At 41.8% G+C, this 72,089-nt stretch overlaps 1 long non-coding RNA gene across 1 annotated transcript; it reads left to right on the top strand.

Annotated features, from left to right (window-relative positions):
- Positions 1 to 34,442: 34,442 nt before the first annotated feature.
- LOC126918940 (uncharacterized) lies at positions 34,443 to 53,160 on the top strand. The gene is made up of 3 exons (XR_007711484.1): positions 34,443 to 34,772; positions 43,751 to 43,998; positions 52,970 to 53,160. It is a non-coding gene; the product is annotated as an uncharacterized LOC126918940 (long non-coding RNA).
- Positions 53,161 to 72,089: the final 18,929 nt, after the last annotated feature.

The following is a 72,089-nucleotide window of genomic DNA, read 5'->3' as shown; positions in this document are numbered from 1 at the left end:
AGTGGGCAACGATCACTGCTGTGATCGTTGGTCAGTCCATGTGCACTTCAATCAGCTTCCGCGGTTTATATTTTTATTTTACCTTTATAAGTTTTTTTTTGTTTGCGATTTAGAAGTCTCGAGCTTAGATTTAAGTTACAGCGGGCATTGCGCCCGAAGAAGGAAGAGGCTATAAGCCGAAGAGGCCCGACAAACTGTCACTCAAGAGGGCAACTACTAATGGCTCCCCATCCTCTGGGTCATCCGGAGCATGGGAAGTCATTATCGTTACTACTTTGTCACTATGCTCGCTTTTAGTATTTGTAGTAGTAGTAGTAGTAGTAGTAGTAATAGTAGTCTTTGTTTTTTTGGCCGATGTATATATCGGTCCATCGTCCCATTGGGCAAATCGCGATTTTTCTTATTAGTGTTGCGACAAATTAATTACGGGTTGTATTAGAGTTGCGAAATAATATCACGGCTTTTCATTAGTGTGGCGAGAAAATGATTACGGTTTGAATTAGAGTTGCGATAAAATGATAATCGCGTTTGCTTTAGAGTTGCGAATTACGATATCGCGATTGTCTTTTGCAATTTTTAGAATTTTTTCTGTTTTTCTGTTTAAGTAGCAATACTAGGATATTTAAAGTAGCTTTTTCAAATAGTAAATAGTAATTTTCATTAAATTCACTTTAAGAATTAGCGTTGCGACATTGTTCCATCGCGAGTTCTACTTATTTTTCCTGTTAGCGTTGCGATAATGAATGATCGCGTTTTGTTAAGTAGAGTTGCGTTCACAAACTGCCCAAACCCTCCGACTGCATTTGTCGGACACTGCTCCTGGATCACACGTACAGCCTAAAGAGCTGTACAAGTGTGATCGTTCATCGGCAACCTCCTAAATGGTTGCACTGCAATCTCTCGCTATTAGTGTTGCGTATTGCTTAAATACGAGTGCGTAGATTTATACTTATTAGCGTTGCGCATTAGATATCGGGAATTTTCAGATTTTTCTTTTTTTTTTTTTAATGGTAGATTAATTGATATTGCAAATATAACGAAGCACTCGTCGCGTTTGATTTTGAGAATTTTCTGCTTCATAAATATTAGTAGTAAATTAGCGTTGCGGAACAAGAATATTCAGTTCCACTCTCGGCGTGTTGATCGGGTTTATATAGAGTGGAAGACGATCGAATTTTAGTAGCCAGAAGGGCTACTGCTTTGTTTCTTTTTCAGCGCCCCTTATTAATGCGCCCCTTATTACTACGTTTATTACTGAAAATACTGCTATAAGACATATTCCTTTGTCAGCGTTAACGTTACCATGACTGCTAAAATACAGAACTTTATTACGAATGTATAATATATATATATATTTGCATGTATGAAATTGTGAGCGATTTCATGCGCAACAAAGTATTATAACGAAATATCTTAATGTTGCTAGGAAGGCTGGAAATATTTTTTAAAATTTAATCCAATTGCAATTGGAATTAGTGCTGGTGATTGTTCGTTCTTAGAACCATAACATTTAGAATTTTTTCGACCGCGATATTTTCACTTCAATCTTTTAACAGTAATGTAAAATTTTATAAATATTCGAATTTCATTTGCATGAAACAAAAGTTTCGTCACGAAACAAAGACATCGTCACGTTTGTAGGAAAAATTCTGCAAAAAATGACTTATGCACATACCTTTCGGTTTATTATGTTGCAAATCACTACGTTGTTGTAGAAAATAACAGATACTGTTAAAAGTTAAAAGATAAAGCAAGTGATTGTATAATAACCGGGGTTTCTCTCATCTTAGTTATTCCAAACGAACTTTTCAATTTTTAATTTAGTTTAAATTCAATTACTTAAAATTCTTGTTTCCAACGTAACCCTAGTTTCGATTAAAAGATACACACGATTCTCTATATTTGCTAAAATTTAATCAATAGTAATTTGATCTATAATTGACCATTATTAATAGTTTATTTTTCATAAAATGTTTCATAAAATGTTCTCGTTTTAAAGATGTCTGTTTCTTCCATATACCATAATCCAGTAAATGAGTTTGTTTCAGATTTATCAATTTACAGAAAATACGTTTCAGTTACATATATGAACATTTCACAGCATATTAAATACGTATGCTAGATGCCCAAATGATTTTTCTTCCATCGTCTGATTGTTCAGGCTTCTGCCCGTTTTCCCATTTTTAAAAGAAGAATATTGCGGTCACGTTGGAGTTTATAACTTTTCGATATCTTCATAAGCTTAGTACAACGAGTCGTATGCCTCTTTTGCAAAACTCTAAATTGTATATACAGTGTCAGTACTTTCATTTCCTTTCTGTGGTTCCAAGTTAGACATATGTATCATTGATACCGAATGTTGCCAGTACGGTTGCGAATTATTGTACAATGTTTGTACTGATCGATGTAATTGTTTTCGCAGATTAATCAGTTGATTAATTTTCAGAAAACAACTACATTGATAAGTACAAACATTGCACAATAATTCGATACCAAGCTCAGAATCACGCTAATACAGTCCATTTTGGATTACGAAAAGCCACGAAGAGAATTTTGGATAATCTAAACTGGACTGCAACGTGGGACGACATTGGACACCGTGGGACGACATTGGACACCGTGGGACGCCGCTGCACACCGTGGGACTCCGCTGGAAACCGTAGAACACCGTTGGTCCAGTGTAGATCACCAAAAAACGCGAAAAGAATTTTGGATGATATAGACTGGACTGCAACGTGGGACACCGTGGGATACCATTGGTTCAGTGTGGATCTCCAAATGCCGCGAAAAGAATTTTGGATGATCTACACTGGACTGCAACGTGGGACACCTTTGGTTCAGTGTGGATCTCCAAAAGCCGCGAAAAGAATTTTGGATGATCTACACTGGACTGCAACGTGGGACTTCATTGGTTCGGTGTGGATCTCCAAATGCCGCGAAAAGAATTTTGGATGATCTAGACTGGACTGCAACGTGGGACACCGTGGGATACCATTGGTTCAGTGTGGATCTCCAAATGCCACGAAAAGAATTTTGGATGATCTACACTGGACTGCAACGTGGGACACCACTGGTTCAGTGTGGTTCTCCAAATGCCGCGAAAAGAATTTTGGATGATCTACACTGGACTGCAACGTGGGACACCGTTGGTCTAGTCTGGATCTCCAAAAGCCGCGAACAGAATTTTGGCGGATCTGGACTGGGCTGCACCGTAGGACACCGTTGGACATCGTTGGACACCGTTGGACGACGTTGGACATCGTTGGACACCGTTGGACGACGTTGGACATCGTTGGACACCGTTGGACGACGTTGGACATCGTTGGACACCGTTGGACGACGTTGGACATCGTTGGACATCGTTGGACATCGTTGGACACCGTTGGACATCGTTGGACACCGTTGGACACCGTTGGACATCGTTGGACATCGCTGGACACCGATGGACACCGTTGGACATCGTTCGACTCCGTTGGACGACGTTGGACATCGTTGGACACCGTTGGACGACGTTGGACATCGTTGGACACCGTTGGACGACGTTGGACATCGTTGGACACCGTTGGACATCGTTGGACACCGTTGGACATCGTTGGACACCGTTGGACGACGTTGGACACCGTTGGACACCGTTGGACATCGTTGGACATCGTTGGACATCGTTGGACACCGTTGGACGACGTTGGACATCGTAGGACATCGTTGGACACCGTTGGACGACGTTGGACATCGTTGGACACCGTTGGACACCGTTGGACATCGTTGGACACCGTTGGACATCGTTGGACACCGTTGGACACCGTTGGACATCGTTGGACATCGTTGGATATCGTTGGACGCCGGCGGACACCGTAGAATGCGTGCGTTTTAGGCTTAATTAATGGTAAGATAGACACCTATGTTCAGTGCATTGTGAGCTCATTCTGTACAACGACACTTATCCATCTTGGAACGAAAAATTGTATCCGCGATTTGTCGGCACGCGATCGCTCAGTTGTTTCAAACTGTCGCGTGACGTACTCGCTCGTGCGTATTCCGGGTACGTGCGGGTCAACGTGCACTGGACAACTCTTTGGATTCGTAAGGCGGCCCAAGCACACCTCAGTCTTGGTGACTGCTCGACGACTGCTCGACGTTCGCATCGAATCGCGGGAGTTGTCGTCGCGCCGCTGATGCTTGCGAATCTGTTGGGGATTCAGTCGTGGATCTGCACTCCTGTCCGATTGGTACTTCGGTACTCGGGCAGGGACCTGTAATTTCACGTCCTCCGTAATCCTGTTCGGGCCCGTGGGGGTGGGCCCCACTGTTCAGTCGAAGATCATGCCTTCGTAATCCTGTTCAGCGGCCCCTCCACAGGGGTGGGCCCCACTGTTCAGTTGAGGCCTCTGCCTTCGTAATCCTGTTCAGCGGCCCCTCCCCGGGTTCCACATGTTCAGTTGGAGTGTGCTAAGTTGCCGGCCTATGTGCTGGATCCACGGCTGGATCACCAGCGGATCACTGGCATCATCGGTCGGCGCCATCGACCGCGACTCGTATAAGTTTCGAACGGCGAAACAGGAATCGAGTTATGGTCAATACTTGGGCTTTCCGCTAATCCTTCGGGTTATCCGGTGCACGGGAGTACGTCGTGTAGGTTTGACAGTACGTTCGTTAGCTTCATTTTCTTTCACTCGTTCCAAGTTAGATAAATGTGTCTTTGATACCGAATGCTGCCGGTAGGGCTACGAATTATGTACTGATATATGTACGATATATGTACTGATCGATGTAATCTTTGTGTGGGAGATAGATGTTGTTTTATGTATGTTGTTCTACGTTTGTGAAGATTCATGTAAATGCTGCGTTGGAGATATGTGTTTCGCAGTTAGGGTACGAAACAACTATTTCTTTACGCAGGCCCATGGTCAAGTAGAGACGGTACTCGACATTCTGCCAATGGGTTGAATGTCGAGATGAATGTATAAAGATAAATAACCCATGGGCGGGTCTCTTGCGTAGTCACCTCCTCGTGGTGAGACCTGGTAATTGGCATCGTTTTCCAAAAAATTAATCCGTTGATTAATCTTTGGAAAACGATGCCAAGCTAAGAACTACGCACCAGTCCGGTTTGGATCTCCAAATGCCGCGAACAGAATTTTGGATGATCCAGACTGGGCTGCACCGTGGGACACCGTTGGACACCGTTGGACACAGTTGGACACCGTTGTACGACGTTGGACACCGTTGGACATCGTTGGACATCGTTGGACACCGTTGGACACCGTTGGACACCGTTGGACATCGTTGGACACCGTTGGACACCGTTGGACACCGTTGGACACCGTTGGACACCGTTGGACACCGTTGGACACCGTTGGACGTCGTTGGACATCGTTGGACATCGGTGGACATCGTTGGACATCGTTGGATATCGTTGGACGCCGGGGGACACCGTAGAATGCGTGCGTTTTAGGCTTAATTAATGGTGAGATAGACACCTATGTTCAGTGCATTGTGAGCTCATTCTGTACAACGACACTTATCCATCTTGGAACGAAAAATTGTATCCGCGATTTGTCGGCACGCGATCTCTCAGTTGTTTCAAACTGTCGCGTGACGTACTCGCTCGTGCGTATTCCGGGTACGTGCGGGTCAACGTGCACTGGACAACTCTACGGATTCGTAAGGCGGCCCAAGCACACCTCAGTCTTGGTGACTGCTCGACGACTGCTCGACGTTCGCATCGAATCGCGGGAGTTGTCGTCGCGCCGCTGATGCTTGCGAATCTGTTGGGGATTCAGTCGTGGATCTGCACTCCTGTCCGATTGGTACTTCGGTACTCGGGCAGGGACCTGTAATTTCACGTCCTCCGTAATCCTGTTCGGGCCCGTGGGGGTGGGCCCCACTGTTCAGTCGAAGATCATGCCTTCGTAATCCTGTTCAGCGGCCCCTCCACAGGGGTGGGCCCCACTGTTCAGTTGAGGCCTCTGCCTTCGTAATCCTGTTCAGCGGCCCCTCCCCGGGTTCCACATGTTCAGTTGGAGTGTGCTAAGTTGCCGGCCTATGTGCTGGATCCACGGCTGGATCACCAGCGGATCACTGGCATCATCGGTCGGCGCCATCGACCGCGACTCGTATAAGTTTCGAACGGCGAAACAGGAATCGAGTTATGGTCAATACTTGGGCTTTCCGCTAATCCTTCGGGTTATCCGGTGCACGGGAGTACGTCGTGTAGGTTTGACAGTACGTTCGTTAGCTTCATTTTCTTTCACTCGTTCCAAGTTAGATAAATGTGTCTTTGATACCGAATGCTGCCGGTAGGGCTACGAATTATGTACTGATATATGTACGATATATGTACTGATCGATGTAATCTTTGTGTGGGAGATAGATGTTGTTTTATGTATGTTGTTCTACGTTTGTGAAGATTCATGTAAATGCTGCGTTGGAGATATGTGTTTCGCAGTTAGGGTACGAAACAACTATTTCTTTACGCAGGCCCATGGTCAAGTAGAGACGGTACTCGACATTCTGCCAATGGGTTGAATGTCGAGATGAATGTATAAAGATAAATAACCCATGGGCGGGTCTCTTGCGTAGTCACCTCCTCGTGGTGAGACCTGGTAATTGGCATCGTTTTCCAAAAAATTAATCCGTTGATTAATCTTTGGAAAACGATGCCAAGCTAAGAACTACGCACCAGTCCGGTTTGGATCTCCAAATGCCGCGAACAGAATTGTGGATGATCCAGACTGGGCTGCACCGTGGGACACCGTGGGACACCGTTGGACAACGTGGGACAGCGTAGGACATCGTGGGATACCGTTGGACAACGTGGGACAGCGTAGGACAACGTGGGACAACGTGGGACATCGTGGGACACCGTTGGACACCGTGGGATATGTCTTGTCTCTCAAATCCATTCTGAGCCCATTCTGTATAATGGTACTTATCTGACTTGGAATCTAGTATAAAAATCGATTCTTTTTTTGCATTGAATCTTGTAGTTATTTTGTGCACGGGAGTGTGTTGCGTAAGTCCATTGATTCTCTGGAAAGATAGCGAACGAACGAGTTCGCGCCGCGATTTTTCTTTCATTGTCTGTTTGTTTGGGCTTCTTCTTAGTTTCCCATTTTTAAGAGAAAATTATTGCGGTCATGTTAGAGTTTATAACTTTTCGATATATTCAAAAGTTTTGAGCCGCGAAAATAGAACGTTAAACAGTTTAGAACAATGACTCGAATGTCCCTTTTTCAGAACACGAAATTGTGCATGCAGTGTCAATAGGTTCGGTTAAATAAATTATTGTTTTATTTCCGATATATGAGATCATTCTCTTATTTCAAACGAATTTTTAATAAGTTATTTTATTGTTTCAAATTGAGTTATATCTCAATAATTCACTTATGGAATTCAATTTTTTTTTGTTGTATTATGTGAATTTGCTTCAGTTAACGTCATAAACTTGCAACATAGTAACAGTTAGATTCAAATACCTCGAAACAAGTATTCTTTAAACATATTTAGTGGCGAACTTTTGAATTCTTGCAAATATTTTCCAATATTTATAACAGGCGACTATAGTGTATTAGTGCAATATATATTTCGTATTCTAATAACGAAAATTCACAGTATATATTCTAATTGCGAACAGTATAATTCTTGAAATCGATTGCATTGCATTCACGGTATTCGTAAGCATTTGTTTGCTATGGAGATATATCTCACAATTTTCAACTTATAGTTTCATACTTGTTCCAGTTTCTTAATAATAATTTTTAAGTGTAAAGAAATAGCAGTATTTTCTAAATAAACGTTCAATAGGAAAAAGGAGAAAATTGTCGAAACAACGTTTCGCTTCTTTTTCACCCCCCCCCCCACCCCCGCCCCTAAATTGCTTTATTTTCAGGAAATATTTGTGACCGCGCGCAATGCGGTTGTAGAGTCAGTGTTTGCCACGCAATAGTTTTTTTTCAATATTTTAAAATCACGATAGTTTTGATCAAATTCGATCGAATAATCACACGCGAAAATAATAAAATTTTATCAATCAAATTTGTACGCGATATTAGAGTTATTGTTCGCCGATCATAATTTAAGCGGTCGCGGTAACGTAGTCTTTTATTTTTCTTTTTTTATATATTTATTTTTTTGAATATTCGTTTCCGGTATTAGAGTCAGTGCCTCGCTCAAGAGGATAAAGCCTCTCCAGGAGCTCAAGAATGTAAGTAATTTTATATATTGTATTTCAATTTGTTCTATTTAGTGTATTTTGTTTGAAATGTCGTTAATTTCAAAATAAAACTGATGGATGATTTAGAAAGCTGTAAATGTCCTTTTTAATTGAAATAAAGTCTTGAAGTCTTAACATTAAAGTACAATAAAACTGTCTGATACTCATAAAAAATCACTGAATATTTGTTCTCAAATTTTTATATTAGATTTCCAATTTACATATTTATTAGAATTTAGTCTTTATTATTGCTAAAGTTTCAAGTTTGTTATTATATATTAACGATATTAATGATATCTTATGTTTTGTTATAGAAATATCACTGCTTCAACTCCTTCGTCTTCTTTGGGAATGTTTTAACAGTGGCTAAAAAGCCAAAAATGTAATTATCTTTACACATTGTACTTCAATTATGTATATTCTGTATATTTTTCTTTGATCACCATCAATTAAGAAATACAATTTGATTGAAAATTTAGGAGATTAGCATTTTCTGAGGTTATTCTTTCATTGAAATAAAATAATTATTAAAATCTTAATACCGAATTATGAAACAAATGACTAACATATTTCAGAAATCTTTAGATTCTTAATTCTTAGATTTTAAACTTTCATATTAGAGTTTCAGTTTTACACTTATCAAAGTTTATTAGAATTTCAATCTTTATTATTACCAAAGTTACTAAAGTTAATAAACTTTCATTTTTCATTATCTCCAACTTTTTAAATAATCAGCAATCACTCATCGTGTTTTGTTCTGTAACAGATTTTTCGCAATCTCCATTTCCACCACTGGACTCTACACAGTTCCTGATGATATTCGCTGGGGTGGCGCAGCATCCACGATACGTCCTTTGTTTCTCCGCTTCGAACGGTGAGTCGCATGCATTTCTGTTCCTCCGGTCACTCAATCATGCCGTAGGATGAAAGGTCCGAATCGGCACGGGTGATCGGTTGTATTACGTAGAATTTTTTTGCGAGCATAGTGACCACGGGTATTTCTTATACCCGTGAGTAGTAACACTCATTTTTTGAAATTTATTAGTTTAGGATAGGTCTTCTCGCATATCGCGATTATAATAATTAGTTTTTTAATAATTAGGTTAAACATATACACTTGAGAATATATTCGTGTTAGTTATAAATATGCATGTTAATATTCCGTATGAATATTTGCAAATGGCAAATATCTACACGAATATATCTGTATGACACGAATATACTTGATCTTAAGCAATGAATTGATCGTGACAATCTTAAGTCACGTTCGTTTATTTCACTTTGGCTAGAACTTAAAATATGAGTTAAAATACATTTTTTCCGTACGAAAATGTGTGAAATTTTACGTGCAAGAAGACACTTCGCGACAGGCAGAATTTTTAATCAAAGCAATAATTTTGAACATTGCTTTTACATTTTCGAGTATTTGCTTTGATAAAGAGTTCGCCTGAGATTATTTCTTTCTTACTAATATATTTAGAGTCAATTATTCCATTTGATCGAGTCTCAGTCTTTTTCAATTAACGCTACCTTTTCTGCAATATTAAAATTTTCTTCCGATTTATTAAATTAATGAAGTAGAATTACTTAGTTAGTATTAAATTAATAAAATAGAGTTAATCAGAAAGAAGCAGCAAAGAACGTTAGTCCGTTAAATAAAAATTACACAAACTAATCATCTTTTTAGATCAGGATTTTCAGGTTTAACCCTTTCCGTGCCCATTGTCAGGATCTCATTCACGTGCCCAGGTGCTACTTGAATGGGAGAAAGACAGTGGGCACGATGACCTAGAATTAAGTAATGTAATAATTTCTCAGCGACTGACCATGTGTTAGTGTATCGTGCACGACGTATTTTCCACATTACGTGTGTGTGTTGTTAGGTCGTGGAATTGCGTCGCTTTTTCTCATTCCTTAAAACTTGAAATATTAAAAATATCGAGACATATATCGATTCAATTTACGTCTCGATACAATTAGAATTTCTGATAATATCATCCACGCGACTAAGTGTACTCATACTCTTAATATCGCTATCAATCGCAATTATAATTCCAAGTTTACTTATATCTATTTTAAAAATATAATTTTCTCAGACGTGTTTTATCACGTATTACGCAATGGTCACTAGCCTTCGTCAGTCGATTTCAGGAAAAAGGTACGTACCTTAGAGCATGCATGATATGTTAAGCTCGGGTGTCGGAGGCGTCCCGGGACGTCCTCTCTAGTGTAGGACCTTTGCGCCCGGGCGTTTGTGTGAGAACCGTGGAGCGAGTGTGTTGGTGTGCCTGTTTTGCCATTTTTAAATATAGCGCTAGGTAGGACAGGTAGCATACTTTCTGGTATGTCTGTTAATTATAAGTAGGTAGGACCGGGCAGGTTGGCACAGTCTCTGGTCGGGTAGGCGCGTTTTCGCGTGACCAACCTGTTTCTGGAAATTTATTTGAAAAATCGACGGTGAAACTGGCACGAGTAGAGCATGCTCTCGTCTCTGGTTTTGCCTTTCGATTTTTCGAATTTCGCGGTCGCGGTCGCGAATGGGCTCGAAACGAACGTTTATTGCTCGAGCACGCACGTGCGAGTGGGCAACGATCACTGCTGTGATCGTTGGTCAGTCCATGTGCACTTCAATCAGCTTCCGCGGTTTATATTTTTATTTTACCTTTATAAGTTTTTTTTTGTTTGCGATTTAGAAGTCTCGAGCTTAGATTTAAGTTACAGCGGGCATTGCGCCCGAAGAAGGAAGAGGCTATAAGCCGAAGAGGCCCGACAAACTGTCACTCAAGAGGGCAACTACTAATGGCTCCCCATCCTCTGGGTCATCCGGAGCATGGGAAGTCATTATCGTTACTACTTTGTCACTATGCTCGCTTTTAGTATTTGTAGTAGTAGTAGTAGTAGTAGTAGTAATAGTAGTCTTTGTTTTTTTGGCCGATGTATATATCGGTCCATCGTCCCATTGGGCAAATCGCGATTTTTCTTATTAGTGTTGCGACAAATTAATTACGGGTTGTATTAGAGTTGCGAAATAATATCACGGCTTTTCATTAGTGTGGCGAGAAAATGATTACGGTTTGAATTAGAGTTGCGATAAAATGATAATCGCGTTTGCTTTAGAGTTGCGAATTACGATATCGCGATTGTCTTTTGCAATTTTTAGAATTTTTTCTGTTTTTCTGTTTAAGTAGCAATACTAGGATATTTAAAGTAGCTTTTTCAAATAGTAAATAGTAATTTTCATTAAATTCACTTTAAGAATTAGCGTTGCGACATTGTTCCATCGCGAGTTCTACTTATTTTTCCTGTTAGCGTTGCGATAATGAATGATCGCGTTTTGTTAAGTAGAGTTGCGTTCACAAACTGCCCAAACCCTCCGACTGCATTTGTCGGACACTGCTCCTGGATCACACGTACAGCCTAAAGAGCTGTACAAGTGTGATCGTTCATCGGCAACCTCCTAAATGGTTGCACTGCAATCTCTCGCTATTAGTGTTGCGTATTGCTTAAATACGAGTGCGTAGATTTATACTTATTAGCGTTGCGCATTAGATATCGGGAATTTTCAGATTTTTCTTTTTTTTTTTTTTAATGGTAGATTAATTGATATTGCAAATATAACGAAGCACTCGTCGCGTTTGATTTTGAGAATTTTCTGCTTCATAAATATTAGTAGTAAATTAGCGTTGCGGAACAAGAATATTCAGTTCCACTCTCGGCGTGTTGATCGGGTTTATATAGAGTGGAAGACGATCGAATTTTAGTAGCCAGAAGGGCTACTACTTTGTTTCTTTTTCAGCGCCCCTTATTAATGCGCCCCTTATTACTACGTTTATTACTGAAAATACTGCTATAAGACATATTCCTTTGTCAGCGTTAACGTTACCATGACTGCTAAAATACAGAACTTTATTACGAATGTATAATATATATATATATTTGCATGTATGAAATTGTGAGCGATTTCATGCGCAACAAAGTATTATAACGAAATATCTTAATGTTGCTAGGAAGGCTGGAAATATTTTTTAAAATTTAATCCAATTGCAATTGGAATTAGTGCTGGTGATTGTTCGTTCTTAGAACCATAACATTTAGAATTTTTTCGACCGCGATATTTTCACTTCAATCTTTTAACAGTAATGTAAAATTTTATAAATATTCGAATTTCATTTGCATGAAACAAAAGTTTCGTCACGAAACAAAGACATCGTCACGTTTGTAGGAAAAATTCTGCAAAAAATGACTTATGCACATACCTTTCGGTTTATTATGTTGCAAATCACTACGTTGTTGTAGAAAATAACAGATACTGTTAAAAGTTAAAAGATAAAGCAAGTGATTGTATAATAACCGGGGTTTCTCTCATCTTAGTTATTCCAAACGAACTTTTCAATTTTTAATTTAGTTTAAATTCAATTACTTAAAATTCTTGTTTCCAACGTAACCCTAGTTTCGATTAAAAGATACACACGATTCTCTATATTTGCTAAAATTTAATCAATAGTAATTTGATCTATAATTGACCATTATTAATAGTTTATTTTTCATAAAATGTTTCATAAAATGTTCTCGTTTTAAAGATGTCTGTTTCTTCCATATACCATAATCCAGTAAATGAGTTTGTTTCAGATTTATCAATTTACAGAAAATACGTTTCAGTTACATATATGAACATTTCACAGCATATTAAATACGTATGCTAGATGCCCAAATGATTTTTCTTCCATCGTCTGATTGTTCAGGCTTCTGCCCGTTTTCCCATTTTTAAAAGAAGAATATTGCGGTCACGTTGGAGTTTATAACTTTTCGATATCTTCATAAGCTTAGTACAACGAGTCGTATGCCTCTTTTGCAAAACTCTAAATTGTATATACAGTGTCAGTACTTTCATTTCCTTTCTGTGGTTCCAAGTTAGACATATGTATCATTGATACCGAATGTTGCCAGTACGGTTGCGAATTATTGTACAATGTTTGTACTGATCGATGTAATTGTTTTCGCAGATTAATCAGTTGATTAATTTTCAGAAAACAACTACATTGATAAGTACAAACATTGCACAATAATTCGATACCAAGCTCAGAATCACGCTAATACAGTCCATTTTGGATTACGAAAAGCCACGAAGAGAATTTTGGATAATCTAAACTGGACTGCAACGTGGGACGACATTGGACACCGTGGGACGACATTGGACACCGTAGGACGCCGCTGCACACCGTGGGACTCCGCTGGAAACCGTAGAACACCGTTGGTCCAGTGTAGATCACCAAAAAACGCGAAAAGAATTTTGGATGATATAGACTGGACTGCAACGTGGGACACCGTGGGATACCATTGGTTCAGTGTGGATCTCCAAATGCCGCGAAAAGAATTTTGGATGATCTACACTGGACTGCAACGTGGGACACCTTTGGTTCAGTGTGGATCTCCAAAAGCCGCGAAAAGAATTTTGGATGATCTACACTGGACTGCAACGTGGGACTTCATTGGTTCGGTGTGGATCTCCAAATGCCGCGAAAAGAATTTTGGATGATCTAGACTGGACTGCAACGTGGGACACCGTGGGATACCATTGGTTCAGTGTGGATCTCCAAATGCCACGAAAAGAATTTTGGATGATCTACACTGGACTGCAACGTGGGACACCACTGGTTCAGTGTGGTTCTCCAAATGCCGCGAAAAGAATTTTGGATGATCTACACTGGACTGCAACGTGGGACACCGTTGGTCTAGTCTGGATCTCCAAAAGCCGCGAACAGAATTTTGGAGGATCTGGACTGGGCTGCACCGTAGGACACCGTTGGACATCGTTGGACACCGTTGGACGACGTTGGACATCGTTGGACACCGTTGGACGACGTTGGACATCGTTGGACACCGTTGGACATCGTTGGACACCGTTGGACATCGTTGGACACCGTTGGACGACGTTGGACATCGTTGGACATCGTTGGACACCGTTGGACATCGTTGGACACCGTTGGACACCGTTGGACATCGTTGGACATCGCTGGACACCGATGGACACCGTTGGACATCGTTCGACTCCGTTGGACATCGGTGGACATCGTTGGACATCGTTGGATATCGTTGGACGCCGGGGGACACCGTAGAATGCGTGCGTTTTAGGCTTAATTAATGGTGAGATAGACACCTATGTTCAGTGCATTGTGAGCTCATTCTGTACAACGACACTTATCCATCTTGGAACGAAAAATTGTATCCGCGATTTGTCGGCACGCGATCTCTCAGTTGTTTCAAACTGTCGCGTGACGTACTCGCTCGTGCGTATTCCGGGTACGTGCGGGTCAACGTGCACTGGACAACTCTACGGATTCGTAAGGCGGCCCAAGCACACCTCAGTCTTGGTGACTGCTCGACGACTGCTCGACGTTCGCATCGAATCGCGGGAGTTGTCGACGCGCCGCTGATGCTTGCGAATCTGTTGGGGATTCAGTCGTGGATCTGCACTCCTGTCCGATTGGTACTTCGGTACTCGGGCAGGGACCTGTAATTTCACGTCCTCCGTAATCCTGTTCGGGCCCGTGGGGGTGGGCCCCACTGTTCAGTCGAAGATCATGCCTTCGTAATCCTGTTCAGCGGCCCCTCCACAGGGGTGGGCCCCACTGTTCAGTTGAGGCCTCTGCCTTCGTAATCCTGTTCAGCGGCCCCTCCCCGGGTTCCACACGTTCAGTTGGAGTGTGTTAAGTTGCCGGCCTATGTGCTGGATCCACGGCTGGATCACCAGCGGATCACTGGCATCATCGGTCGGCGCCATCGACCGCGACTCGTATAAGTTTCGAACGGCGAAACAGGAATCGAGTTATGGTCAATACTTGGGCTTTCCGCTAATCCTTCGGGTTATCCGGTGCACGGGAGTACGTCGTGTAGGTTTGATAGTACGTTCGTTAGCTTCATTTTCTTTCACTCGTTCCAAGTTAGATAAATGTGTCTTTGATACCGAATGCTGCCGGTAGGGCTACGAATTATGTACTGATATATGTTCGATATATGTACTGATCGATGTAACCTTTGTGTGGGATATAGATGTTGTTTTATGTATGTTGTTCTACGTTTGTGAAGATTCATGTAACTGCTGCGTTGGAGATATGTGTTTCGCAGTTAGGGTACGAAACAACTATTTCTTTACGCAGGCCCATGGTCAAGTAGAGACGGTACTCGACATTCTGCCAATGGGTTGAATGTCGAGATGAATGTATAAAGATAAATAACCCATGGGCGGGTCTCTTGCGTAGTCACCTCCTCGTGGTGAGACCTGGTAATTGGCATCGTTTTCCAAAAAATTAATCCGTTGATTAATCTTTGGAAAACGATGCCAAGCTAAGAACTACGCACCAGTCCGGTTTGGATCTCCAAATGCCGCGAACAGAATTTTGGATGATCCAGACTGGGCTGCACCGTGGGAAAACGTTGGACACCGTTGGACACCGTTGGACACCGTTGTACGACGTTGGACACCGTTGGACATCGTTGGACATCGTTGGACACCGTTGGACACCGTTGGACACCGTTGGACATCGTTGGACATCGTTGGACACCGTTGGACACCGTTGGACACCGTTGGACATCGTTGGACACCGTTGGACACCGTTGGACACCGTTGGACACCGTTGGACACCGTTGGACACCGTTGGACGTCGTTGGACATCGTTGGACATCGGTGGACATCGTTGGACATCGTTGGATATCGTTGGACGCCGGGGGACACCGTAGAATGCGTGCGTTTTAGGATAATTAATGGTAAGATAGACACCTATGTTCAGTGCATTGTGAGCTCATTCTGTACAACGACACTTATCCATCTTGGAACGAAAAATTGTATCCGCGATTTGTCGGCACGCGATCGCTCAGTTGTTTCAAACTGTCGCGTGACGTACTCGCTCGTGCGTATTCCGGGTACGTGCGGGTCAACGTGCACTGGACAACTCTTTGGATTCGTAAGGCGGCCCAAGCACACCTCAGTCTTGGTGACTGCTCGACGACTGCTCGACGTTCGCATCGAATCGCGGGAGTTGTCGTCGCGCCGCTGATGCTTGCGAATCTGTTGGGGATTCAGTCGTGGATCTGCACTCCTGTCCGATTGGTACTTCGGTACTCGGGCAGGGACCTGTAATTTCACGTCCTCCGTAATCCTGTTCGGGCCCGTGGGGGTGGGCCCCACTGTTCAGTCGAAGATCATGCCTTCGTAATCCTGTTCAGCGGCCCCTCCACAGGGGTGGGCCCCACTGTTCAGTTGAGGCCTCTGCCTTCGTAATCCTGTTCAGCGGCCCCTCCCCGGGTTCCACATGTTCAGTTGGAGTGTGTTAAGTTGCCGGCCTATGTGCTGGATCCACGGCTCGATCACCAGCGGATCACTGGCATCATCGGTCGGCGCCATCGTCCGCGACTCGTATAAGTTTCGAACGGCGAAACAGGAATCGAGTTATGGTCAATACTTGGGCTTTCCGCTAATCCTTCGGGTTATCCGGTGCACGGGAGTACGTCGTGTAGGTTTTATAGTACGTTCGTTAGCTTCATTTTCTTTCACTCGTTCCAAGTTAGATAAATGTGTCTTTGATACCGAATGCTGCCGGTAGGGCTACGAATTATGTACTGATATATGTACGATATATGTACTGATCGATGTAATCTTTGTGTGGGAGATAGATGTTGTTTTATGTATGTTGTTCTACGTTTGTGAAGATTCATGTAAATGCTGCGTTGGAGATATGTGTTTCGCAGTTAGGGTACGAAACAACTATTTCTTTACGCAGGCCCATGGTCAAGTAGAGACGGTACTCGACATTCTGCCAATGGGTTGAATGTCGAGATGAATGTATAAAGATAAATAACCCATGGGCGGGTCTCTTGCGTAGTCACCTCCTCGTGGTGAGACCTGGTAATTGGCATCGTTTTCCAAAAAATTAATCCGTTGATTAATCTTTGGAAAACGATGCCAAGCTAAGAACTACGCACCAGTCCGGTTTGGATCTCCAAATGCCGCGAACAGAATTGTGGATGATCCAGACTGGGCTGCACCGTGGGACACCGTTGGACACCGTTGGACACCGTTGGACGTCGTTGGACATCGTTGGACATCGTTGGACACCGGGGGACACCGTAGAATGCGTGCGTTTTAGCCTTAATTAATCGTAAGATAGATATCTATGTTAAGTGCATTGTGAGCTCATTCTGTACAATGATACTTATCCATCTTGGAACGAAAAATTGTACCCGCGATTTGTCGGTTCGCGATCGCTCAGTTGTTTCAAACTGTCGCGTGACGTACTCGCTCGTGCGTATTCCGGGTACGTGCGGGTCAACGTGCACTGGACAACTCTTTGGATTCGTAAGGCGGCCCAAGCACACCTCAGTCTTGGGGACTGCTCGACGACTGCTCGACGTTCGCAACGGATCGCGGGAGTTGTCGTCGCGCCGCTGATGCTTGCGAATCTGTTGGGGATTCAGTCGTGGATCTGCACTCCTGTCCGATTGGTACTTCGGTACTCGGGCAGGGACCTGTAATTTCACGTCCTCCGTCATCCTGTTCGGGCCCGCGGGGGTGGGCCCCACTGTTCAGTTGGGGCCATGCCTTCGTAATCCTGTTCAGCGGCCCCTCCCCGGGTTCCACATGTTCAGTTGGAGCGTGTTAAGTTGCCGGCCTATGTGCTGGATCCATGGCTGGATCACCAGCGGATCACTGGCATCATCGGTCGGCGCCATCGACCGCGACTCGTATAAGTTTCGAACGGCGAAACAGGAATCGAGTTATGGTCAATATTTGGGCTTTCCGCTAATCCTTCGGGTTATCCGGTGCACGGGGGTACGTCGCGTAAGTTTGTCAGTTCGTTCGTTAGCTTCATTTTCTTTGATTCGTTCCAAGATAGATAAATGTGTCTTTGATACCGAATGCTGCCAGTAGGGATACCAATTATTGTACAATATTTGTACTGATCTATGTAATCGGTGTGTGGGAGATAGCTGTGGCGTTATGTATGCTTTGCTCCACATTTGTAAAGATTCATGTAAGCGCTGCGTTGGAGATATTTATTTCGCAGTTAGGGTACGAAACAACTATTTCTTTGCGCAGGCCCATGGTCAAGTAGAGACGGTACTCGACATTCCGCCAATGGGTTGAATGTCGAGATCGATGTATAAAGTTAAATAACCCATGGGCGGGTCTCTTGCGTAGTCACCTCCTCGTGGTGAGACCTGGTAATTGGCATCGTTTTCCAAAAAATTAATCCGTTGATTAATCTTTGGAAAACGATACCAAGCTAAGAACTACGCACCAGTCCGGTTTGGATCTCCAAATGCCGCGAACAGAATTTTGGATGATCCAGACTGGGCTGCACCGTGGGACACCGTTGGACACCGTTGGACGACGTTGGACACCGTGGGACACCGTTGGACAACGTGGGACAGCGTAGGACAACGTGGGACACCGTTGGACAACGTGGGAGAGCGTAGGACAACGTGGGACAACGTGGGACAACGAGGGACACCGTTGGACACCGTGGGATATGTCTTGTCTCTCAAATCCATTCTGAGCCTATTCTGTATAATGGTACTTATCTGACTTGGAATCTAGTATAAAAATCGATTCTTTTTTTGCATTGAATCTTGTAGTTATTTTGTGCACGGGAGTGCGTTGCGTAAGTCCATTGATTCTTTGGAAAGATCGCGAACGAACGAGTTCGCGCCGCGATTTTTATTTCATTGTCTGTTTGTTCGGGCTTCTTCTTAGTTTCCCATTTTTAAGAGAAAATTATTGCGGTCATGTTAGAGTTTATAACTTTTCGATATATTCAAAAGTTTTGAGCCGCGAAAATAGAACGTTAAACAGTTTAGAACAATGACTCGAATGTCCCTTTTTCAGAACACGAAATTGTGTATGCATTGTCAATAGGTTCGGTTAAATAAATTATTGTTTTATTTCCGATATATGAGATCATTCTCTTATTTCAAACGAATTTTTAATAAGTTATTTTATTGTTTCAAATTGAGTTATATCTCAATAATTCACTTATGGAATTTAATTTTTTTTTGTTGTATTATGTGTATTTGCTTCAGTTAACGTCATAAACTTGCAACATAGTAACAGTTAGATTCAAATACCTCGAAACAAGTATTCTTTAAACATATTTAGTGGCGAACTTTTGAATTCTTGCAAATATTTTCCAATATTTATAACAGGCGACTATAATGTATTAGTGCAATGTATATTTCGTATTCTAATAACGAAAATTCACAGTATATATTCTAATTGCGAACAGTATAATTCTTGAAATCGATTGCATTGCATTCACGGTATTCGTAAGCATTTGTTTGCTATCGAGATATATCTCACAATTTTCAACTTATAGTTTCATACTTGTTCCAGTTTCTTAATAATAATTTTTAAGTGTAAAGAAATAGCAGTATTTTCTAAATAAACGTTCCATAGGAAAAAGGAGAAAATTGTCGAAACAACGTTTCGCTTCTTTTCCACCCCCCCAACCCCCGCCCCTAAACTGCTTTATTTTCAGGAAATATTTGTGACCGCGCGCAATGCGGTTGTAGAGTCAGTGTTTGCCACGCAATAGTTTCTTTTCAATATTTTAAAATCACGATAGTTTTGATCAAATTCGATCGAATAATCACACGCGAAAATAATAAAATTTTATCAATCAAATTTGTACGCGATATTAGAGTTATTGTTCGCCGATCACAATTTAAGCGGTCGCGGTAACGTAGTCTTTTATTTTTCTTTTTTTATGTATTTATTTTTTTGAATATTCGTTTCCGGTATTAGAGTCAGTGCCTCGCTCAAGAGGATAAAGCCTCTCCAGGAGCTCAAGAATGTAAGTAGTTTTATATATTGTATTTCAATTTGTTCTATTTAGTATATTTTGTTTGAAATGTCGTTAATTACGAAATAAAAATGATGGATGATTTAGAAAGCTGTAAATGTCCTTTTTAATTGAAATAAAGTCTTGAAGTCTTAACATTAAAGTACAATAAAACTGTCTGATACTCATAAAAAATCACTGAATATTTGTTCTCAAATTTTTATATTAGATTTCCAATTTACATATTTATTAGAATTTAGTCTTTATTATTGCTAAAGTTTCAAGTTTGTTATTATATATTAACGATATTAATGATATCTTATGTTTTGTTATAGATATATCACTGCTTCAACTCCTTCGTCTTCTTTGGGAATGTTTTAACAGTGGCTAAAAAGCCAAAAATGTAATTATCTTTACACATTGTACTTCAATTATGTATATTCTGTATATTTTTCTTTGATCACTATCAATTAAGAAATACAAATTGATTGAAAATTTAGGAGATTAGTATTTTCTGAGGTTATTCTTTCATTAAAATAAAATAATTATTAAAATCTTAATACCGAATTATGAAACAAATGACTAACATATTTCAGAAATCTTTAGATTCTTAATTTTTAGATTTTAAACTTTCATATTAGAGTTTCAGTTTTTACACTTATCAAAGTTTATTAGAATTTCAATCTTTATTATTACCAAAGTTACTAAAGTTAATAAACTTTCATTTTTCATTATCTCCAACTTTTTAAATAATCAGCAATCACTCATCGTGTTTTGTTCTGTAACAGATTTTTCGCAATCTCCATTTCCACCACTGGACTCTACACAGTTCCTGATGATATTCGCTGGGGTGGCGCAGCATCCACGATACGTCCTTTGTTTCTCCGCTTCGAACGGTGAGTCGCATGCATTTCTGTTCCTCCGGTCACTCAATCATGTCGTAGGATGAAAGGTCCGAATCGGCACGGGTGATCGGTTGTATTACGTAGAATTTTTTTGCGAGCATAGTGACCGCGGGTATTTCTTATACCCGTGAGTAGTAACACTCATTTTTTGAAATTTATTAGTTTAGGATAGGTCTTCTCGCACATCGCGATTATAATAATTAGTTTTTCAATAATTAGGTTAAACATATACACTTGAGAATATATTCGTGTTAGTTATAAATATGCATGTTAATATTCCGTATGAATATTTGCAAATGGCAAATATCTACACGAATATATCTGTATGACACGAATATACTTGATCTTAAGCAATGAATTGATCGTGACAATCTTAAGTCACGTTCGTTTATTTCACTTTGGCTAGAACTTAAAATATGAGTTAAAATTCATTTTTTCCGTACGAAAATGTGTGAAATTTTACGTGCAAGAAGACACTTCGCGACAGGCAGAATTTTTAATCAAAGCAATAATTTTGAACATTGCTTTTACATTTTCGAGTATTTGCTTTGATAAAGAGTTCGCCTGAGATTATTTCTTTCTTACTAATATATTTAGAGTCAATTATTCCATTTGATCGAGTCTCAGTCTTTTTCAATTAACGCTACCTTTTCTGCAATATTAAAATTTTCTTCCGATTTATTAAATTAATGAAGTAGAATTACTTAGTTAGTATTAAATTAATAAAATAGAGTTAATCAGAAAGAAGCAGCAAAGAACGTTAGTCCGTTAAATAAAAATTACACAAACTAATCATCTTTTTAGATCAGGATTTTCAGGTTTAACCCTTTCCGTGCCCATTGTCAGGATCTCATTCACGTGCCCAGGTGCTACTTGAATGGGAGAAAGACATTGGGCACGATGACCTAGAATTAAGTAATGTAATAATTTCTCAGCGACTGATCATGTGTTAGTGTATCGTGCACGACGTATTTTCCACATTACGTGTGTGTGTTGTTAGGTCGTGGAATTGCGTCGCTTTTTCTCATTCCTTAAAACTTGAAATATTAAAAATATCGAGACATATATCGATTCAATTTACGTCTCGATACAATTAGAATTTCTGATAATATCATCCACGCGACTAAGTGTATTCATACTCTTAATATCGCTATCAATCGCAATTATAATTCCAAGTTTACTTATATCTATTTTAAAAATATAATTTTCTCAGACGTGTTTTATCACGTATTACGCAATGGTCACTAGCCTTCGTCAGTCGATTTCAGGAAAAAGGTACGTACCTTAGAGCATGCATGATATGTTAAGCTCGGGTGTCGGAGGCGTCCCGGGACGTCCTCTCTAGTGTAGGACCTTTGCGCCCGGGCGTTTGTGTGAGAACCGTGGAGCGAGTGTGTTGGTGTGCCTGTTTTGCCATTTTTAAATATAGCGCTAGGTAGGATAGGTAGCATACTTTCTGGTATGTCTGTTAATTATAAGTAGGTAGGACCGGGCAGGTTGGCACAGTCTCTGGTCGGGTAGGCGCGTTTTCGCGTGACCAACCTGTTTCTGGAAATTTATTTGAAAAATCGACGGTGAAACTGGCACGAGTAGAGCATGCTCTCGTCTCTGGTTTTGCCTTTCGATTTTTCGAATTTCGCGGTCGCGGTCGCGAATGGGCTTGAAACGAACGTTTATTGCTCGAGCACGCACGTGCGAGTGGGCAACGATCACTGCTGTGATCGTTGGTCAGTCCATGTGCACTTCAATCAGCTTCCGCGGTTTATATTTTTATTTTACCTTTATAAGTTTTTTTTTTGTTTGCGATTTAGAAGTCTCGAGCTTAGATTTAAGTTACAGCGGGCATTGCGCCCGAAGAAGGAAGAGGCTATAAGCCGAAGAGGCCCGACAAACTGTCACTCAAGAGGGCAACTACTAATGGCTCCCCATCCTCTGGGTCATCCGGAGCATGGGAAGTCATTATCGTTACTACTTTGTCACTATGCTCGCTTTTAGTATTTGTAGTAGTAGTAGTAGTAGTAGTAGTAGTAGTAGTAGTAGTAGTCTTTGTTTTTTTGGCCGATGTATATATCGGTCCATCGTCCCATTGGGCAAATCGCGATTTTTCTTATTAGTGTTGCGACAAATTAATTACGGGTTGTATTAGAGTTGCGAAATAATATCACGGCTTTTCATTAGTGTGGCGAGAAAATGATTACGGTTTGAATTAGAGTTGCGATAAAATGATAATCGCGTTTGCTTTAGAGTTGCGAATTACGATATCGCGATTGTCTTTTGCAATTTTTAGAATTTTTTCTGTTTTTCTGTTTAAGTAGCAATACTAGGATATTTAAAGTAGCTTTTTCAAATAGTAAATAGTAATTTTCATTAAATTCACTTTAAGAATTAGCGTTGCGACATTGTTTCATCGCGAGTTCTACTTATTTTTCCTGTTAGCGTTGCGATAATGAATGATCGCGTTTTGTTAAGTAGAGTTGCGTTCACAAACTGCCCAAACCCTCCGACTGCATTTGTCGGACACTGCTCCTGGATCACACGTACAGCCTAAAGAGCTGTACAAGTGTGATCGTTCATCGGCAACCTCCTAAATGGTTGCACTGCAATCTCTCGCTATTAGTGTTGCGTATTGCTTAAATACGAGTGCGTAGATTTATACTTATTAGCGTTGCGCATTAGATATCGGGAATTTTCAGATTTTTCTTTTTTTTTTTTTTAATGGTAGATTAATTGATATTGCAAATATAACGAAGCACTCGTCGCGTTTGATTTTGAGAATTTTCTGCTTCATAAATATTAGTAGTAAATTAGCGTTGCGGAACAAGAATATTCAGTTCCACTCTCGGCGTGTTGATCGGGTTTATATAGAGTGGAAGACGATCGAATTTTAGTAGCCCTTCTGGCTACTGCTTTGTTTCTTTTTCAGCGCCCCTTATTAATGCGCCCCTTATTACTACGTTTATTACTGAAAATACTGCTATAAGACATATTCCTTTGTCAGCGTTAACGTTACCATGACTGCTAAAATACAGAACTTTATTACGAATGTATAATATATATATATATATTTACATGTATGAAATTGTGAGCGATTTCATGCGCAACAAAGTATTATAACGAAATATCTTAATGTTGCTAGGAAGGCTGGAAATATTTTTTAAAATTTAATTCATTGCAATTGGAATTAGTGCTGGTGATTGTTCGTTCTTAGAACCATAACTTTTAGAATTTATTCGACCGCGATATTTTCACTTCAATCTTTTAACAGTAATGTAGAATTTTATAAATATTCGAATTTCATTTGCATGAAACAAAAGTTTCGTCACGAAACAAAGACATCGTCACGTTTGTAGCAAAAATTCTGCAAAAAATGACTTATGCACATACCTTTCGGTTTATTATGTTGCAAATCACTACGTTGTTGTAGAAAATAACAGATACTGCTAAAAGTTAAAAGATAAAGCAAGTGATTGTATAATAACCGGGGTTTCTCTCATCTTAGTTATTCCAAACGAACTTTTCAATTTTTAATTCAGTTTAAATTCAATTACTTAAAATTCTTGTTTCCAACGTAACCCTAGTTTCGATTAAAAGATACACACGATTCTCTATATTTGCTAAAATTTAATCAATAGTAATTTGATCTATAATTGACCATTATTAATAGTTTATTTTTCATAAAATGTTTCATAAAATGTTCTCGTTTTAAAGATGTCTCTTTCTTCCATATACCAAATCCAGTAAATGAGTTTGTTTCAGATTTATCAATTTACAGAAAATACGTTTCAGTTACATATATGAACATTTCACAGCATATTAAATATGTATGCTAGATGCCCAAATGATTTTTCTTCCATCGTCTGATTGTTCAGGCTTCTTCCCGTTTTCCCATTTTTAAAAGAAGAATATTGCGTTCACGTTGGAGTATATAACTTTTCGATATCTTCATAAGCTTAGTACAACGAGTCGTATGTCTCTTTTGCAAAACTCTAAATTGTATATACAGTGTCAGTACTTTCATTTCCTTTCTGTGGTTCCAAGTTAGACAGATGTATCATTGATACCGAATGTTGCCAGTACGGTTGCGAATTATTGTACAATGTTTGTACTGATCGATGTAATTGTTTTCGCAGATTAATCAGCTGATTAATTTTCAGAAAACGACTACATTGATAAGTACAAACATTGCACAATAATTCGATACCAAGCTCAGAATCACGCTAATACAGTCCATTTTGGATTACGAAAAGCCACGAAGAGAATTTTGGATAATCTAAACTGGACTGCAACGTGGGACGACATTGGACACCGTGGGACGCCGTTGGACACCGTGGGACGCCGTTGGACACCGTGGGACTCCGCTGGAAACCGTAGAACACCGTTGGTCCAGTGTAGATCACCAAAAAACGCGAAAAGAATTTTGGATGATCTAGACTGGACTGCAACGTGGGACACCGTGGGATACCATTGGTTCAGTGTGGATCTCCAAAAGCCGCGAAAAGAATTTTGGATGATCTACACTGGACTGCAACGTGGGACACCTTTGGTTCAGTGTGGATCTCCAAAAGCCGCGAAAAGAATTTTGGACGATCTACACTGGACTGCAACGTGGGACACCATTGGTTCAGTGTGGATCTCCAAATGCCGCGAAAAGAATTTTGGATGATCTACACTGGATTGCAACGTGGGACACCATTGGTTCAGTGTGGATCTCCAAATGCCGCGAAAAGAATTTTGGATGATCTACACTGGACTGCAACGTGGGACACCATTGGTTCAGTGTGGATGTCCAAAAGCCGCGAAAAGAATTTTGGATGATCTACACTGGACTGCAACGTGGGACACCATTGGTTCAGTGTGGATGTCCAAAAGCCGCGAAAAGAATTTTGGATGATCTACACTGGACTGCAACGTGGGACACCATTGGTTCAGTGTGGATCTCCAAATGCCACGAAAAGAATTTTGGATGATTTACACTGGACTGCAACGTGGGACATCGTTGGACATCGTTGGACATCGTTGGACATCGTTGGACACCGTTGGACATCGGTGGACACCGTTGGACATCGTTGGACACCGTTGGACATCGTTGGACACCGTTGGACGACGTTGGACATCGTTGGACACCGTTGGACGACGTTGGACATCGTTGGACACCGTTGGACGACGTTGGACATCGTTGGACATCGTTGGACGACGTTGGACACCGTTGGACATCGTTGGACACCGTTGGACATCGTTGGACACCGTTGGACACCGTTGGACATCGTTGGACATCGTTGGACACCGTTGGACACCGTTGGACATCGTTGGACATCGTTGGACATCGTTGGACATCGTTGGACACCGTTGGACGACGTTGGACATCGTTGGACACCGTTGGACGACGTTGGACATCGTTGGACATCGTTGGACGACGTTGGACACCGTTGGACATCGTTGGACACCGTTGGACACCGTTGGACATCGTTGGACACCGTTGGACACCGTTGGACGACGTTGGACATCGTTGGACACCGTTGGACGACGTTGGACATCGTTGGACACCGTTGGACGACGTTGGACATCGTTGGACATCGTTGGACGACGTTGGACACCGTTGGACATCGTTGGACACCGTTGGACACCGTTGGACACCGTTGGACACCGTTGGACACCGTTGGACATCGTTGGACATCGTTGGACATCGTTGGATATCGTTGGACACCGTAGAATGCGTGCGTTTTAGGCTTAATTAATCGTAAAGTAGATACCTATGTACAGTGCATTGTGAGCTCATTCTGTACAACGATACTTCTCCACCTTGGGACGAAAAAAGAAAAATCTCGTCTCTCTCCAGTCGCTTACCACACTGGAGAAATTGTACTCGCGATTTGTCGGTTCGCGATCACTCAGTTCTTTCAAACTGTCGCGTGGCGTACTCGCTCGCGCGTATTCCGGGTGCGTGCGGGTCAACGTGCACTAGATAACTCTTTGGATTCGTAAGATGGCACAAGAACATCTCACTCTTGATGACTGCTCGACGTTTGCATCGCGTCACGGGAGTTGTCGTCGCGCCGGTAATGGTTATGATTCTCTTGGTGATTCAGTCGTCGATCTGCAGTCCTGTCCGATTGGTACTTCGTTACTCGGTCAGGGACCTGCAATTTCACGTCCTCCGTAATCCTGCTCGGTCCCGCGAGGGTGGACCCCACTGTTCAGTTGAGGCCATGCCTTCGTAATCCTGTTCAGCGGCCCCTCTCCGGGTTCCACTTGTTCAGTTGGAGTGTGTTAAGTTGCCGGCCAATGTGCTGGATCGACGGCTGGATCACCAGGGGATCACTAGCATCATCGGTCGGCGTCATCGACCGGGACTCGTGTAAGTTTCGAACGGCGAAACAGGAATCGAGTTATGGTCAATACTTGGGCTTTCCGCTAATCCTTCGGGTTATCCGGTGCACGGGGGTACGTCGCGTAAGTTTGTCAGTTCGTTCGTTAGCTTCATTTTCTTTGATTCGTTTCAAGATAGATAAATGTGTCTTTGATACCGAATGCTGCCAGTAGGGATACCAATTATTGTACAATATTTGTACTGATCTATGTAATCGGTGTGTGGGAGATAGCTGTGGCGTTATGTATGCTTTGCTCCACATTTGTAAAGATTCATGTAAGCGCTGCGTTGGAGATATTTGTTTCGCAGTTAGGGTACGAAACAACTATTTCTTTGCGCAGGCCCATGGTCAAGTAGAGACGGTACTCGACATTCCGCCAATGGGTTGAATGTCGAGATCGATGTATAAAGTTAAATAACCCATGGGCGGGTCTCTTGCGTAGTCACCTCCTCGTGGTGAGACCTGGTAATTGGCATCGTTTTCCAAAAAATTAATCCGTTGATTAATCTTTGGAAAACGATACCAAGCTAAGAACTACGCACCAGTCCGGTTTGGATCTCCAAATGCCGCGAACAGAATTTTGGATGATCCAGACTGGGCTGCACCGTGGGACACCGTTGGACACCGTTGGACGACGTTGGACACCGTGGGACACCGTTGGACAACGTGGGACAGCGTAGGACAACGTGGGACACCGTTGGACAACGTGGGAGAGCGTAGGACAACGTGGGACAACGTGGGACAACGAGGGACACCGTTGGACACCGTGGGATATGTCTTGTCTCTCAAATCCATTCTGAGCCTATTCTGTATAATGGTACTTATCTGACTTGGAATCTAGTATAAAAATCGATTCTTTTTTTGCATTGAATCTTGTAGTTATTTTGTGCACGGGAGTGCGTTGCGTAAGTCCATTGATTCTTTGGAAAGATCGCGAACGAACGAGTTCGCGCCGCGATTTTTATTTCATTGTCTGTTTGTTCGGGCTTCTTCTTAGTTTCCCATTTTTAAGAGAAAATTATTGCGGTCATGTCAGAGTTTATAACTTTTCGATATATTCAAAAGTTTTGAGCCGCGAAAATAGAACGTTAAACAGTTTAGAACAATGACTCGAATGTCCCTTTTTCAGAACACGAAATTGTGTATGCATTGTCAATAGGTTCGGTTAAATAAATTATTGTTTTATTTCCGATATATGAGATCATTCTCTTATTTCAAACGAATTTTTAATAAGTTATTTTATTGTTTCAAATTGAGTTATATCTCAATAATTCACTTATGGAATTTAATTTTTTTTTGTTGTATTATGTGTATTTGCTTCAGTTAACGTCATAAACTTGCAACATAGTAACAGTTAGATTCAAATACCTCGAAACAAGTATTCTTTAAACATATTTAGTGGCGAACTTTTGAATTCTTGCAAATATTTTCCAATATTTATAACAGGCGACTATAATGTATTAGTGCAATGTATATTTCGTATTCTAATAACGAAAATTCACAGTATATATTCTAATTGCGAACAGTATAATTCTTGAAATCGATTGCATTGCATTCACGGTATTCGTAAGCATTTGTTTGCTATCGAGATATATCTCACAATTTTCAACTTATAGTTTCATACTTGTTCCAGTTTCTTAATAATAATTTTTAAGTGTAAAGAAATAGCAGTATTTTCTAAATAAACGTTCCATAGGAAAAAGGAGAAAATTGTCGAAACAACGTTTCGCTTCTTTTCCACCCCCCCAACCCCCGCCCCTAAACTGCTTTATTTTCAGGAAATATTTGTGACCGCGCGCAATGCGGTTGTAGAGTCAGTGTTTGCCACGCAATAGTTTCTTTTCAATATTTTAAAATCACGATAGTTTTGATCAAATTCGATCGAATAATCACACGCGAAAATAATAAAATTTTATCAATCAAATTTGTACGCGATATTAGAGTTATTGTTCGCCGATCACAATTTAAGCGGTCGCGGTAACGTAGTCTTTTATTTTTCTTTTTTTATGTATTTATTTTTTTGAATATTCGTTTCCGGTATTAGAGTCAGTGCCTCGCTCAAGAGGATAAAGCCTCTCCAGGAGCTCAAGAATGTAAGTAGTTTTATATATTGTATTTCAATTTGTTCTATTTAGTATATTTTGTTTGAAATGTCGTTAATTACAAAATAAAAATGATGGATGATTTAGAAAGCTGTAAATGTCCTTTTTAATTGAAATAAAGTCTTGAAGTCTTAACATTAAAGTACAATAAAACTGTCTGATACTCATAAAAAATCACTGAATATTTGTTCTCAAATTTTTATATTAGATTTCCAATTTACATATTTATTAGAATTTAGTCTTTATTATTGCTAAAGTTTCAAGTTTGTTATTATATATTAACGATATTAATGATATCTTATGTTTTGTTATAGATATATCACTGCTTCAACTCCTTCGTCTTCTTTGGGAATGTTTTAACAGTGGCTAAAAAGCCAAAAATGTAATTATCTTTACACATTGTACTTCAATTATGTATATTCTGTATATTTTTCTTTGATCACTATCAATTAAGAAATACAAATTGATTGAAAATTTAGGAGATTAGTATTTTCTGAGGTTATTCTTTCATTAAAATAAAATAATTATTAAAATCTTAATACCGAATTATGAAACAAATGACTAACATATTTCAGAAATCTTTAGATTCTTAATTTTTAGATTTTAAACTTTCATATTAGAGTTTCAGTTTTTACACTTATCAAAGTTTATTAGAATTTCAATCTTTATTATTACCAAAGTTACTAAAGTTAATAAACTTTCATTTTTCATTATCTCCAACTTTTTAAATAATCAGCAATCACTCATCGTGTTTTGTTCTGTAACAGATTTTTCGCAATCTCCATTTCCACCACTGGACTCTACACAGTTCCTGATGATATTCGCTGGGGTGGCGCAGCATCCACGATACGTCCTTTGTTTCTCCGCTTCGAACGGTGAGTCGCATGCATTTCTGTTCCTCCGGTCACTCAATCATGTCGTAGGATGAAAGGTCCGAATCGGCACGGGTGATCGGTTGTATTACGTAGAATTTTTTTGCGAGCATAGTGACCGCGGGTATTTCTTATACCCGTGAGTAGTAACACTCATTTTTTGAAATTTATTAGTTTAGGATAGGTCTTCTCGCACATCGCGATTATAATAATTAGTTTTTCAATAATTAGGTTAAACATATACACTTGAGAATATATTCGTGTTAGTTATAAATATGCATGTTAATATTCCGTATGAATATTTGCAAATGGCAAATATCTACACGAATATATCTGTATGACACGAATATACTTGATCTTAAGCAATGAATTGATCGTGACAATCTTAAGTCACGTTCGTTTATTTCACTTTGGCTAGAACTTAAAATATGAGTTAAAATTCATTTTTTCCGTACGAAAATGTGTGAAATTTTACGTGCAAGAAGACACTTCGCGACAGGCAGAATTTTTAATCAAAGCAATAATTTTGAACATTGCTTTTACATTTTCGAGTATTTGCTTTGATAAAGAGTTCGCCTGAGATTATTTCTTTCTTACTAATATATTTAGAGTCAATTATTCCATTTGATCGAGTCTCAGTCTTTTTCAATTAACGCTACCTTTTCTGCAATATTAAAATTTTCTTCCGATTTATTAAATTAATGAAGTAGAATTACTTAGTTAGTATTAAATTAATAAAATAGAGTTAATCAGAAAGAAGCAGCAAAGAACGTTAGTCCGTTAAATAAAAATTACACAAACTAATCATCTTTTTAGATCAGGATTTTCAGGTTTAACCCTTTCCGTGCCCATTGTCAGGATCTCATTCACGTGCCCAGGTGCTACTTGAATGGGAGAAAGACATTGGGCACGATGACCTAGAATTAAGTAATGTAATAATTTCTCAGCGACTGATCATGTGTTAGTGTATCGTGCACGACGTATTTTCCACATTACGTGTGTGTGTTGTTAGGTCGTGGAATTGCGTCGCTTTTTCTCATTCCTTAAAACTTGAAATATTAAAAATATCGAGACATATATCGATTCAATTTACGTCTCGATACAATTAGAATTTCTGATAATATCATCCACGCGACTAAGTGTATTCATACTCTTAATATCGCTATCAATCGCAATTATAATTCCAAGTTTACTTATATCTATTTTAAAAATATAATTTTCTCAGACGTGTTTTATCACGTATTACGCAATGGTCACTAGCCTTCGTCAGTCGATTTCAGGAAAAAGGTACGTACCTTAGAGCATGCATGATATGTTAAGCTCGGGTGTCGGAGGCGTCCCGGGACGTCCTCTCTAGTGTAGGACCTTTGCGCCCGGGCGTTTGTGTGAGAACCGTGGAGCGAGTGTGTTGGTGTGCCTGTTTTGCCATTTTTAAATATAGCGCTAGGTAGGATAGGTAGCATACTTTCTGGTATGTCTGTTAATTATAAGTAGGTAGGACCGGGCAGGTTGGCACAGTCTCTGGTCGGGTAGGCGCGTTTTCGCGTGACCAACCTGTTTCTGGAAATTTATTTGAAAAATCGACGGTGAAACTGGCACGAGTAGAGCATGCTCTCGTCTCTGGTTTTGCCTTTCGATTTTTCGAATTTCGCGGTCGCGGTCGCGAATGGGCTTGAAACGAACGTTTATTGCTCGAGCACGCACGTGCGAGTGGGCAACGATCACTGCTGTGATCGTTGGTCAGTCCATGTGCACTTCAATCAGCTTCCGCGGTTTATATTTTTATTTTACCTTTATAAGTTTTTTTTTTGTTTGCGATTTAGAAGTCTCGAGCTTAGATTTAAGTTACAGCGGGCATTGCGCCCGAAGAAGGAAGAGGCTATAAGCCGAAGAGGCCCGACAAACTGTCACTCAAGAGGGCAACTACTAATGGCTCCCCATCCTCTGGGTCATCCGGAGCATGGGAAGTCATTATCGTTACTACTTTGTCACTATGCTCGCTTTTAGTATTTGTAGTAGTAGTAGTAGTAGTAGTAGTAGTAGTAGTAGTAGTAGTCTTTGTTTTTTTGGCCGATGTATATATCGGTCCATCGTCCCATTGGGCAAATCGCGATTTTTCTTATTAGTGTTGCGACAAATTAATTACGGGTTGTATTAGAGTTGCGAAATAATATCACGGCTTTTCATTAGTGTGGCGAGAAAATGATTACGGTTTGAATTAGAGTTGCGATAAAATGATAATCGCGTTTGCTTTAGAGTTGCGAATTACGATATCGCGATTGTCTTTTGCAATTTTTAGAATTTTTTCTGTTTTTCTGTTTAAGTAGCAATACTAGGATATTTAAAGTAGCTTTTTCAAATAGTAAATAGTAATTTTCATTAAATTCACTTTAAGAATTAGCGTTGCGACATTGTTTCATCGCGAGTTCTACTTATTTTTCCTGTTAGCGTTGCGATAATGAATGATCGCGTTTTGTTAAGTAGAGTTGCGTTCACAAACTGCCCAAACCCTCCGACTGCATTTGTCGGACACTGCTCCTGGATCACACGTACAGCCTAAAGAGCTGTACAAGTGTGATCGTTCATCGGCAACCTCCTAAATGGTTGCACTGCAATCTCTCGCTATTAGTGTTGCGTATTGCTTAAATACGAGTGCGTAGATTTATACTTATTAGCGTTGCGCATTAGATATCGGGAATTTTCAGATTTTTCTTTTTTTTTTTTTTAATGGTAGATTAATTGATATTGCAAATATAACGAAGCACTCGTCGCGTTTGATTTTGAGAATTTTCTGCTTCATAAATATTAGTAGTAAATTAGCGTTGCGGAACAAGAATATTCAGTTCCACTCTCGGCGTGTTGATCGGGTTTATATAGAGTGGAAGACGATCGAATTTTAGTAGCCCTTCTGGCTACTGCTTTGTTTCTTTTTCAGCGCCCCTTATTAATGCGCCCCTTATTACTACGTTTATTACTGAAAATACTGCTATAAGACATATTCCTTTGTCAGCGTTAACGTTACCATGACTGCTAAAATACAGAACTTTATTACGAATGTATAATATATATATATATATTTACATGTATGAAATTGTGAGCGATTTCATGCGCAACAAAGTATTATAACGAAATATCTTAATGTTGCTAGGAAGGCTGGAAATATTTTTTAAAATTTAATTCATTGCAATTGGAATTAGTGCTGGTGATTGTTCGTTCTTAGAACCATAACTTTTAGAATTTATTCGACCGCGATATTTTCACTTCAATCTTTTAACAGTAATGTAGAATTTTATAAATATTCGAATTTCATTTGCATGAAACAAAAGTTTCGTCACGAAACAAAGACATCGTCACGTTTGTAGCAAAAATTCTGCAAAAAATGACTTATGCACATACCTTTCGGTTTATTATGTTGCAAATCACTACGTTGTTGTAGAAAATAACAGATACTGCTAAAAGTTAAAAGATAAAGCAAGTGATTGTATAATAACCGGGGTTTCTCTCATCTTAGTTATTCCAAACGAACTTTTCAATTTTTAATTCAGTTTAAATTCAATTACTTAAAATTCTTGTTTCCAACGTAACCCTAGTTTCGATTAAAAGATACAGACGATTCTCTATATTTGCTAAAATTTAATCAATAGTAATTTGATCTATAATTGACCATTATTAATAGTTTATTTTTCATAAAATGTTTCATAAAATGTTCTCGTTTTAAAGATGTCTCTTTCTTCCATATACCAAATCCAGTAAATGAGTTTGTTTCAGATTTATCAATTTACAGAAAATACGTTTCAGTTACATATATGAACATTTCACAGCATATTAAATATGTATGCTAGATGCCCAAATGATTTTTCTTCCATCGTCTGATTGTTCAGGCTTCTTCCCGTTTTCCCATTTTTAAAAGAAGAATATTGCGTTCACGTTGGAGTATATAACTTTTCGATATCTTCATAAGCTTAGTACAACGAGTCGTATGTCTCTTTTGCAAAACTCTAAATTGTATATACAGTGTCAGTACTTTCATTTCCTTTCTGTGGTTCCAAGTTAGACAGATGTATCATTGATACCGAATGTTGCCAGTACGGTTGCGAATTATTGTACAATGTTTGTACTGATCGATGTAATTGTTTTCGCAGATTAATCAGCTGATTAATTTTCAGAAAACGACTACATTGATAAGTACAAACATTGCACAATAATTCGATACCAAGCTCAGAATCACGCTAATACAGTCCATTTTGGATTACGAAAAGCCACGAAGAGAATTTTGGATAATCTAAACTGGACTGCAACGTGGGACGACATTGGACACCGTGGGACGCCGTTGGACACCGTGGGACGCCGTTGGACACCGTGGGACTCCGCTGGAAACCGTAGAACACCGTTGGTCCAGTGTAGATCACCAAAAAACGCGAAAAGAATTTTGGATGATCTAGACTGGACTGCAACGTGGGACACCGTGGGATACCATTGGTTCAGTGTGGATCTCCAAAAGCCGCGAAAAGAATTTTGGATGATCTACACTGGACTGCAACGTGGGACACCTTTGGTTCAGTGTGGATCTCCAAAAGCCGCGAAAAGAATTTTGGACGATCTACACTGGACTGCAACGTGGGACACCATTGGTTCAGTGTGGATCTCCAAATGCCGCGAAAAGAATTTTGGATGATCTACACTGGATTGCAACGTGGGACACCATTGGTTCAGTGTGGATCTCCAAATGCCGCGAAAAGAATTTTGGATGATCTACACTGGACTGCAACGTGGGACACCATTGGTTCAGTGTGGATGTCCAAAAGCCGCGAAAAGAATTTTGGATGATCTACACTGGACTGCAACGTGGGACACCATTGGTTCAGTGTGGATGTCCAAAAGCCGCGAAAAGAATTTTGGATGATCTACACTGGACTGCAACGTGGGACACCATTGGTTCAGTGTGGATCTCCAAATGCCACGAAAAGAATTTTGGATGATTTACACTGGACTGCAACGTGGGACATCGTTGGACATCGTTGGACATCGTTGGACATCGTTGGACACCGTTGGACATCGGTGGACACCGTTGGACATCGTTGGACACCGTTGGACATCGTTGGACACCGTTGGACATCGTTGGACACCGTTGGACATCGTTGGACACCGTTGGACGACGTTGGTCATCGTTGGACACCGTTGGACGACGTTGGACATCGTTGGACACCGTTGGACGACGTTGGACATCGTTGGACATCGTTGGACGACGTTGGACACCGTTGGACATCGTTGGACACCGTTGGACACCGTTGGACGACGTTGGACATCGTTGGACACCGTTGGACGACGTTGGACATCGTTGGACATCGTTGGACGACGTTGGACACCGTTGGACATCGTTGGACATCGTTGGACATCGTTGGATATCGTTGGACACCGTAGAATGCGTGCGTTTTAGGCTTAATTAATCGTAAAGTAGATACCTATGTACAGTGCATTGTGAGCTCATTCTGTACAACGATACTTCTCCACCTTGGGACGAAAAAAGAAAAATCTCGTCTCTCTCCAGTCGCTTACCACACTGGAGAAATTGTACTCGCGATTTGTCGGTTCGCGATCACTCAGTTCTTTCAAACTGTCGCGTGGCGTACTCGCTCGCGCGTATTCCGGGTGCGTGCGGGTCAACGTGCACTAGATAACTCTTTGGATTCGTAAGATGGCACAAGAACATCTCACTCTTGATGACTGCTCGACGTTTGCATCGCGTCACGGGAGTTGTCGTCGCGCCGGTAATGGTTATGATTCTCTTGGTGATTCAGTCGTCGATCTGCAGTCCTGTCCGATTGGTACTTCGTTACTCGGTCAGGGACCTGCAATTTCACGTCCTCCGTAATCCTGCTCGGTCCCGCGAGGGTGGACCCCACTGTTCAGTTGAGGCCATGCCTTCGTAATCCTGTTCAGCGGCCCCTCTCCGGGTTCCACTTGTTCAGTTGGAGTGTGTTAAGTTGCCGGCCAATGTGCTGGATCGACGGCTGGATCACCAGGGGATCACTAGCATCATCGGTCGGCGTCATCGACCGGGACTCGTGTAAGTTTCGAACGGCGAAACAGGAATCGAGTTATGGTCAATACTTGGGCTTTCCGCTAATCCTTCGGGTTATCCGGTGCACGGGGGTACGTCGCGTAAGTTTGTCAGTTCGTTCGTTAGCTTCATTTTCTTTGATTCGTTTCAAGATAGATAAATGTGTCTTTGATACCGAATGCTGCCAGTAGGGATACCAATTATTGTACAATATTTGTACTGATCTATGCAATCGGTGTGTGGGAGATAGCTGTGGCGTTATGTATGCTTTGCTCCACATTTGTAAAGATTCATGTAAGCGCTGCGTTGGAGATATTTGTTTCGCAGTTAGGGTACGAAACAACTATTTCTTTGCGCAGGCCCATGGTCAAGTAGAGACGGTACTCGACATTCCGCCAATGGGTTGAATGTCGAGATCGATGTATAAAGTTAAATAACCCATGGGCGGGTCTCTTGCATAGTCACCTCCTCGTGGTGAGACCTGGTAATTGGCATCGTTTTCCAAAAAATTAATCCGTTGATTAATCTTTGGAAAACGATACCAAGCTAAGAACTACGCACCAGTCCGGTTTGGATCTCCAAATGCCGCGAACAGAATTTTGGATGATCCAGACTGGGCTGCACCGTGGGACACCGTTGGACACCGTTGGACGACGTTGGACACCGTGGGACACCGTTGGACAACGTGGGACAGCGTAGGACAACGTGGGACACCGTTGGACAACGTGGGAGAGCGTAGGACAACGTGGGACAACGTGGGACAACGAGGGACACCGTTGGACACCGTGGGATATGTCTTGTCTCTCAAATCCATTCTGAGCCTATTCTGTATAATGGTACTTATCTGACTTGGAATCTAGTATAAAAATCGATTCTTTTTTTGCATTGAATCTTGTAGTTATTTTGTGCACGGGAGTGCGTTGCGTAAGTCCATTGATTCTTTGGAAAGATCGCGAACGAACGAGTTCGCGCCGCGATTTTTATTTCATTGTCTGTTTGTTCGGGCTTCTTCTTAGTTTCCCATTTTTAAGAGAAAATTATTGCGGTCATGTTAGAGTTTATAACTTTTCGATATATTCAAAAGTTTTGAGCCGCGAAAATAGAACGTTAAACAGTTTAGAACAATGACTCGAATGTCCCTTTTTCAGAACACGAAATTGTGTATGCATTGTCAATAGGTTCGGTTAAATAAATTATTGTTTTATTTCCGATATATGAGATCATTCTCTTATTTCAAACGAATTTTTAATAAGTTATTTTATTGTTTCAAATTGAGTTATATCTCAATAATTCACTTATGGAATTTAATTTTTTTTTTGTTGTATTATGTGTATTTGCTTCAGTTAACGTCATAAACTTGCAACATAGTAACAGTTAGATTCAAATACCTCGAAACAAGTATTCTTTAAACATATTTAGTGGCGAACTTTTGAATTCTTGCAAATATTTTCCAATATTTATAACAGGCGACTATAATGTATTAGTGCAATGTATATTTCGTATTCTAATAACGAAAATTCACAGTATATATTCTAATTGCGAACAGTATAATTCTTGAAATCGATTGCATTGCATTCACGGTATTCGTAAGCATTTGTTTGCTATCGAGATATATCTCACAATTTTCAACTTATAGTTTCATACTTGTTCCAGTTTCTTAATAATAATTTTTAAGTGTAAAGAAATAGCAGTATTTTCTAAATAAACGTTCCATAGGAAAAAGGAGAAAATTGTCGAAACAACGTTTCGCTTCTTTTCCACCCCCCCAACCCCCGCCCCTAAACTGCTTTATTTTCAGGAAATATTTGTGACCGCGCGCAATGCGGTTGTAGAGTCAGTGTTTGCCACGCAATAGTTTCTTTTCAATATTTTAAAATCACGATAGTTTTGATCAAATTCGATCGAATAATCACACGCGAAAATAATAAAATTTTATCAATCAAATTTGTACGCGATATTAGAGTTATTGTTCGCCGATCACAATTTAAGCGGTCGCGGTAACGTAGTCTTTTATTTTTCTTTTTTTATGTATTTATTTTTTTGAATATTCGTTTCCGGTATTAGAGTCAGTGCCTCGCTCAAGAGGATAAAGCCTCTCCAGGAGCTCAAGAATGTAAGTAGTTTTATATATTGTATTTCAATTTGTTCTATTTAGTATATTTTGTTTGAAATGTCGTTAATTACGAAATAAAAATGATGGATGATTTAGAAAGCTGTAAATGTCCTTTTTAATTGAAATAAAGTCTTGAAGTCTTAACATTAAAGTACAATAAAACTGTCTGATACTCATAAAAAATCACTGAATATTTGTTCTCAAATTTTTATATTAGATTTCCAATTTACATATTTATTAGAATTTAGTCTTTATTATTGCTAAAGTTTCAAGTTTGTTATTATATATTAACGATATTAATGATATCTTATGTTTTGTTATAGATATATCACTGCTTCAACTCCTTCGTCTTCTTTGGGAATGTTTTAACAGTGGCTAAAAAGCCAAAAATGTAATTATCTTTACACATTGTACTTCAATTATGTATATTCTGTATATTTTTCTTTGATCACTATCAATTAAGAAATACAAATTGATTGAAAATTTAGGAGATTAGTATTTTCTGAGGTTATTCTTTCATTAAAATAAAATAATTATTAAAATCTTAATACCGAATTATGAAACAAATGACTAACATATTTCAGAAATCTTTAGATTCTTAATTTTTAGATTTTAAACTTTCATATTAGAGTTTCAGTTTTTACACTTATCAAAGTTTATTAGAATTTCAATCTTTATTATTACCAAAGTTACTAAAGTTAATAAACTTTCATTTTTCATTATCTCCAACTTTTTAAATAATCAGCAATCACTCATCGTGTTTTGTTCTGTAACAGATTTTTCGCAATCTCCATTTCCACCACTGGACTCTACACAGTTCCTGATGATATTCGCTGGGGTGGCGCAGCATCCACGATACGTCCTTTGTTTCTCCGCTTCGAACGGTGAGTCGCATGCATTTCTGTTCCTCCGGTCACTCAATCATGTCGTAGGATGAAAGGTCCGAATCGGCACGGGTGATCGGTTGTATTACGTAGAATTTTTTTGCGAGCATAGTGACCGCGGGTATTTCTTATACCCGTGAGTAGTAACACTCATTTTTTGAAATTTATTAGTTTAGGATAGGTCTTCTCGCACATCGCGATTATAATAATTAGTTTTTCAATAATTAGGTTAAACATATACACTTGAGAATATATTCGTGTTAGTTATAAATATGCATGTTAATATTCCGTATGAATATTTGCAAATGGCAAATATCTACACGAATATATCTGTATGACACGAATATACTTGATCTTAAGCAATGAATTGATCGTGACAATCTTAAGTCACGTTCGTTTATTTCACTTTGGCTAGAACTTAAAATATGAGTTAAAATTCATTTTTTCCGTACGAAAATGTGTGAAATTTTACGTGCAAGAAGACACTTCGCGACAGGCAGAATTTTTAATCAAAGCAATAATTTTGAACATTGCTTTTACATTTTCGAGTATTTGCTTTGATAAAGAGTTCGCCTGAGATTATTTCTTTCTTACTAATATATTTAGAGTCAATTATTCCATTTGATCGAGTCTCAGTCTTTTTCAATTAACGCTACCTTTTCTGCAATATTAAAATTTTCTTCCGATTTATTAAATTAATGAAGTAGAATTACTTAGTTAGTATTAAATTAATAAAATAGAGTTAATCAGAAAGAAGCAGCAAAGAACGTTAGTCCGTTAAATAAAAATTACACAAACTAATCATCTTTTTAGATCAGGATTTTCAGGTTTAACCCTTTCCGTGCCCATTGTCAGGATCTCATTCACGTGCCCAGGTGCTACTTGAATGGGAGAAAGACATTGGGCACGATGACCTAGAATTAAGTAATGTAATAATTTCTCAGCGACTGATCATGTGTTAGTGTATCGTGCACGACGTATTTTCCACATTACGTGTGTGTGTTGTTAGGTCGTGGAATTGCGTCGCTTTTTCTCATTCCTTAAAACTTGAAATATTAAAAATATCGAGACATATATCGATTCAATTTACGTCTCGATACAATTAGAATTTCTGATAATATCATCCACGCGACTAAGTGTATTCATACTCTTAATATCGCTATCAATCGCAATTATAATTCCAAGTTTACTTATATCTATTTTAAAAATATAATTTTCTCAGACGTGTTTTATCACGTATTACGCAATGGTCACTAGCCTTCGTCAGTCGATTTCAGGAAAAAGGTACGTACCTTAGAGCATGCATGATATGTTAAGCTCGGGTGTCGGAGGCGTCCCGGGACGTCCTCTCTAGTGTAGGACCTTTGCGCCCGGGCGTTTGTGTGAGAACCGTGGAGCGAGTGTGTTGGTGTGCCTGTTTTGCCATTTTTAAATATAGCGCTAGGTAGGATAGGTAGCATACTTTCTGGTATGTCTGTTAATTATAAGTAGGTAGGACCGGGCAGGTTGGCACAGTCTCTGGTCGGGTAGGCGCGTTTTCGCGTGACCAACCTGTTTCTGGAAATTTATTTGAAAAATCGACGGTGAAACTGGCACGAGTAGAGCATGCTCTCGTCTCTGGTTTTGCCTTTCGATTTTTCGAATTTCGCGGTCGCGGTCGCGAATGGGCTTGAAACGAACGTTTATTGCTCGAGCACGCACGTGCGAGTGGGCAACGATCACTGCTGTGATCGTTGGTCAGTCCATGTGCACTTCAATCAGCTTCCGCGGTTTATATTTTTATTTTACCTTTATAAGTTTTTTTTTTGTTTGCGATTTAGAAGTCTCGAGCTTAGATTTAAGTTACAGCGGGCATTGCGCCCGAAGAAGGAAGAGGCTATAAGCCGAAGAGGCCCGACAAACTGTCACTCAAGAGGGCAACTACTAATGGCTCCCCATCCTCTGGGTCATCCGGAGCATGGGAAGTCATTATCGTTACTACTTTGTCACTATGCTCGCTTTTAGTATTTGTAGTAGTAGTAGTAGTAGTAGTAGTAGTAGTAGTAGTAGTAGTCTTTGTTTTTTTGGCCGATGTATATATCGGTCCATCGTCCCATTGGGCAAATCGCGATTTTTCTTATTAGTGTTGCGACAAATTAATTACGGGTTGTATTAGAGTTGCGAAATAATATCACGGCTTTTCATTAGTGTGGCGAGAAAATGATTACGGTTTGAATTAGAGTTGCGATAAAATGATAATCGCGTTTGCTTTAGAGTTGCGAATTACGATATCGCGATTGTCTTTTGCAATTTTTAGAATTTTTTCTGTTTTTCTGTTTAAGTAGCAATACTAGGATATTTAAAGTAGCTTTTTCAAATAGTAAATAGTAATTTTCATTAAATTCACTTTAAGAATTAGCGTTGCGACATTGTTTCATCGCGAGTTCTACTTATTTTTCCTGTTAGCGTTGCGATAATGAATGATCGCGTTTTGTTAAGTAGAGTTGCGTTCACAAACTGCCCAAACCCTCCGACTGCATTTGTCGGACACTGCTCCTGGATCACACGTACAGCCTAAAGAGCTGTACAAGTGTGATCGTTCATCGGCAACCTCCTAAATGGTTGCACTGCAATCTCTCGCTATTAGTGTTGCGTATTGCTTAAATACGAGTGCGTAGATTTATACTTATTAGCGTTGCGCATTAGATATCGGGAATTTTCAGATTTTTCTTTTTTTTTTTTTAATGGTAGATTAATTGATATTGCAAATATAACGAAGCACTCGTCGCGTTTGATTTTGAGAATTTTCTGCTTCATAAATATTAGTAGTAAATTAGCGTTGCGGAACAAGAATATTCAGTTCCACTCTCGGCGTGTTGATCGGGTTTATATAGAGTGGAAGACGATCGAATTTTAGTAGCCCTTCTGGCTACTGCTTTGTTTCTTTTTCAGCGCCCCTTATTAATGCGCCCCTTATTACTACGTTTATTACTGAAAATACTGCTATAAGACATATTCCTTTGTCAGCGTTAACGTTACCATGACTGCTAAAATACAGAACTTTATTACGAATGTATAATATATATATATATATTTACATGTATGAAATTGTGAGCGATTTCATGCGCAACAAAGTATTATAACGAAATATCTTAATGTTGCTAGGAAGGCTGGAAATATTTTTTAAAATTTAATTCATTGCAATTGGAATTAGTGCTGGTGATTGTTCGTTCTTAGAACCATAACTTTTAGAATTTATTCGACCGCGATATTTTCACTTCAATCTTTTAACAGTAATGTAGAATTTTATAAATATTCGAATTTCATTTGCATGAAACAAAAGTTTCGTCACGAAACAAAGACATCGTCACGTTTGTAGCAAAAATTCTGCAAAAAATGACTTATGCACATACCTTTCGGTTTATTATGTTGCAAATCACTACGTTGTTGTAGAAAATAACAGATACTGCTAAAAGTTAAAAGATAAAGCAAGTGATTGTATAATAACCGGGGTTTCTCTCATCTTAGTTATTCCAAACGAACTTTTCAATTTTTAATTCAGTTTAAATTCAATTACTTAAAATTCTTGTTTCCAACGTAACCCTAGTTTCGATTAAAAGATACACACGATTCTCTATATTTGCTAAAATTTAATCAATAGTAATTTGATCTATAATTGACCATTATTAATAGTTTATTTTTCATAAAATGTTTCATAAAATGTTCTCGTTTTAAAGATGTCTCTTTCTTCCATATACCAAATCCAGTAAATGAGTTTGTTTCAGATTTATCAATTTACAGAAAATACGTTTCAGTTACATATATGAACATTTCACAGCATATTAAATATGTATGCTAGATGCCCAAATGATTTTTCTTCCATCGTCTGATTGTTCAGGCTTCTTCCCGTTTTCCCATTTTTAAAAGAAGAATATTGCGTTCACGTTGGAGTATATAACTTTTCGATATCTTCATAAGCTTAGTACAACGAGTCGTATGTCTCTTTTGCAAAACTCTAAATTGTATATACAGTGTCAGTACTTTCATTTCCTTTCTGTGGTTCCAAGTTAGACAGATGTATCATTGATACCGAATGTTGCCAGTACGGTTGCGAATTATTGTACAATGTTTGTACTGATCGATGTAATTGTTTTCGCAGATTAATCAGTTGATTAATTTTCAGAAAACGACTACATTGATAAGTACAAACATTGCACAATAATTCGATACCAAGCTCAGAATCACGCTAATACAGTCCATTTTGGATTACGAAAAGCCACGAAGAGAATTTTGGATAATCTAAACTGGACTGCAACGTGGGACGACATTGGACACCGTGGGACGACATTGGACACCGTGGGACGCCGTTGGACACCGTGGGACGCCGTTGGACACCGTGGGACTCCGCTGGAAACCGTAGAACACCGTTGGTCCAGTGTAGATCACCAAAAAACGCGAAAAGAATTTTGGATGATCTAGACTGGACTGCAACGTGGGACACCGTGGGATACCATTGGTTCAGTGTGGATCTCCAAAAGCCGCGAAAAGAATTTTGGATGATCTACACTGGACTGCAACGTGGGACACCTTTGGTTCAGTGTGGATCTCCAAATGCCGCGAAAAGAATTTTGGATGATCTACACTGGACTGCAACGTGGGACACCATTGGTTCAGTGTGGATCTCCAAATGCCGCGAAAAGAATTTTGGATGATCTACACTGGACTGCAACGTGGGACACCATTGGTTCAGTGTGGATGTCCAAAAGCCGCGAAAAGAATTTTGGATGATCTACACTGGACTGCAACGTGGGACACCATTGGTTCAGTGTGGATCTCCAAATGCCGCGAAAAGAATTTTGGATGATCTACACTGGACTGCAACGTGGGACACCATTGGTTCAGTGTGGATCTCCAAATGCCACGAAAAGAATTTTGGATGATTTACACTGGACTGCAACGTGGGACATCGTTGGACATCGTTGGACATCGTTGGACATCGTTGGACACCGTTGGACATCGGTGGACACCGTTGGACATCGTTGGACACCGTTGGACATCGTTGGACACCGTTGGACGACGTTGGACATCGTTGGACACCGTTGGACGACGTTGGACACCGTTGGACGACGTTGGACATCGTTGGACAACGTTGGACGACGTTGGACACCGTTGGACATCGTTGGACACCGTTGGACATCGTTGGACATCGTTGGACACCGTTGGACATCGTTGGACACCGTTGGACACCGTTGGACATCGTTGGACACCGTTGGACACCGTTGGACGACGTTGGACATCGTTGGACACCGTTGGACACCGTTGGACATCGTTGGACATCGTTGGACACCGTTGGACACCGTTGGACGACGTTGGACATCGTTGGACACCGTTGGACGACGTTGGACATCGTTGGACACCGTTGGACGACGTTGGACATCGTTGGACGACGTTGGACATCGTTGGACATCGTTGGACGACGTTGGACACCGTTGGACATCGTTGGACACCGTTGGACACCGTTGGACACCGTTGGACACCGTTGGACACCGTTGGACATCGTTGGACATCGTTGGACATCGTTGGATATCGTTGGACACCGTAGAATGCGTGCGTTTTAGGCTTAATTAATCGTAAAGTAGATACCTATGTACAGTGCATTGTGAGCTCATTCTGTACAACGATACTTCTCCACCTTGGGACGAAAAAAGAAAAATCTCGTCTCTCTCCAGTCGCTTACCACACTGGAGAAATTGTACTCGCGATTTGTCGGTTCGCGATCACTCAGTTCTTTCAAACTGTCGCGTGGCGTACTCGCTCGCGCGTATTCCGGGTGCGTGCGGGTCAACGTGCACTAGATAACTCTTTGGATTCGTAAGATGGCACAAGAACATCTCACTCTTGATGACTGCTCGACGTTTGCATCGCGTCACGGGAGTTGTCGTCGCGCCGGTAATGGTTACGATTCTCTTGGTGATTCAGTCGTCGATCTGCAGTCCTGTCCGATTGGTACTTCGTTACTCGGTCAGGGACCTGCAATTTCACGTCCTCCGTAATCCTGCTCGGTCCCGCGAGGGTGGACCCCACTGTTCAGTTGAGGCCATGCCTTCGTAATCCTGTTCAGCGGCCCCTCTCCGGGTTCCACTTGTTCAGTTGGAGTGTGTTAAGTTGCCGGCCAATGTGCTGGATCGACGGCTGGATCACCAGGGGATCACTAGCATCATCGGTCGGCGTCATCGACCGGGACTCGTGTAAGTTTCGAACGGCGAAACAGGAATCGAGTTATGGTCAATACTTGGGCTTTCCGCTAATCCTTCGGGTTATCCGGTTCACGGGGGTACGTCGCGTAAGTTTGTCAGTTCGTTCGTTAGCTTCATTTTCTTTGATTCGTTTCAAGGTAGATAAATGTGTCTTTGATACCGAATGCTGCCAGTAGGGATACCAATTATTGTACAATATTTGTACTGATCTATGTAATCGGTGTGTGGGAGATAGCTGTGGCGTTATGTATGCTTTGCTCCACATTTGTAAAGATTCATGTAAGCGCTGCGTTGGAGATATTTGTTTCGCAGTTAGGGTACGAAACAACTATTTCTTTGCGCAGGCCCATGGTCAAGTAGAGACGGTACTCGACATTCCGCCAATGGGTTGAATGTCGAGATCGATGTATAAAGTTAAATAACCCATGGGCGGGTCTCTTGCGTAGTCACCTCCTCGTGGTGAGACCTGGTAATTGGCATCGTTTTCCAAAAAATTAATCCGTTGATTAATCTTTGGAAAACGATACCAAGCTAAGAACTACGCACCAGTCCGGTTTGGATCTCCAAATGCCGCGAACAGAATTTTGGATGATCCAGACTGGGCTGCACCGTGGGACACCGTTGGACACCGTTGAACGACGTTGGACACCGTGGGACACCGTTGGACAACGTGGGACAGCGTAGGACAACGTGGGACACCGTTGGACAACGTGGGAGAGCGTAGGACAACGTGGGACAACGTGGGACAACGAGGGACACCGTTGGACACCGTGGGATATGTCTTGTCTCTCAAATCCATTCTGAGCCTATTCTGTATAATGGTACTTATCTGACTTGGAATCTAGTATAAAAATCGATTCTTTTTTTGCATTGAATCTTGTAGTTATTTTGTGCACGGGAGTGCGTTGCGTAAGTCCATTGATTCTTTGGAAAGATCGCGAACGAACGAGTTCGCGCCGCGATTTTTATTTCATTGTCTGTTTGTTCGGGCTTCTTCTTAGTTTCCCATTTTTAAGAGAAAATTATTGCGGTCATGTTAGAGTTTATAACTTTTCGATATATTCAAAAGTTTTGAGCCGCGAAAATAGAACGTTAAACAGTTTAGAACAATGACTCGAATGTCCCTTTTTCAGAACACGAAATTGTGTATGCATTGTCAATAGGTTCGGTTAAATAAATTATTGTTTTATTTCCGATATATGAGATCATTCTCTTATTTCAAACGAATTTTTAATAAGTTATTTTATTGTTTCAAATTGAGTTATATCTCAATAATTCACTTATGGAATTTAATTTTTTTTTTGTTGTATTATGTGTATTTGCTTCAGTTAACGTCATAAACTTGCAACATAGTAACAGTTAGATTCAAATACCTCGAAACAAGTATTCTTTAAACATATTTAGTGGCGAACTTTTGAATTCTTGCAAATATTTTCCAATATTTATAACAGGCGACTATAATGTATTAGTGCAATGTATATTTCGTATTCTAATAACGAAAATTCACAGTATATATTCTAATTGCGAACAGTATAATTCTTGAAATCGATTGCATTGCATTCACGGTATTCGTAAGCATTTGTTTGCTATCGAGATATATCTCACAATTTTCAACTTATAGTTTCATACTTGTTCCAGTTTCTTAATAATAATTTTTAAGTGTAAAGAAATAGCAGTATTTTCTAAATAAACGTTCCATAGGAAAAAGGAGAAAATTGTCGAAACAACGTTTCGCTTCTTTTCCACCCCCCCAACCCCCGCCCCTAAACTGCTTTATTTTCAGGAAATATTTGTGACCGCGCGCAATGCGGTTGTAGAGTCAGTGTTTGCCACGCAATAGTTTCTTTTCAATATTTTAAAATCACGATAGTTTTGATCAAATTCGATCGAATAATCACACGCGAAAATAATAAAATTTTATCAATCAAATTTGTACGCGATATTAGAGTTATTGTTCGCCGATCACAATTTAAGCGGTCGCGGTAACGTAGTCTTTTATTTTTCTTTTTTTATATATTTATTTTTTTGAATATTCGTTTCCGGTATTAGAGTCAGTGCCTCGCTCAAGAGGATAAAGCCTCTCCAGGAGCTCAAGAATGTAAGTAGTTTTATATATTGTATTTCAATTTGTTCTATTTAGTATATTTTGTTTGAAATGTCGTTAATTACAAAATAAAAATGATGGATGATTTAGAAAGCTGTAAATGTCCTTTTTAATTGAAATAAAGTCTTGAAGTCTTAACATTAAAGTACAATAAAACTGTCTGATACTCATAAAAAATCACTGAATATTTGTTCTCAAATTTTTATATTAGATTTCCAATTTACATATTTATTAGAATTTAGTCTTTATTATTGCTAAAGTTTCAAGTTTGTTATTATATATTAACGATATTAATGATATCTTATGTTTTGTTATAGATATATCACTGCTTCAACTCCTTCGTCTTCTTTGGGAATGTTTTAACAGTGGCTAAAAAGCCAAAAATGTAATTATCTTTACACATTGTACTTCAATTATGTATATTCTGTATATTTTTCTTTGATCACTATCAATTAAGAAATACAATTTGATTGAAAATTTAGGAGATTAGTATTTTCTGAGGTTATTCTTTCATTAAAATAAAATAATTATTAAAATCTTAATACCGAATTATGAAACAAATGACTAACATATTTCAGAAATCTTTAGATTCTTAATTTTTAGATTTTAAACTTTCATATTAGAGTTTCAGTTTTTACACTTATCAAAGTTTATTAGAATTTCAATCTTTATTATTACCAAAGTTACTAAAGTTAATAAACTTTCATTTTTCATTGTCTCCAACTTTTTAAATAATCAGCAATCACTCATCGTGTTTTGTTCTGTAACAGATTTTTCGCAATCTCCATTTCCACCACTGGACTCTACACAGTTCCTGATGATATTCGCTGGGGTGGCGCAGCATCCACGATACGTCCTTTGTTTCTCCGCTTCGAACGGTGAGTCGCATGCATTTCTGTTCCTCCGGTCACTCAATCATGTCGTAGGATGAAAGGTCCGAATCGGCACGGGTGATCGGTTGTATTACGTAGAATTTTTTTGCGAGCATAGTGACCGCGGGTATTTCTTATACCCGTGAGTAGTAACACTCATTTTTTGAAATTTATTAGTTTAGGATAGGTCTTCTCGCACATCGCGATTATAATAATTAGTTTTTCAATAATTAGGTTAAACATATACACTTGAGAATATATTCGTGTTAGTTATAAATATGCATGTTAATATTCCGTATGAATATTTGCAAATGGCAAATATCTACACGAATATATCTGTATGACACGAATATACTTGATCTTAAGCAATGAATTGATCGTGACAATCTTAAGTCACGTTCGTTTATTTCACTTTGGCTAGAACTTAAAATATGAGTTAAAATTCATTTTTTCCGTACGAAAATGTGTGAAATTTTACGTGCAAGAAGACACTTCGCGACAGGCAGAATTTTTAATCAAAGCAATAATTTTGAACATTGCTTTTACATTTTCGAGTATTTGCTTTGATAAAGAGTTCGCCTGAGATTATTTCTTTCTTACTAATATATTTAGAGTCAATTATTCCATTTGATCGAGTCTCAGTCTTTTTCAATTAACGCTACCTTTTCTGCAATATTAAAATTTTCTTCCGATTTATTAAATTAATGAAGTAGAATTACTTAGTTAGTATTAAATTAATAAAATAGAGTTAATCAGAAAGAAGCAGCAAAGAACGTTAGTCCGTTAAATAAAAATTACACAAACTAATCATCTTTTTAGATCAGGATTTTCAGGTTTAACCCTTTCCGTGCCCATTGTCAGGATCTCATTCACGTGCCCAGGTGCTACTTGAATGGGAGAAAGACATTGGGCACGATGACCTAGAATTAAGTAATGTAATAATTTCTCAGCGACTGATCATGTGTTAGTGTATCGTGCACGACGTATTTTCCACATTACGTGTGTGTGTTGTTAGGTCGTGGAATTGCGTCGCTTTTTCTCATTCCTTAAAACTTGAAATATTAAAAATATCGAGACATATATCGATTCAATTTACGTCTCGATACAATTAGAATTTCTGATAATATCATCCACGCGACTAAGTGTATTCATACTCTTAATATCGCTATCAATCGCAATTATAATTCCAAGTTTACTTATATCTATTTTAAAAATATAATTTTCTCAGACGTGTTTTATCACGTATTACGCAATGGTCACTAGCCTTCGTCAGTCGATTTCAGGAAAAAGGTACGTACCTTAGAGCATGCATGATATGTTAAGCTCGGGTGTCGGAGGCGTCCCGGGACGTCCTCTCTAGTGTAGGACCTTTGCGCCCGGGCGTTTGTGTGAGAACCGTGGAGCGAGTGTGTTGGTGTGCCTGTTTTGCCATTTTTAAATATAGCGCTAGGTAGGATAGGTAGCATACTTTCTGGTATGTCTGTTAATTATAAGTAGGTAGGACCGGGCAGGTTGGCACAGTCTCTGGTCGGGTAGGCGCGTTTTCGCGTGACCAACCTGTTTCTGGAAATTTATTTGAAAAATCGACGGTGAAACTGGCACGAGTAGAGCATGCTCTCGTCTCTGGTTTTGCCTTTCGATTTTTCGAATTTCGCGGTCGCGGTCGCGAATGGGCTTGAAACGAACGTTTATTGCTCGAGCACGCACGTGCGAGTGGGCAACGATCACTGCTGTGATCGTTGGTCAGTCCATGTGCACTTCAATCAGCTTCCGCGGTTTATATTTTTATTTTACCTTTATAAGTTTTTTTTTTGTTTGCGATTTAGAAGTCTCGAGCTTAGATTTAAGTTACAGCGGGCATTGCGCCCGAAGAAGGAAGAGGCTATAAGCCGAAGAGGCCCGACAAACTGTCACTCAAGAGGGCAACTACTAATGGCTCCCCATCCTCTGGGTCATCCGGAGCATGGGAAGTCATTATCGTTACTACTTTGTCACTATGCTCGCTTTTAGTATTTGTAGTAGTAGTAGTAGTAGTAGTAGTAGTAGTAGTAGTAGTAGTCTTTGTTTTTTTGGCCGATGTATATATCGGTCCATCGTCCCATTGGGCAAATCGCGATTTTTCTTATTAGTGTTGCGACAAATTAATTACGGGTTGTATTAGAGTTGCGAAATAATATCACGGCTTTTCATTAGTGTGGCGAGAAAATGATTACGGTTTGAATTAGAGTTGCGATAAAATGATAATCGCGTTTGCTTTAGAGTTGCGAATTACGATATCGCGATTGTCTTTTGCAATTTTTAGAATTTTTTCTGTTTTTCTGTTTAAGTAGCAATACTAGGATATTTAAAGTAGCTTTTTCAAATAGTAAATAGTAATTTTTATTAAATTCACTTTAAGAATTAGCGTTGCGACATTGTTTCATCGCGAGTTCTACTTATTTTTCCTGTTAGCGTTGCGATAATGAATGATCGCGTTTTGTTAAGTAGAGTTGCGTTCACAAACTGCCCAAACCCTCCGACTGCATTTGTCGGACACTGCTCCTGGATCACACGTACAGCCTAAAGAGCTGTACAAGTGTGATCGTTCATCGGCAACCTCCTAAATGGTTGCACTGCAATCTCTCGCTATTAGTGTTGCGTATTGCTTAAATACGAGTGCGTAGATTTATACTTATTAGCGTTGCGCATTAGATATCGGGAATTTTCAGATTTTTCTTTTTTTTTTTTTTAATGGTAGATTAATTGATATTGCAAATATAACGAAGCACTCGTCGCGTTTGATTTTGAGAATTTTCTGCTTCATAAATATTAGTAGTAAATTAGCGTTGCGGAACAAGAATATTCAGTTCCACTCTCGGCGTGTTGATCGGGTTTATATAGAGTGGAAGACGATCGAATTTTAGTAGCCCTTCTGGCTACTGCTTTGTTTCTTTTTCAGCGCCCCTTATTAATGCGCCCCTTATTACTACGTTTATTACTGAAAATACTGCTATAAGACATATTCCTTTGTCAGCGTTAACGTTACCATGACTGCTAAAATACAGAACTTTATTACGAATGTATAATATATATATATATATTTACATGTATGAAATTGTGAGCGATTTCATGCGCAACAAAGTATTATAACGAAATATCTTAATGTTGCTAGGAAGGCTGGAAATATTTTTTAAAATTTAATTCATTGCAATTGGAATTAGTGCTGGTGATTGTTCGTTCTTAGAACCATAACTTTTAGAATTTATTCGACCGCGATATTTTCACTTCAATCTTTTAACAGTAATGTAGAATTTTATAAATATTCGAATTTCATTTGCATGAAACAAAAGTTTCGTCACGAAACAAAGACATCGTCACGTTTGTAGCAAAAATTCTGCAAAAAATGACTTATGCACATACCTTTCGGTTTATTATGTTGCAAATCACTACGTTGTTGTAGAAAATAACAGATACTGCTAAAAGTTAAAAGATAAAGCAAGTGATTGTATAATAACCGGGGTTTCTCTCATCTTAGTTATTCCAAACGAACTTTTCAATTTTTAATTCAGTTTAAATTCAATTACTTAAAATTCTTGTTTCCAACGTAACCCTAGTTTCGATTAAAAGATACACACGATTCTCTATATTTGCTAAAATTTAATCAATAGTAATTTGATCTATAATTGACCATTATTAATAGTTTATTTTTCATAAAATGTTTCATAAAATGTTCTCGTTTTAAAGATGTCTCTTTCTTCCATATACCAAATCCAGTAAATGAGTTTGTTTCAGATTTATCAATTTACAGAAAATACGTTTCAGTTACATATATGAACATTTCACAGCATATTAAATATGTATGCTAGATGCCCAAATGATTTTTCTTCCATCGTCTGATTGTTCAGGCTTCTTCCCGTTTTCCCATTTTTAAAAGAAGAATATTGCGTTCACGTTGGAGTATATAACTTTTCGATATCTTCATAAGCTTAGTACAACGAGTCGTATGTCTCTTTTGCAAAACTCTAAATTGTATATACAGTGTCAGTACTTTCATTTCCTTTCTGTGGTTCCAAGTTAGACAGATGTATCATTGATACCGAATGTTGCCAGTACGGTTGCGAATTATTGTACAATGTTTGTACTGATCGATGTAATTGTTTTCGCAGATTAATCAGCTGATTAATTTTCAGAAAACGACTACATTGATAAGTACAAACATTGCACAATAATTCGATACCAAGCTCAGAATCACGCTAATACAGTCCATTTTGGATTACGAAAAGCCACGAAGAGAATTTTGGATAATCTAAACTGGACTGCAACGTGGGACGACATTGGACACCGTGGGACGCCGTTGGACACCGTGGGACGCCGTTGGACACCGTGGGACGCCGTTGGACACCGTGGGACTCCGCTGGAAACCGTAGAACACCGTTGGTCCAGTGTAGATCACCAAAAAACGCGAAAAGAATTTTGGATGATCTAGACTGGACTGCAACGTGGGACACCGTGGGATACCATTGGTTCAGTGTGGATCTCCAAAAGCCGCGAAAAGAATTTTGGATGATCTACACTGGACTGCAACGTGGGACACCTTTGGTTCAGTGTGGATCTCCAAAAGCCGCGAAAAGAATTTTGGACGATCTACACTGGACTGCAACGTGGGACACCATTGGTTCAGTGTGGATCTCCAAATGCCGCGAAAAGAATTTTGGATGATCTACACTGGATTGCAACGTGGGACACCATTGGTTCAGTGTGGATCTCCAAATGCCGCAAAAAGAATTTTGGATGATCTACACTGGACTGCAACGTGGGACACCATTGGTTCAGTGTGGATGTCCAAAAGCCGCGAAAAGAATTTTGGATGATCTACACTGGACTGCAACGTGGGACACCATTGGTTCAGTGTGGATCTCCAAATGCCGCGAAAAGAATTTTGGACGATCTACACTGGACTGCAACGTGGGACACCATTGGTTCAGTGTGGATCTCCAAATGCCACGAAAAGAATTTTGGATGATTTACACTGGACTGCAACGTGGGACATCGTTGGACATCGTTGGACATCGTTGGACATCGTTGGACACCGTTGGACATCGGTGGACACCGTTGGACATCGTTGGACACCGTTGGACATCGTTGGACACCGTTGGACGACGTTGGACATCGTTGGACACCGTTGGACGACGTTGGACATCGTTGGACACCGTTGGACGACGTTGGACATCGTTGGACGACGTTGGACACCGTTGGACATCGTTGGACACCGTTGGACATCGTTGGACACCGTTGGACATCGTTGGACACCGTTGGACATCGTTGGACACCGTTGGACGACGTTGGACATCGTTGGACACCGTTGGACGACGTTGGACATCGTTGGACATCGTTGGACGACGTTGGACACCGTTGGACGACGTTGGACATCGTTGGACACCGTTGGACGACGTTGGACATCGTTGGACACCGTTGGACGACGTTGGACATCGTTGGACGACGTTGGACACCGTTGGACATCGTTGGACACCGTTGGACCCCGTTGGACACCGTTGGACACCGTTGGACACCGTTGGACATCGTTGGACATCGTTGGACATCGTTGGACGACGTTGGATATCGTTGGACACCGTAGAATGCGTGCGTTTTAGGCTTAATTAATCGTAAAGTAGATACCTATGTACAGTGCATTGTGAGCTCATTCTGTACAACGATACTTCTCCACCTTGGGACGAAAAAAGAAAAATCTCGTCTCTCTCCAGTCGCTTACCACACTGGAGAAATTGTACTCGCGATTTGTCGGTTCGCGATCACTCAGTTCTTTCAAACTGTCGCGTGGCGTACTCGCTCGCGCGTATTCCGGGTGCGTGCGGGTCAACGTGCACTAGATAACTCTTTGGATTCGTAAGATGGCACAAGAACATCTCACTCTTGATGACTGCTCGACGTTTGCATCGCGTCACGGGAGTTGTCGTCGCGCCGGTAATGGTTATGATTCTCTTGGTGATTCAGTCGTCGATCTGCAGTCCTGTCCGATTGGTACTTCGTTACTCGGTCAGGGACCTGCAATTTCACGTCCTCCGTCATCCTGTTCGGGCCCGCGGGGGTGGGCCCCACTGTTCAGTTGGGGCCATGCCTTCGTAATCCTGTTCAGCGGCCCCTCCCCGGGTTCCACATGTTCAGTTGGAGCGTGTTAAGTTGCCGGCCTATGTGCTGGATCCATGGCTGGATCACCAGCGGATCACTGGCATCATCGGTCGGCGCCATCGACCGCGACTCGTATAAGTTTCGAACGGCGAAACAGGAATCGAGTTATGGTCAATATTTGGGCTTTCCGCTAATCCTTCGGGTTATCCGGTGCACGGGGGTACGTCGCGTAAGTTTGTCAGTTCGTTCGTTAGCTTCATTTTCTTTGATTCGTTCCAAGATAGATAAATGTGTCTTTGATACCGAATGCTGCCAGTAGGGATACCAATTATTGTACAATATTTGTACTGATCTATGTAATCGGTGTGTGGGAGATAGCTGTGGCGTTATGTATGCTTTGCTCCACATTTGTAAAGATTCATGTAAGCGCTGCGTTGGAGATATTTGTTTCGCAGTTAGGGCACGAAACAACTATTTCTTTGCGCAGGCCCATGGTCAAGTAGAGACGGTACTCGACATTCCGCCAATGGGTTGAATGTCGAGATCGATGTATAAAGTTAAATAACCCATGGGCGGGTCTCTTGCGTAGTCACCTCCTCGTGGTGAGACCTGGTAATTGGCATCGTTTTCCAAAAAATTAATCCGTTGTTTAATCTTTGGAAAACGATACCAAGCTAAGAACTACGCACCAGTCCGGTTTGGATCTCCAAATGCCGCGAACAGAATTTTGGATGATCCAGACTGGGCTGCACCGTGGGACACCGTTGGACACCGTTGGACGACGTTGGACACCGTGGGACACCGTTGGACACCGTTGGACGACGTTGGACATCGTTGGACATCGTTGGACATCGTTGGACATCGTTGGATATCGTTGGACACCGGGGGACACCGTAGAATGCGTGCGTTTTAGCCTTAATTAATCGTAAGATAGATATCTATGTTAAGTGCATTGTGAGCTCATTCTGTACAATGATACTTATCCATCTTGGAACGAAAAATTGTACCCGCGATTTGTCGGTTCGCGATCGCTCAGTTGTTTCAAACTGTCGCGTGACGTACTCGCTCGTGCGTATTCCGGGTACGTGCGGGTCAACGTGCACTGGACAACTCTTTGGATTCGTAAGGCGGCCCAAGCACACCTCAGTCTTGGGGACTGCTCGACGACTGCTCGACGTTCGCAACGGATCGCGGGAGTTGTCGTCGCGCCGCTGATGCTTGCGAATCTGTTGGGGATTCAGTCGTGGATCTGCACTCCTGTCCGATTGGTACTTCGGTACTCGGGCAGGGACCTGTAATTTCACGTCCTCCGTCATCCTGTTCGGGCCCGCGGGGGTGGGCCCCACTGTTCAGTTGGGGCCATGCCTTCGTAATCCTGTTCAGCGGCCCCTCCCCGGGTTCCACATGTTCAGTTGGAGCGTGTTAAGTTGCCGGCCTATGTGCTGGATCCATGGCTGGATCACCAGCGGATCACTGGCATCATCGGTCGGCGCCATCGACCGCGACTCGTATAAGTTTCGAACGGCGAAACAGGAATCGAGTTATGGTCAATATTTGGGCTTTCCGCTAATCCTTCGGGTTATCCGGTGCACGGGGGTACGTCGCGTAAGTTTGTCAGTTCGTTCGTTAGCTTCATTTTCTTTGATTCGTTCCAAGATAGATAAATGTGTCTTTGATACCGAATGCTGCCAGTAGGGATACCAATTATTGTACAATATTTGTACTGATCTATGTAATCGGTGTGTGGGAGATAGCTGTGGCGTTATGTATGCTTTGCTCCACATTTGTAAAGATTCATGTAAGCGCTGCGTTGGAGATATTTGTTTCGCAGTTAGGGTACGAAACAACTATTTCTTTGCGCAGGCCCATGGTCAAGTAGAGACGGTACTCGACATTCCGCCAATGGGTTGAATGTCGAGATCGATGTATAAAGTTAAATAACCCATGGGCGGGTCTCTTGCGTAGTCACCTCCTCGTGGTGAGACCTGGTAATTGGCATCGTTTTCCAAAAAATTAATCCGTTGATTAATCTTTGGAAAACGATACCAAGCTAAGAACTACGCACCAGTCCGGTTTGGATCTCCAAATGCCGCGAACAGAATTTTGGATGATCCAGACTGGGCTGCACCGTGGGACACCGTTGGACACCGTTGGACGACGTTGGACACCGTGGGACACCGTTGGACAACGTGGGACAGCGTAGGACAACGTGGGACACCGTTGGACAACGTGGGAGAGCGTAGGACAACGTGGGACAACGTGGGACAACGAGGGACACCGTTGGACACCGTGGGATATGTCTTGTCTCTCAAATCCATTCTGAGCCTATTCTGTATAATGGTACTTATCTGACTTGGAATCTAGTATAAAAATCGATTCTTTTTTTGCATTGAATCTTGTAGTTATTTTGTGCACGGGAGTGCGTTGCGTAAGTCCATTGATTCTTTGGAAAGATCGCGAACGAACGAGTTCGCGCCGCGATTTTTATTTCATTGTCTGTTTGTTCGGGCTTCTTCTTAGTTTCCCATTTTTAAGAGAAAATTATTGCGGTCATGTTAGAGTTTATAACTTTTCGATATATTCAAAAGTTTTGAGCCGCGAAAATAGAACGTTAAACAGTTTAGAACAATGACTCGAATGTCCCTTTTTCAGAACACGAAATTGTGTATGCATTGTCAATAGGTTCGGTTAAATAAATTATTGTTTTATTTCCGATATATGAGATCATTCTCTTATTTCAAACGAATTTTTAATAAGTTATTTTATTGTTTCAAATTGAGTTATATCTCAATAATTCACTTATGGAATTTAATTTTTTTTTTGTTGTATTATGTGTATTTGCTTCAGTTAACGTCATAAACTTGCAACATAGTAACAGTTAGATTCAAATACCTCGAAACAAGTATTCTTTAAACATATTTAGTGGCGAACTTTTGAATTCTTGCAAATATTTTCCAATATTTATAACAGGCGACTATAATGTATTAGTGCAATGTATATTTCGTATTCTAATAACGAAAATTCACAGTATATATTCTAATTGCGAACAGTATAATTCTTGAAATCGATTGCATTGCATTCACGGTATTCGTAAGCATTTGTTTGCTATCGAGATATATCTCACAATTTTCAACTTATAGTTTCATACTTGTTCCAGTTTCTTAATAATAATTTTTAAGTGTAAAGAAATAGCAGTATTTTCTAAATAAACGTTCCATAGGAAAAAGGAGAAAATTGTCGAAACAACGTTTCGCTTCTTTTCCACCCCCCCAACCCCCGCCCCTAAACTGCTTTATTTTCAGGAAATATTTGTGACCGCGCGCAATGCGGTTGTAGAGTCAGTGTTTGCCACGCAATAGTTTCTTTTCAATATTTTAAAATCACGATAGTTTTGATCAAATTCGATCGAATAATCACACGCGAAAATAATAAAATTTTATCAATCAAATTTGTACGCGATATTAGAGTTATTGTTCGCCGATCACAATTTAAGCGGTCGCGGTAACGTAGTCTTTTATTTTTCTTTTTTTATATATTTATTTTTTTGAATATTCGTTTCCGGTATTAGAGTCAGTGCCTCGCTCAAGAGGATAAAGCCTCTCCAGGAGCTCAAGAATGTAAGTAGTTTTATATATTGTATTTCAATTTGTTCTATTTAGTATATTTTGTTTGAAATGTCGTTAATTACAAAATAAAAATGATGGATGATTTAGAAAGCTGTAAATGTCCTTTTTAATTGAAATAAAGTCTTGAAGTCTTAACATTAAAGTACAATAAAACTGTCTGATACTCATAAAAAATCACTGAATATTTGTTCTCAAATTTTTATATTAGATTTCCAATTTACATATTTATTAGAATTTAGTCTTTATTATTGCTAAAGTTTCAAGTTTGTTATTATATATTAACGATATTAATGATATCTTATGTTTTGTTATAGATATATCACTGCTTCAACTCCTTCGTCTTCTTTGGGAATGTTTTAACAGTGGCTAAAAAGCCAAAAATGTAATTATCTTTACACATTGTACTTCAATTATGTATATTCTGTATATTTTTCTTTGATCACTATCAATTAAGAAATACAATTTGATTGAAAATTTAGGAGATTAGTATTTTCTGAGGTTATTCTTTCATTAAAATAAAATAATTATTAAAATCTTAATACCGAATTATGAAACAAATGACTAACATATTTCAGAAATCTTTAGATTCTTAATTTTTAGATTTTAAACTTTCATATTAGAGTTTCAGTTTTTACACTTATCAAAGTTTATTAGAATTTCAATCTTTATTATTACCAAAGTTACTAAAGTTAATAAACTTTCATTTTTCATTGTCTCCAACTTTTTAAATAATCAGCAATCACTCATCGTGTTTTGTTCTGTAACAGATTTTTCGCAATCTCCATTTCCACCACTGGACTCTACACAGTTCCTGATGATATTCGCTGGGGTGGCGCAGCATCCACGATACGTCCTTTGTTTCTCCGCTTCGAACGGTGAGTCGCATGCATTTCTGTTCCTCCGGTCACTCAATCATGTCGTAGGATGAAAGGTCCGAATCGGCACGGGTGATCGGTTGTATTACGTAGAATTTTTTTGCGAGCATAGTGACCGCGGGTATTTCTTATACCCGTGAGTAGTAACACTCATTTTTTGAAATTTATTAGTTTAGGATAGGTCTTCTCGCACATCGCGATTATAATAATTAGTTTTTCAATAATTAGGTTAAACATATACACTTGAGAATATATTCGTGTTAGTTATAAATATGCATGTTAATATTCCGTATGAATATTTGCAAATGGCAAATATCTACACGAATATATCTGTATGACACGAATATACTTGATCTTAAGCAATGAATTGATCGTGACAATCTTAAGTCACGTTCGTTTATTTCACTTTGGCTAGAACTTAAAATATGAGTTAAAATTCATTTTTTCCGTACGAAAATGTGTGAAATTTTACGTGCAAGAAGACACTTCGCGACAGGCAGAATTTTTAATCAAAGCAATAATTTTGAACATTGCTTTTACATTTTCGAGTATTTGCTTTGATAAAGAGTTCGCCTGAGATTATTTCTTTCTTACTAATATATTTAGAGTCAATTATTCCATTTGATCGAGTCTCAGTCTTTTTCAATTAACGCTACCTTTTCTGCAATATTAAAATTTTCTTCCGATTTATTAAATTAATGAAGTAGAATTACTTAGTTAGTATTAAATTAATAAAATAGAGTTAATCAGAAAGAAGCAGCAAAGAACGTTAGTCCGTTAAATAAAAATTACACAAACTAATCATCTTTTTAGATCAGGATTTTCAGGTTTAACCCTTTCCGTGCCCATTGTCAGGATCTCATTCACGTGCCCAGGTGCTACTTGAATGGGAGAAAGACATTGGGCACGATGACCTAGAATTAAGTAATGTAATAATTTCTCAGCGACTGATCATGTGTTAGTGTATCGTGCACGACGTATTTTCCACATTACGTGTGTGTGTTGTTAGGTCGTGGAATTGCGTCGCTTTTTCTCATTCCTTAAAACTTGAAATATTAAAAATATCGAGACATATATCGATTCAATTTACGTCTCGATACAATTAGAATTTCTGATAATATCATCCACGCGACTAAGTGTATTCATACTCTTAATATCGCTATCAATCGCAATTATAATTCCAAGTTTACTTATATCTATTTTAAAAATATAATTTTCTCAGACGTGTTTTATCACGTATTACGCAATGGTCACTAGCCTTCGTCAGTCGATTTCAGGAAAAAGGTACGTACCTTAGAGCATGCATGATATGTTAAGCTCGGGTGTCGGAGGCGTCCCGGGACGTCCTCTCTAGTGTAGGACCTTTGCGCCCGGGCGTTTGTGTGAGAACCGTGGAGCGAGTGTGTTGGTGTGCCTGTTTTGCCATTTTTAAATATAGCGCTAGGTAGGATAGGTAGCATACTTTCTGGTATGTCTGTTAATTATAAGTAGGTAGGACCGGGCAGGTTGGCACAGTCTCTGGTCGGGTAGGCGCGTTTTCGCGTGACCAACCTGTTTCTGGAAATTTATTTGAAAAATCGACGGTGAAACTGGCACGAGTAGAGCATGCTCTCGTCTCTGGTTTTGCCTTTCGATTTTTCGAATTTCGCGGTCGCGGTCGCGAATGGGCTTGAAACGAACGTTTATTGCTCGAGCACGCACGTGCGAGTGGGCAACGATCACTGCTGTGATCGTTGGTCAGTCCATGTGCACTTCAATCAGCTTCCGCGGTTTATATTTTTATTTTACCTTTATAAGTTTTTTTTTTGTTTGCGATTTAGAAGTCTCGAGCTTAGATTTAAGTTACAGCGGGCATTGCGCCCGAAGAAGGAAGAGGCTATAAGCCGAAGAGGCCCGACAAACTGTCACTCAAGAGGGCAACTACTAATGGCTCCCCATCCTCTGGGTCATCCGGAGCATGGGAAGTCATTATCGTTACTACTTTGTCACTATGCTCGCTTTTAGTATTTGTAGTAGTAGTAGTAGTAGTAGTAGTAGTAGTAGTAGTAGTAGTCTTTGTTTTTTTGGCCGATGTATATATCGGTCCATCGTCCCATTGGGCAAATCGCGATTTTTCTTATTAGTGTTGCGACAAATTAATTACGGGTTGTATTAGAGTTGCGAAATAATATCACGGCTTTTCATTAGTGTGGCGAGAAAATGATTACGGTTTGAATTAGAGTTGCGATAAAATGATAATCGCGTTTGCTTTAGAGTTGCGAATTACGATATCGCGATTGTCTTTTGCAATTTTTAGAATTTTTTCTGTTTTTCTGTTTAAGTAGCAATACTAGGATATTTAAAGTAGCTTTTTCAAATAGTAAATAGTAATTTTTATTAAATTCACTTTAAGAATTAGCGTTGCGACATTGTTTCATCGCGAGTTCTACTTATTTTTCCTGTTAGCGTTGCGATAATGAATGATCGCGTTTTGTTAAGTAGAGTTGCGTTCACAAACTGCCCAAACCCTCCGACTGCATTTGTCGGACACTGCTCCTGGATCACACGTACAGCCTAAAGAGCTGTACAAGTGTGATCGTTCATCGGCAACCTCCTAAATGGTTGCACTGCAATCTCTCGCTATTAGTGTTGCGTATTGCTTAAATACGAGTGCGTAGATTTATACTTATTAGCGTTGCGCATTAGATATCGGGAATTTTCAGATTTTTCTTTTTTTTTTTTTTAATGGTAGATTAATTGATATTGCAAATATAACGAAGCACTCGTCGCGTTTGATTTTGAGAATTTTCTGCTTCATAAATATTAGTAGTAAATTAGCGTTGCGGAACAAGAATATTCAGTTCCACTCTCGGCGTGTTGATCGGGTTTATATAGAGTGGAAGACGATCGAATTTTAGTAGCCCTTCTGGCTACTGCTTTGTTTCTTTTTCAGCGCCCCTTATTAATGCGCCCCTTATTACTACGTTTATTACTGAAAATACTGCTATAAGACATATTCCTTTGTCAGCGTTAACGTTACCATGACTGCTAAAATACAGAACTTTATTACGAATGTATAATATATATATATATATTTACATGTATGAAATTGTGAGCGATTTCATGCGCAACAAAGTATTATAACGAAATATCTTAATGTTGCTAGGAAGGCTGGAAATATTTTTTAAAATTTAATTCATTGCAATTGGAATTAGTGCTGGTGATTGTTCGTTCTTAGAACCATAACTTTTAGAATTTATTCGACCGCGATATTTTCACTTCAATCTTTTAACAGTAATGTAGAATTTTATAAATATTCGAATTTCATTTGCATGAAACAAAAGTTTCGTCACGAAACAAAGACATCGTCACGTTTGTAGCAAAAATTCTGCAAAAAATGACTTATGCACATACCTTTCGGTTTATTATGTTGCAAATCACTACGTTGTTGTAGAAAATAACAGATACTGCTAAAAGTTAAAAGATAAAGCAAGTGATTGTATAATAACCGGGGTTTCTCTCATCTTAGTTATTCCAAACGAACTTTTCAATTTTTAATTCAGTTTAAATTCAATTACTTAAAATTCTTGTTTCCAACGTAACCCTAGTTTCGATTAAAAGATACACACGATTCTCTATATTTGCTAAAATTTAATCAATAGTAATTTGATCTATAATTGACCATTATTAATAGTTTATTTTTCATAAAATGTTTCATAAAATGTTCTCGTTTTAAAGATGTCTCTTTCTTCCATATACCAAATCCAGTAAATGAGTTTGTTTCAGATTTATCAATTTACAGAAAATACGTTTCAGTTACATATATGAACATTTCACAGCATATTAAATATGTATGCTAGATGCCCAAATGATTTTTCTTCCATCGTCTGATTGTTCAGGCTTCTTCCCGTTTTCCCATTTTTAAAAGAAGAATATTGCGTTCACGTTGGAGTATATAACTTTTCGATATCTTCATAAGCTTAGTACAACGAGTCGTATGTCTCTTTTGCAAAACTCTAAATTGTATATACAGTGTCAGTACTTTCATTTCCTTTCTGTGGTTCCAAGTTAGACAGATGTATCATTGATACCGAATGTTGCCAGTACGGTTGCGAATTATTGTACAATGTTTGTACTGATCGATGTAATTTTTTTCGCAGATTAATCAGCTGATTAATTTTCAGAAAACGACTACATTGATAAGTACAAACATTGCACAATAATTCGATACCAAGCTCAGAATCACGCTAATACAGTCCATTTTGGATTACGAAAAGCCACGAAGAGAATTTTGGATAATCTAAACTGGACTGCAACGTGGGACGACATTGGACACCGTGGGACGCCGTTGGACACCGTGGGACGCCGTTGGACACCGTGGGACTCCGCTGGAAACCGTAGAACACCGTTGGTCCAGTGTAGATCACCAAAAAACGCGAAAAGAATTTTGGATGATCTAGACTGGACTGCAACGTGGGACACCGTGGGATACCATTGGTTCAGTGTGGATCTCCAAAAGCCGCGAAAAGAATTTTGGATGATCTACACTGGACTGCAACGTGGGACACCTTTGGTTCAGTGTGGATCTCCAAATGCCGCGAAAAGAATTTTGGATGACCTAGACTGGACTGCAACGTGGGACACCGTGGGATACCATTGGTTCAGTGTGGATCTCCAAAAGCCGCGAAAAGAATTTTGGATGATCTACACTGGACTGCAACGTGGGACACCTTTGGTTCAGTGTGGATCTCCAAATGCCGCGAAAAGAATTTTGGATGATCTACACTGGACTGCAACGTGGGACACCATTGGTTCAGTGTGGATGTCCAAAAGCCGCGAAAAGAATTTTGGATGATCTACACTGGACTGCAACGTGGGACACCATTGGTTCAGTGTGGATCTCCAAATGCCGCGAAAAGAATTTTGGATGATCTACACTGGACTGCAACGTGGGACACCATTGGTTCAGTGTGGATCTCCAAATGCCACGAAAAGAATTTTGGATGATTTACACTGGACTGCAACGTGGGACATCGTTGGACATCGTTGGACATCGTTGGACATCGTTGGACATCGTTGGACACCGTTGGACATCGGTGGACACCGTTGGACATCGTTGGACACCGTTGGACGACGTTGGACACCGTTGGACGACGTTGGACACCGTTGGACACCGTTGGACACCGTTGGACACCGTTGGACGACGTTGGACACCGTTGGACAACGTTGGACACCGTTGGACACCGTTGGACAACGTTGGACGACGTTGGACGACGTTGGACGACGTGGGACACCGTGGGACACCGATGGACACCGATGGACACCGATGGACACCGTTGGACACCGATGGACACCGTTGGACACCGATGGACACCGTTGGACACCGATGGACACCGATGGACACCGATGGACACCGTTGGACAACGTTGGACACCGTGGAACACCGATGGACATCGGGGGACACCGTGAAATGCGTGCGATTTAGCCTTAATTAATCGTAAGATAGATACCTATGTTAAGTGCATTGTGAGCTCATTCTGTGCAACGATACTTATCCATCTTGGAACGAAAAATTGTACCTGCGATTTGTCGGTTCGCGATCGCTCAGTTGTTTCAAACTGTCGCGTGACGTACTCGCCCGTGCGTATTCCGGGTACGTGCGGGTCAACGTGCTCTGGACAACTCTTTGGATTCGTAAGGCGGCCCAAGCACACCTCAGTCTTGGTGACTGCTCGACGACTGCTCGACGTTCGCACCGGATCGCGGGAGTTGTCGTCGCGCCGCTGATGCTTGCGAATCTGTTGGGGATTCAGTCGTGGATCTGCACTCCTGTCCGATTGGTACTTCGGTACTCGGGCAGGGACCTGGAATTTCACGTCCTCCGTAATCCTGTTCGGGCCCGTGGGGGTGGGCCCCACTGTTCAGTCGAAGATCATGCCTTCGTAATCCTGTTCAGCGGCCCCTCCACAGGGGTGGGCCCCACTGTTCAGTTGAGGCCTCTGCCTTCGTAATCCTGTTCAGCGGCCCCTCCCCGGGTTCCACATGTTCAGTTGGAGTGTGTTAAGTTGCCGGCCTATGTGCTGGATCCACGGCTGGATCACCAGCGGATCACTGGCATCATCGGTCGGCGCCATCGACCGCGACTCGTATAAGTTTCGAACGGCGAAACAGGAATCGAGTTATGGTCAATACTTGGGCTTTCCGCTAATCCTTCGGGTTATCCGGTGCACAGGGGTACGTCGCGTAAGTTTGTGAGTTCGTTCGTTACCTTCATTTTCTTTCATTTGTTCCAAGGTAGATAAATGTGTCTTTGATACCGAATGCTGCCAGTAGGGATACCAATTATTGTACAATATTTGTACTGATCTATGTAATCGGTGTGTGGGAGATAGCTGTGGCGTTATGTATGCTTTGCTGCACGTTTGTAAAGATTCATGTAAGCGCTGCGTTGGAGATATGTGTTTCGCAGTTAGGGTACGAAACAACTATTTCTTTACGCAGGCCCATGGTCAAGCAGAGACGGTACTCGACATTCTGCCACTGGGTTGAATGTCGAGATGGACGTATAAAGATAAATAACCCATGGGCGGGTCTCTTGCGTAGTCACCTCCTCGTGGTGAGACCTGGTAATTGGCATCGTTTTCCAAAAAATTAATCCGTTGATTAATCTTTGGAAAACGATACCAAGCTAAGAACTACGCACCAGTCCGGTTTGGATCTCCAAATGCCGCGAACAGAATTTTGGATGATTCAGACTGGATTGCAACGTGAGACACCGTGAGACGAGAACTAGTACTATCACGGACAACATGAGGCACCTCTACAAAAACGTCCTTACTTGTCCTTGCTCCAGACACCATTGAGGATACTACATTCATAACATAGGTAGCGGCACTCCGGAGCGAAGTTCCCAATGGTTTTTATCCCGCGGCTCGCAACACAAAGACTCTATTCTTCGAAGAAAACGACGGCCAGATGTCGATACACGTTCACCGAATATATTTTCAGTTAGGACCCGGTCCCGCTATAAATCTTAGGATTTGTGTAGCCAAAGTTCTTTAAAGGGACAAATAATCTTTGTCTCAACAGTCCCTACACATAGCATCCGCTACGGGGAAACACAGGAAATCTGCTTTTCCTGACGTACGACGCTCCGCGTTAGCAACTCTCCCTCAATGGTGCCTTACATCCATTTCCAGCGACCAACACAGAATTTAGTCAATTAACAGCGACGTCCATTTTCCTCACTTTCCGAACCAACACTTTCCTGAACGAATCCAACGATTGCGTATCCTCGGACGTAACGCACCGAGCTCGAACTTGTAACCGCTAACCGATAATCGTATAACGCGTCCTGCGCAGAAAGGTATATAGTGAACCTATATAAATAAAGAAATTAATAAATAATTTCCGTTGAAGAATGTCGAGTGATTCTTCTTTTACACCTATCACGCACATCGCATCAACTCACAGAGATAGATACATACGTATGTTAAGTGCATCGTGATTCCATTCTATTTTGTACATCTAGCATGTCTTTTGCTAACGACATCATTTCTGAGCGTTGCCGCTATACCGGACCCGGATAACCCGGGCATCGCCTAGGGCTAGGGCTATAGGGTTATAGAACGGTCGGGGAGATAGCCGACGGGGTCTGGCAGGGTTGGAAATTTGAGTGACGGGGTTGGCGCGGGTTGGGAAGTAGTTCGCCGGGGTTTGCGAGGGCTGGGCAGTAGGGTGACGGGGTTGGCGAGGGTTGGAAATTTGAGTGACGGGGTTGGCGCGGGTTGGGAAGTTGGGTGACAGGGTTGGCGAGGGTTGGGAAGTAGTTCGACGGGGTTTGCGAGGGTTGGGCAGTAGGGTGACGGGGTTGTCGAGGTTTGGAAATTTGAGTGATGGGGTTGGCGCGGGTTGGGAAGTTGGGTGACAGGGTTGGCGAGGTTCGGGAAGCTGGGTGACGGGACAGGTTCGGTTCGGGTTCCGGTTGGTAATTGGAGTAACGGGGCAGGCTCGGGTAGGTTATTCGAGCAACGGGACAGGCACGGGTTGCTGTTGTTAATTGTTGTTGTTAATTCGAATGACGGGACGGGTTAGGTTGTGCAAGAAGGTCGATCACGGGACGCCTCCGACGGGTTACCGGCTGCGTTTGGGAGGGGTCGAGGTCGAGGTTGGTACCCGGATGAAATATCTGGGTCTGACTCTCGACAGCCATTGGACCTTCGGCCATCATTTCGAGCGTCTGGTACCGTCCGTCGAGGCTACAGCCAACGCTCTGGGGCGTCTGTTGCCTCGGCTCGGCGGACCGGGCGTCGGAGTGCGTCGGTTGTACGCCGGGGTTGTGCGATCGAGGCTCCTTTACGGTGCTCCGATCTGGGCGGGAAGCCTGTTGGCCAATCGTTGCAGTCTCCTGTTGGTCAGAAGACTGCATCGTACGGTAGCCGTTAGGACGGTGAGAGCGTATCGCACAGTCTCGGCCACGGCGGCGTCGTTGCTCGCGGGGCTCCCCCCGTTCGAGTTGGAGGCCCTACGGTCTTGCGAGATTTATCAACACACGCGAGCACCGTCAGGCGGGGTGGACGAGGCGGCACGCGGTGACGCTGTGATGCAGGCTCGACGAACCTTATTGGATTCGTGGCGGGCCGGTCTCGCAACGGGATCCGGCGCGCCAGGCCTCAGGGTCATCGAGGCTGTCGTGCCAAACTGGGACGATTGGTTGGACGGCGGCGGACCTCCCTTGACCTACAGGGTGACGCAGGTGCTCACTGGGCACGGGTGCTTCGGTGAATACCTGCACCGAATCGGGAAAGAAGCGACCGCGCGTTGCCACCACTGTGATGCGTATGTGGATTCGGCGCAACATACACTGGAGCACTGTCCGGCGTGGGCGTTACTTCGCCGCGCCCTCGTTGCTGAGATAGGGAGAGATCTCTCTCCGCCGGCCGTGTTCGGTGCGCTGCTGGCGAACGAGAGGAGTCGGAAGGCGGTCGTCACATTCTGCGAGCAGGTGATGCTTCAGAAGGAGGCGGCAGAGCGCGAGAGAGAACGGGATTCCCATTTCGAACGGATAGGTGGACGACGTCGGGCTGGGAGTCGCGGGCACGCCATTTCCAGGCGAGCTCGGACCGCTTCGCTGTCAGGTGGGTTTTAGTCGCCGGCCTCTTCGGCGCCGCGGTGTCGCCAAATCACCTGGTCGGGGAACCAGGAGGTCTTGCACGGCGGCCCGTCGGGGGTGGCGCGATGCGCGGTGGCCGCGCATCGCGCCGTTAGTTAGTTTGGCATAACTCGAGGTGAACTCGGCGCGGAGGGGGCTCGTGATGACATGCTAATGAGCGTTTCTAGGGCCCTTTCCGCCAGGCGTCAAGTACGGCCACCGTGGAGGTTTTAGCCGGTACGAATCCGGCACTACCCGGCGTCCTCTCCCCGGAGGGCGCGGGGCGCCTATGAAGGTTTCCTCCACGAAAAAAAAAAAAAAAAAAAAAAAAAAAAAAAAAAAAAAAAAAAAAAAAAAAAAAAAAAAAAAAAAAAAAAAGGTTGGGGTTAGGTTGGGGTTAGGTTGGGGTTAGGTTGGGGTTAGGTTGGGGTTAGGTTGGGGTTAGGTTGGGGTTAGGTTGGGGTTAGGTTGGGGTTAGGTTGGGGTTAGGTTGGGGTTAGGTTGGGGTTAGGTTGGGGTTAGGTTGGGGTTAGGTTGGGGTTAGGTTGGGGTTAGGTTGGGGTTAGGTTGGGGTTAGGTTGGGGTTAGGTTGGGGTTAGGTTGGGGTTAGGTTGGGGTTAGGTTGGGGTTAGGTTGGGGTTAGGTTGGGGTTAGGTTGGGGTTAGGTTGGGGTTAGGTTGGGGTTAGGTTGGGGTTAGGTTGGGGTTAGGTTGGGGTTAGGTTGGGGTTAGGTTGGGGTTAGGTTGGGGTTAGGTTGGGGTTAGGTTGGGGTTAGGTTGGGGTTAGGTTGGGGTTAGGTTGGGGTTAGGTTGGGGTTAGGTTGGGGTTAGGTTGGGGTTAGGTTGGGGTTAGGTTGGGGTTAGGTTGGGGTTAGGTTGGGGTTAGGTTGGGGTTAGGTTGGGGTTAGGTTGGGGTTAGGTTGGGGTTAGGTTGGGGTTAGGTTGGGGTTAGGTTGGGGTTAGGTTGGGGTTAGGTTGGGGTTAGGTTGGGGTTAGGTTGGGGTTAGGTTGGGGTTAGGTTGGGGTTAGGTTGGGGTTAGGTTGGGGTTAGGTTGGGGTTAGGTTGGGGTTAGGTTGGGGTTAGGTTGGGGTTAGGTTGGGGTTAGGTTGGGGTTAGGTTGGGGTTAGGTTGGGGTTAGGTTGGGGTTAGGTTGGGGTTAGGTTGGGGTTAGGTTGGGGTTAGGTTAGGTTGGGGTTAGGGTTAGGTTGGGGTTAGGTTGGGGTTAGGTTGGGGTTAGGTTGGGGTTAGGTTGGGGTTAGGTTGGGGTTAGGTTGGGGTTAGGTTGGGGTTAGGTTGGGGTTAGGTGGGGTTAGGTTGGGGTTAGGTTGGGGTTAGGTTGGGGTTAGGTTGGGGTTAGGTTGGGGTTAGGTTGGGGTTAGGTTGGGGTTAGGTTGGGGTTAGGTTGGGGGTTAGGTTGGGGTTAGGTTGGGGTTAGGTTGGGGTTAGGTTGGGGTTAGGTTGGGGTTAGGTTGGGGTTAGGTTGGGGTTAGGTTGGGGGTTAGGTTGGGGTTAGGTTGGGGTTAGGTTGGGGTTAGGTTGGGGTTAGGTTGGGGTTAGGTTGGGGTTAGGTTGGGGTTAGGTTGGGGGTGGGTAGGTTGGGGTTGGTTGGGGTTAGGTTGGGGTTAGGTTGGGGGGGTTAGGTTGGGGTTAGGTGGGGTTGGTGGGGTTAGGGTGGGGGTTAGGTTGGGGTTAGGTTGGGGTTAGGTTGGGGTTAGGTTGGGGTTAGGTGGGGTAGGTGGGGTTAGGTTGGGGTTAGGTTGGGGTAGGTTGGGGTTAGGTTGGGGTAGGTTGGGGTTAGGTTGGGGTAGGTGGGGTTGGTGGGGTTAGGTGGGGTAGGTTGGGGTTAGGTGGGGTAGGTTGGGGTTAGGTTGGGGGTTGGGTTGGGGTTAGGTTGGGGTTAGGTTGGGGTTAGGTTGGGGTTAGGTTGGGGTTAGGTTGGGGTTAGGTTGGGGTTAGGTTGGGGTTAGGTTGGGGTTAGGTTGGGGTTAGGTTGGGGTTAGGTTGGGGTTAGGTTGGGGTTAGGTTGGGGTTAGGTTGGGGTTAGGTTGGGGTTAGGTTGGGGTTAGGTTGGGGTTAGGTTGGGGTGGTGGGGTTGGTGGGGTTAGGTTGGGGTAGGTGGGGTTGGGGTGGGGGGTTGGTGGGGGTTGGGGTGGGGGTTGGTTGGGGTTAGGTTGGGGTTAGGTTGGGGTTAGGTTGGGGTTAGGTTGGGGTGGGGTAGGTGGGGTTAGGTTGGGGTTAGGTTGGGGGGTGGGGTAGGTTGGGGTTAGGTGGGGGTTGGTTGGGGGTTAGGTTGGGGTTGGGTGGGGTAGGTTGGGGTTAGGTTGGGGTAGGTGGGGTTGGGTGGGGGTAGGTGGGGTTAGGTTGGGGTTAGGTTGGGGTTGGTGGGGTTAGGTTGGGGGTTAGGTTGGGGTTAGGTTGGGGTTAGGTTGGGGGTGGGTGGGGGTGGTGGGGTTGGTTGGGGTTAGGTTGGGGTTAGGTTGGGGTTGGGGGGTTGGGGTGGGGGTGGTGGGGGTAGGTTGGGGTTGGGTGGGGGGTTGGGGTGGGGGTTGGTTGGGGTTAGGGTTGGGGTTGGTGGGGGTGGGTGGGGGTAGGTTGGGGTGGGTGGGGGTAGGTGGGGGGGTGGGGTGGGGTTGGGGTGGGGTTGGGGTGGGGTGGGGTGGGGTGGGGTGGGGTGGGGTGGGGGGGGTAGGTGGGGGTTAGGTTGGGGGTTGGGGTGGGGGGGTTGGGGGGTTGGGGGGGGGTTGGGGGGTTGGGGTGGTTGGGGGTGGGGTGGGGGTGGGTGGGGGTGGGGGGGGTTGGGGGGGTGGTGGGGTGGGGGTGGGTGGGGGGTGGTGGGGGGTAGGTGGGGGGGTTGGGGGGGGTTGGGGGGGGTGGTTGGGGTGGGTGGGGGTGGGGTGGGGGTGGGTGGGGGTGGTGGGGTGGGTGGGGTGGGTGGGGGTAGGTGGGGGGTAGGTGGGGGGTGGGTGGGGGTGGGTGGGGTTGGGTGGGGGTGGGGGGTGGGGTGGGGGGGGTGGGGGGGGTGGGTGGGGGTGGGTGGGGGGTGGGTGGGGGTTGGGTGGGGGTGGGTGGGGGTGGTGGGGGGTGGGGGGGTTGGGGGGGGTGGGGGGTGGGGGTTGGGGGGGTGGGGGGGGTTGGTTGGGGTGGGGTTGGGGGTGGGGTTGGGGGTGGGTGGGGTGGTGGGGGGGTGGGGGGGGGTTGGGTGGGGGTGGTTGGGGGTGGGTGGGGGTGGGGGGGTGGGGGTGGGGTGGGGGGGTGGGTGGGGGTAGGTGGGGGGTGGGTGGGGGTTGGTGGGGGTGGTGGGGTGGGGGGGGTGGTGGGGTGGGTGGGGGTGGGTGGGGGTGGTTGGGGTGGTTGGGGTGGGTGGGGGTGGTGGGGTGGGGGTGGGGGTGGGTGGGGGTGGGGGGTGGGGGGGTGGGGGGGTGGGGGGGGGTGGGGGGGGGTGGGGGGGGTGGGGGGGTGGGGGTGGGTGGGGGGGTGGGGGGGGTGGGGGGTGGGGTGGGGGGGGGGTGGGGGGGGTGGGGGGGGTTGGGGGGGGGTGGGGGGTAGGGTGGGGGGTGGTGGGGTGGTTGGGGTGGGTTGGGGTGGGGTTGGGGTGGGTTGGGGTGGGTTGGGGTTGGGTTGGGGTTGGGGTTGGGGTTGGGGTTGGGGTTGGGGTGGGGTGGTAGGTTGGGGTTAGGTTGGGGTTAGGTTGGGGTTAGGTTGGGGTTAGGTTGGGGTTAGGTTGGGGTTAGGTTGGGGTTAGGTTGGGGTTAGGTTGGGGTTAGGTTGG

Source organism: Bombus affinis, chromosome 1 (genome assembly GCF_024516045.1).
Source record: "Bombus affinis isolate iyBomAffi1 chromosome 1, iyBomAffi1.2, whole genome shotgun sequence".
NCBI lineage: Eukaryota > Metazoa > Arthropoda > Insecta > Hymenoptera > Apidae > Bombus > Bombus affinis.
Note: the sequence above shows the minus strand (reverse complement) of the source record. Positions and strands in the feature narration are given on the sequence as shown.